At 44.1% G+C, this 72,089-nt stretch overlaps 1 protein-coding gene across 1 annotated transcript; it reads right to left on the reverse strand.

The window, feature by feature from the left end:
* GPR139 (G protein-coupled receptor 139) lies at positions 15,483 to 59,253 on the reverse strand. Its single transcript, XM_005697544.3, has 2 exons — positions 58,860 to 59,253; positions 15,483 to 16,668 (listed from the first exon to the last, which is right to left on the reverse strand). The coding sequence occupies exons 1-2, from the start codon at positions 58,981 to 58,983 to the stop codon at positions 15,734 to 15,736; spliced, it is 1,059 nt and encodes a 352-aa protein (XP_005697601.2). The 5' UTR covers positions 58,984 to 59,253; the 3' UTR covers positions 15,483 to 15,733.

Genomic DNA, 72,089 nt, shown 5'->3' on the forward strand with positions numbered 1-72,089 from the left:
CTATTTACCATGAAGTGATAGGGACCAAGGATCCTTATATTTAAAAGTGAGGTGCTAGACTCTTGAGAGGACCTTTGTAAGCCCCCAGATAGTTTTCTAGCATTATCTCATCCCCAGCCTCCAGGCGAAGAGGCTAAAGTTTCATTCAGAAGTTAAAGACCATAGAGGGTAAAGAAACCAAAGAGTTAAGATGGTTTTGGAGAGAAGTTTTAGACTGCTGATAAATTTATCCCTCCTCTTCCAGCCATGGGGCAGCAGGGGATGGTAGTAGAGTTAAAGATATCTGCTTGGATAGGTTGAATTAAATCCCCTGAAACTTGAGGAACAGAGCAACTCTAACCTATTGCATTCTTAACAATCCAGAGCCAAGATGCTGGCTCAAAGCAGAGTATGAGATGAGATTTCCTTTGTATTCCCCCAGCCTCACAGCCAAGGTTGCCTCACGTTATTCATGGAAAACAGCTGGCTGTGAGTCATCCTCAAAGGCATGTCACACATGAGGATCATCCAGAGAGAGGACGTTGCCCCAGTAGAAGTATAGACTCCCAGGAGCCAGGACCTGGGGACAAATGAGGTGAAAAAGTTTCTTTAATAGAACAGTGGTAAGAAAAAAGAAGTTTACAATTGATATCCACTTTCACTTTCAGTCTCAGGAAACCATTAATCTACTTTCTGTCTCTATAAAATTGCCTTTTTGAGTATGACACTTTATATAAATAAGATCAAACAGTATGTGGTCTTTTGGGTCTGGTTTCCTTCATTTGACATGATGTTTGTGAGGTTCATCCAAGTTGTAGCATATATTCATATTTTATTAATAACAGTATTTTATAGCATGGATATACACTAGATATGGGCAGATTTCAGAGACATTGTGGCTTTGGTTCCAGATCATTGTGCTAAAGCCAATATCTCCATAAAATGAGTTACATTAATCTTTTGCTTCACAGTGCAGATATAAGTTATGCTTATACTAAATTGTGCAGTAGCAATTATGTCTAAAAATGTACGTAGCTTGGATAAAAATACTTTATTGGTAAAAAAATGCTAACCATCCTCTGAGCCTTTCATGAGTGGTAGTAGTAACATCAAAGATCACTGATCACCAGTCACCATAACAAATATAGAAATGAAAAAGTTTGAAGTATTTTGAGAACTACTAAAATTTTGAGAATTACTCAGAGACACAAAGTGAGCAGATGCACAAAGTGAGGAAAATAGCATGGATAGATTTACTCAGTGCAGGGTTGCCACAAACCTTCAGTTTACAAAGATGAAACTGCAAAGTGTAATAAGGCAAAGTGAAATAAAATGAGATATACCTGTATACACCACGCCATTATAAATTAGAAACTTTTCCTGGTCTATTAAAAAAAAAAACACAAAAACTAAACCCAGCAAGCTTCCTTCAGCCTCACCCCTCCATGCAGCAAGAGGCTCCCTCCCTCTCAGCCTTCCTTCCTAACATACTTCTTAGTTAGCTGTCTCTAACTCCTAGCCTCCTGCTCCCCTCTCAACCCACTGGCACTCAGGCTTGGACCCACCCACTGCTTTGAAACTAGAGCCAAGGAAATGTCTTGGTCATCCCCTACTTTAGCCTGACAGCATTTGTTTAGCTAATCACTTCCTTCTTCTTGAGACCTGAACCCTGTGATGAAGCAGTTTTATGGTTTTCCTCTGTCTGTTTCTTTTCATGAACATTTTATTTCTATTACCTTTTTACCACTGTGTAACAAGTTACTGCAAATCTAGTAGTTTAATAATTAGGTTTAAAACAACATAGTCTTATGGTCTCCGTTTCTGTGGGTCAGGAATGCAGCTACAGCTCTTTTGGGTCCTCTGCTTGGATCCCAGAACGCTGGAATCAAAAGACTGGCTGGGTGTGTTTTCATCTGGAATCCTGACTGGGAAAAATTCAGACCTGTGAGCAGTCAAGCCACTGCCATTTCCTCGTGACTGTATCACTGAAGGTTCATGCTTCTTGCAGGGTGCTTCCACAGGCAGCTCTTAGGTCCTAGAGGGCCACTCACAGTTCCTTGTCGTGTGGCTTTCCCACAATACGGCAGCTTATTTGTCAAAGCCAGCAAGAATTTCTCACTCTCATCTTCTAAGGCAGAGTCTTATATAATATAATGAAATCATTACAGTGATATCCTATCACCTTTGCATAAGATATAACCCAATATAGAGAATGACAATCCATCTTCTTTACTGTATTCTATTGGTTATAATTAAGTCACAGGTTCTGCTTGAATTCATAGGGAGGATATCATATCAGGACTTGACTCACTTAAGTTTACTTTAGCATGTATCTGCCACATTAGTATAAAATATGATAAATGCACAGAAAATCAAAGGAAGTAACAGAAAGGATACTCATCTATATAATATCTCGATAGTTTGCCTTGTTTGTTTCAGAGTTTTTTTTTAAGTAATGAAAGAGAGTTTCAGCCCCTGGAAATGTTTGTCCCCTTCTTAATTTCTTTCTCTTATCCAAGTAGTACTCAGTCTCAGAAATTGGTAATTTCCCATCTCTGTTCATGATTTTTTATACTGTTTCTATAAAAGTATGTATGTATGCAGAGAAACTTCATATACATGGAATCATATGGTACATAGGTGTCAACTTTCAACATTCCCTTTTGGAGGCCTATGCTTATTAACACATAAAGCCTTAGTACATCCATTTGCTTCAGGGTAGAGTATTCTATTTATCTGTTCTCTTCTTCATGGGCATAAAGGTTGCTTCTAGTTTGTTGCTAATGCAGTAAGGGAAAATAAACTTTGCTGTATCCATCTCTTCAAGCACATATGAGCTTTTTACCTTTCAGCATACACATGGAAATAGCATCACTTGGTTGCAAGGTAATGCATCATTTATTTTTCTATATGTTGCCCAGTTTCTCTTCAAAGTGGCTGTATCCATTTTCACTCTCACCAGAAGCCCTTGTCTTTTTTACACCCACCTAATACTTAAGGTTGTCTATTTCTTTTAATCATTATCAGTCTGATAGATGTGAACATTGTTGATGTCTTAATATTCACTTTTCTGATTTTTGTGAACTAGGGCTTGATTTTATTATTAGTCATCTGAGTATCTCTTTTATTAACTGCCTATTCATAGCCAGAACTTTCATATATTTTTTCCCCCAAATGTGTGCCCATGTGACTTGACCAGGAAGAGGGACCATTTCCCACCTCTGCTCAGAAGGGGCCCTGCTCCAGCTCCTTGGTGGCCTTTTCATGTGGCCTCTGTCAGCAGTGGTAGCAATGAAGTCCCTGAAGTTCTTTATTATTGGGAGAAATCAACAAGGAGGACATGAGGCAAGGGAAGAGGAATGGGTGTGTCGGAGGCTGGGTGGCATGGGTTGAGAGGTGAGGAGGAGGTGAGGAGCTGGAGAGAATTAGCCAGGACCCCATATAGATATGGTAACTGACAGATTGAGAATATGCGAAGTGACTACAGAAACTTCCAGAATGTTGAAGGAGGGACCTGTGTGAACACAGGCAAGATAGAAACATTTTGAAACATTACGATTCATGCAGGATCTCAGTGTAGTTCTTTGTGTGTCTGTAAGATGATGAAGCAGGAACATATTTGGATTATTAAACATGTTAGCCTTTTCTGGGCTGTGGATAATATGGTACCTGTTAAATCCTTTTATACCCCTAAGAGGATGTGTGTAAACCAAAGGGAGAAGTTAACCTCTCAAAGATACTGCTGCTTCCTCAGGCAGGGCATCTCTTATCATAAAGATCTGATCCTGTTCACTTTCTCTTTGGGAGGGGTGGGGGAGGTCTATAGCTGTGCTGGTCTTGTTTGAGAGTATATTCTTGTTTGACATTTCAGTTCAACTGAGACAAGATGGAATATTTAAATAGGGCTTTGCTAAAATCCTGGGATTATAGCAGGAAACTAACCAAGAGAAGCACAAGGAGCTAGTCAAGCTCTAAGTAGAGTTGCTGCTCCAAGCACAGTTTTCTTATCAATGGGGTCTCAGGAAAAATGGCCCATCCCAGTCCTTTTCCTTCTGGCGTCACCCCTTATCTTTAACATCTCTGCCCCAGGAAATCTACTGCTGATATCTAAACTGTCCAAGTGAAGACAAAGATAATCTGAGCCCTTTCTCCTACCTTCCCAGGCACATTTCCTTTCTCCCTGTGTGATGACCTGCTTCTTCCCCAGATGACTGATGCTATGATGACCCTGTCCTTTCCCCTCATGGTTGTGGCCTTTCCCTTGCAGACCTCACTGGCACAGCAATGTCAGAACACATCACCATGCCCCAGCAATCAGATGCACTAAGAGGCACACATGTATGGCAGTAGGGAGTCATTTCCTTACAAATTCTTAGAAATCAGATATTTACAAGATTAATTTACAATAACAAGAAGCCCTTGTCTCCAGCTGAGGAATATTTGTATCCTCTCTCAGAGCCCTAGAGACATACTTGACATAGTCGGGACATACAGGTCATCTGAACCAACCTCCATCCACCAAGAGGAAGGACTATTTCCATTTTTCTCATCATTAGAACCAAGTGATAGCAATTCTAATAAGATGGGCAAGTGGCCTTTATGCAACTGCTATCATATTGCCCCTAAAGGCTGAAGTTTTGCTCTAGAGATTGGCAGTGGATGCAAACTGTCTGAGAGAAGGAATTAAGGTAAAACTAGAGACCACATTTCATTGAAATTTGGAATTGAGTATAGAGTGAGTATGGGCTTCCCTGATGGTTCAGTTGGTAAAGAATCCGCCTGCAGTGCAGGAGAATGCCTGCAATGGACGCAGGTTCAATCCCTGCGTTGGGAAGGTCCCCTGGAGAAGGAGATGGTAACCCACTCTAGTATTCTTGCCTGGAAAATCCCATGGACAGAGGAACTTGGCAGGCTAAAGTCCATAGGGCTGCAAAGAATCAGACATGACTAAGTGACTAAACCACCACGGAATAACTGAGGGTTTCCTTGGTGCCTCAGTGGTAAAGAATCCACCTGCGATGCAGAAGACCCAAGAGATGCAGGTTCAATTGCTGAGTCAGGAAGATCGCTGGAAGAGGGCATGGCAACCCACTCCAGTAGTCTTACCTGGAGAATCCCATGGACAGAGGAGCCTGGCGGGCTACAGTCCACAGGGTCACAAAGAGTCAGACACGACTGAAGTGACCGAAGATAAACATGCATGGAGTGGCTGATGGCCTGCCTCTAGTCTTCCACATCTTTGATGATATATATTTTTCAGGGACTGTCACTGGATGACTGCAATGAATGATATGCTTTTTTTACATTGGAAAAGAGAGAGAGCTGGAAAATAACACAGCTAAACCCTTTTTTCCTGGGAGAGTCCTCATCATTGTCAAGGTAACCAAGTTTCCCAGAGAAGTCCTGGAATATGCCATGTTCTTCTTGTCCTTACCAAAGGGAACTAAATAATAATGATAAAATACAGTTTATTAATAATACAAATATGTTCTAGACACTTAATAATATTATAAATATTTCAATATTTCCCACTATTGTTATTTCATTTGACACAGTATCCAATAGTACCTCAGAGACTGGGAGTAAGTTGTCCGATGTCACTCATCTAGAAAGTGATGGAATCAGGATTTGAATCCAGATCTGCACAATCCATATCCTTGCAAACCAGAAATCTGGGGGTTTGGGGATTGTAAAGTTATGAAGATGTCTGGTATTGACACCATTTTTTTTTCCACTCCTAAAAGTGCTATTTGGCATCCTTATTTTAATTAAATTCAATTAAACGTTTTTTTGATTTCAGAGCTTTTAGGACCTGTGTGCCAGCTCTGAAAGATAGATATACCAGGGTCTGGAATCTCAGACCCTGAAGATTGAATCATGCCTTTGGAAGCACCCAATAGCCCGAATTTGAAGACAGTGAAGCCCTAGGTAGATCAGAAGACTCTTTTCTTGCCTTTTCTCAAAGTATTTTAGCAGCACAGCACACCTGACTGTCTGTCTCCTTCAGGGTTGTGAAATTCCCTGAGTCACAATTGTAAAATTCCCTAGGTCATGAGGAAGTGAGTATAGGGGGACTTGTTTTTTCTAATAGTTCTATTTTAGCCCACAATTTAGGAATTCTTAATCTTACAGTCAGAAGTGTTTGGAATATAACTTCTGTCAACCCTTCTCTTTCATTCCATCCTTGATGGGGAAGGAAAGCCTTGACTGATTTGTAGGACTGGAATAAGGAACACAACATATGTGAGAAAACCCCCTTCCCTCTATTTCTCAGGCCTCTAGAAGGGAGAAGTTCTTTCTGTGCCCCCATCTCCCATATTGGAACCCTAACTGCATTGTGATCCAAGCTTGGCTTCTAGAGGAGGGTATGGATGTCCATCTCGAATTGTCCCCACTAGTAGGGTTCTACTTGGGGAATAGAAACTCTGCCCGCAATCATCTGGGTAACTGTCTTTTACACAGTTCCAGATTCCCTCAGGGATGTTTGAACCAAGATCTAAACTGGTTGGGTAGGAAATTCATTGACCCTGAATTCAACTGAGGTTTTCCAACCTACCCTTCCAGTAATGGAGCTGATAACTGATCTTCATTAGTATATTTCTTGAATCAATTTCTCAGTTGGTTCCACAATGAGAGTGAGGGGAGAGATGGATATGACTTGTCAGCCCCCTTGTTCTTCAACAGTGAGAAGTGCAAATGCCAAGAAACCTCAACAAACTGTGGAGAGTTTGAATGAGGCAACTGGCCTGATGGCAGATTTGGGAAAGCTATGTTGTAATTCCTCAGTTCTCATAGTTCTTCAAGTGTTACCAAGTAGACATGCAGATTCTCAATTCTGGATGTACATCAGAAGTACCTGGAAGTGTTTTAGAACATTTTGATGCCTTGGGCCCATTCCCAGAGGTTCTGATTTAAAGCATCTGGGGGTAGAGTCAGGACATAGGCATAAAACTCTAGGTGAGTCTAAAGTGCACCTGATGTTGGGAATCACTAAAATAAAGAAACTGCTGCAGACTCCCATGTTTCTCAAAGTTTAGTGTTCATAACACAAAGAGTGTATGAGTGGACTGAGATGGCCATTACACTGAAGCACACTGTGAAAACAATTCTACCTTTCCATTTTGCTATTAATTCTTCTGCTTAGGTTGAAGAAAATTCTCAATATGGTGGTAGTAGGCCCTTAACATCTACCTTTAAAAAAAAAACAACAGAGTATAGATATCAGTTTCTGATAATGTAAGGTAAGAATTACTGACAGTCTTTGATCTTTTTCTTTAATGGTGGCTATCTATTTATGGCAGGTGATACCAGTTTTCATTTATGATAGTGACATAAAGTTTTCTTTGTGAAGAATCTTCCCCTGAGAAAAGGAAACCCTCATACACTGTTGGTGGGAATGTATATTTGTGCAGCATCTGTTGAAAACAGTATAGAGATTTCTCAAAAACACTAAAAATATAACTACCATATGATCCAGCAATTCTACTCCTGGGAATATATCCAAAAAACTAATTTAAAAAGACACACGCACCTTAATTTTCATAGCAGCATTATTTACAACTGCCAAGATATGGAAGTGTTCATGATGAATGGATAAAGATGTGCCATATATGTATACGCACATACATACACATAGTGGAACATTACTCAGTCTTAAAAAGAATGAAAACATGCCATTTGCAACAATATGGATGACCTTGGAGGATATTGCGCTAAGTGAAATATGTCAGACAATGAAAGACAAGTAATTATGATATCATTCATATGAAGAATCTAAAATATAAAACAAACTAACAAATGTAACAAAAAAGAAATAGACTCACAGGTATAGAGAACAAACTAGTGGCTACCAGTGGAGAGAGGGAAGAGGGTAGGGGCAAGATAGGGGTAGGAGAATAAGAAGTATAAACTACTATGTATGAAATAAGCTGCAAGAATACAACAGAATATGAGTACAACACAGGAAATATAGCCAATGCTTTATTAGTGGAGTGTAAACTTACAAAATTGTGAATCACTATATTGTATACCTGTAATTTATATAATAATTGTACATCAACTATACGTCAGTATTAAAAAAAATCTCCTTCTTGCCTGAACACTAGAATTATCTGAAGAACTTTAAAAAATACTGCTCTCTGGATTTCATCTTGGGATTGGGATTTTCAAAAGCTTCTCAATGGTGTGAAACCACTGTTTAAAAGTGCAAGAGTGCAGTGCTCCCCAGACTTTAATATGTGTATGGATCTCCTGGGGATTGTTTTGAAATTCAGATTCTGGTTCAGCAGGCCCATTGAGGTCTGTGACTCTACATTTTTTACACACTCTGCCCATGCAATGCTCCTGTGAGTTAGAAGAGCAAGACCACAGTGGATTTTGTTTTGGTAAGAAATCCGATTTAAAATTGCTTCATAAGGTAAATAATGTTGTCCCAATACCTTTTTTTATGAAGGGGGGCACAAAATCTGAATGTTGTCCCAATACCTTTTTTTATGAAGGGGGGCACAAAATCTGAATATTCCTACATAAAAGTTTCTTAACATATATTACCCTTGACGCTTAAACCAAATTTGTGGCCCAGTAGCGTCAGCACCTTGGACAGAGACATTGGCTTTTTTTTTTTTTTTTGGAAAGACCAGTACTTAAACTGGAGAAAGATTAAGAGTTGAAACCTGCACACAAAACCACTTACAAAACAATGATATCAAAATATTACTGAGGGTGGTGCAAGAAAGTTTTAACAAGTATATACTTAACGCCTTGCCCGCTAGTAGAGCCTGTATCATTTCATCCATAATCTTGTTTGGCTGCTTCTCTGCCAGATTTCATGAGACACATGATTTGGATCATTAACTAGAACCATATGATAATATGACCTGGTGGTTTCTGAATCCTCATTACTGGAATTAGAGGATGACTTTAGCTGAAATAGCAACCTTGGATAGTGAAAAGTCTAATGGGAACAAACTGCTAATTCAGGAGAGTGTTGGGATGTCAAGAAAAAAGTGTCACAGTGGCCTGATGAAGTGTTTCATGGAACCAGACAGGACTGGGCTTAAATACCAATTCATAAGTTACTCACTATGACCTTGTATTAAAGCAAGCTTTGTTTAATCGCCAGAGATTTAGCTTTCTCATCTGAAAAGTGGAGGTAACAGCATTTTCAGAGTTATGCTGATTAAATGAAATAAGATTGCATCAACTTCTTGATTAAAATTCTCCCTTGTCTTCCCACAAATTCCTTACCAGGGCCCACAAAGCTCTATATAATTTTGCTTCTGTCCGCCCCTCCTGGTCTTGTTCAATACCATTCTTTACTGGATCACTATGCTTCAGCAATACTAGTCTTCTGTTTGTTCCTTGAGTACTCAAAGTTATTCCCATTTCAAGGACTCTGTCTTTAGCCTGGAATGCTCTTTATATGGCTGTTTCCTTTTAATTTGGATTCCAGTTCTGTTACCGTCTCAAAAAGACCTTCCCTGATTAACTTGTCTGCTGTTCGTTCTGTGTGACCTGAGTCACTTACTTTTATTTATTTCCTAGAATATATCACTATCTGAAATTATTTTATTGGCTTCTTTGTGTATTGTCTCCCCTACGAGGGCAGAGACCCTATCTGTCTTTCTCACTGAATCTGTCTTGAATCACTATGCCTAGAATAGATCTTGGCACCCAGTGTATTTCAATAAATATTAGTCAAATAAATCAATGACCATGGGAGTGCCTGGGACACGTGGATATTGAATAAATGCCCACTCTCTTGATACTCTTCATTTGCATTTCTAGACATGTTCAAGTTGACAGTCTAGTCATTGGAGATGCTGAAGATTAATGAAAGAGATTTCTAGTGATGAAGTTTAGAAAGCAAGCTTGTAAAGGACTATAACATATGTTTCTGGGAATGTGCTAGGAAATCACTGGATACTGGACCTGTCAAGCATCTAGGTCATGTTTTGAGTGAAGTAATCTCTAAGATCTTGTCCAGCATCCAATGATAGTAAAATAAGAATTTATCCTTTGCTGGTTATTCAATTGTTTCCTACCTCACTTCACCTTTGATTGTTCACTGCCTTGTGCCTTGGGATCCGGCCACTACGGACTATATCACCTGCACTTTTCCTGGCTGACTTCTCTTTGAGATCAGCCAGTGGAGTCATCTGTATGATATCAGTGGGAAGGAAGAAAGAGGTTGGGGTGTCACTTCCTTCCTCTCTGGCATTGTATCTCTGGCAGCAGCATGGCACCTGCTTGCTGGAGGGCCCCCTTCTACAAAGCACAGCCTACTCTGAGCTGCAGTAACAACTGTTTCCTCTCATTACCCCATCAGGCCTAGGGATGTCAGGCTTCCTATTATCTCTAGTTCCTGGGTTCCACAATAGCTCTTTTGCATGTTCCCATGATCTTGCTCAGACCATTATTTAATAGTCTCTTTGTTAAAGTCTTTTTATTGAAATCATCTGAGTGAGATTTGCTTCTCTCCAAGACTCTAATTATTATACAATTCATTTGGAAATACATTCAGAGAAGCAGATTCTAAGAATCCCCATGGAAAACCATTTGTGGAGTTAATAGACATCACTGCAAACATTTCTTCTTTGGTTTGATCTGGATCCCTTGTACTGCAGTTTAAGTCTCATTCCCTCTTGTTCTATCTCCAGTGGAGAAAAATATTATGTTTCTGCCATTCACTGGGTAACAAAGCCCCACAGACAAGGTAACGCCTCATGCAGAGTTGGTCAGATGGCATCTTTCTTCCCTGTAGACTTGTGCTCTTTTTGAATCAGAAAAGTTTTCTTTCTCTTTTTCTGGCATGACGGTGACATATTCTCTCAATAAACCCAGGAAATTCAGTGTCTATTTATCCCATAGACATGAAACTCTTATCCCCCTTGTTGTGTCAGGCAAGTACTCAGATTAATTGTACACCCTCACAGAGGTTGAGCCATCACATTTAACCAAGTGTACTACTAAAAGGATTATTATTTAGCAGTTCAACCTCCTTCAACTCACTTTTATCCTGCCTGCCTGAGTTGGTGAACAAAATTAATGACAATAATGTGGCTGTGCCTACCAGCTTCTGTTTGCAACCTTCTTAGCAAAATCTTTGCTTTTCTCTTCTTACCTCTCATTTTGTAAGTTACTTTCATTCTCCAAGTTGATGCAAAGATAGGTTATGACAATAGTTTGTCGGTGGTTGTCAGAAGTGATGGTGGTATGTGTGGGAAATGCATAGCTAGTTTGAGAGCTGTGGTTAGGATTCCTGATAGAGTCACTGAAAAAAATCCTACCTCACAGGGAAAGGTCAAATTAAGTGTTTTAATTATGATGCTGCTATAATATATCTCATTCTTGGATGATGTGTATTTGAAGAATTGGAAAACTAGGCAATATACCCAACTCTAAAAAGGACACAAAAATAATGTGAACCTTGGGAGGGATGAGTCAGAATCTTGCAGAGATTCAATGAGGTAGAGTGGAAAGGATGAAGTGTTGGGTGACTTGGGTTCTACTCTGGACAAATCATTAATGTCTTTGGGCCTAGCATCCTCACCTGTAAGAGAATGTACAATTGAGGCTCTTTTTAACTGTACTATTAATAGTTATCACCTCATAAATTATTTAATAGAATTACTATTAGCCCTGTTTTATGGAGAGGAAACTGAGACTCCGAAAGATTGAAAACATTGCCCAAGGCTACATAGCTAGAAAGAAAGTTATAGCCAACAATAACTCACTCCAAACCTTGGTTTCCTGACCTTGAGAGTGTCTTCTAACTTGAAGTTACCTGGGAAAAGTTAACTTTTAAACCACTTTCTGCATGAGGATGATATTTCAGAGATCTTCAAGGACTTGTTCAAGGCAACCCAGCTAGTACATGGAGAAACAAGGACTTGAACTTGTGACCATCTGACTTCAGAGCCTAAATTCCTAGCCGTTATTCTAGATTTCCACTACGGTTATAGCCCTCACTCTCTCAAAGATGCCTAGGGGATGTAGTCAGAGAGAATTCAGATTCACTCCCAGTGAGATACCTAATTAAGGATTTAAAAAATATATATATTTGTTTATTTAATTATTTGGCTGCATCTGGGCTTACTTGCTACACGGGGAATCTTTATTGTGTCACACAATGGGTCAGGAGTTGCAGCTCAGTAGTTGCAGCTCATGGGCTTAGTTGTTCACGGCATGTGGGGTCTTAGTTCTCTGAACCTGTGTTCCCTGCATTACCAGGTGGATTCTCAACCACTGGACTACTGGGGAAATCCCTAGTTTAGGATTATAGAAAGCAGAGTTCAATAGTCTTCAATTCTGGAATATACCTGGATAACCAGGGGCAGGTGGGACGCAGATTTCATTCTAGCACCAGCACAAAGTATAAGGAAGATACTTATTCAAAAATTTTAATTGGAGTTCTGCCATTTCTTGAGCATATATGCATATACGAAACCCCAATTGTGCACCATATTAGAATTTATTATAATACAAACAAGTCCAAACACAATATAATATCTAATTAAGAAAATATGAACATTTGCTATTTTTTTTCCCATTCTTTGAACTGGAATAACCAACATTAGAGTCTCTTATTCACTTCAGATAGGCCCCTCAGGTTGGACCAGTAGGCACCAACTGTGCAAAGTAAGTTTCCATTTGCAGAGTGTTTGCAAAATGAAACTTCATGCCTTCTCATGGTCTGTCTTTTACGGTTTGTTTGTCATCCTCCTTATTTCCTTCCCATTAGGCAGTTCAGTCCTTGAGTTGCTCAATAGAAAGACACAGTGTGTACGTGTGTAGCGTCACTGCATGTCCACAAGGACACAAACCATACAGGAGGGACGCTAGTTAACAGTCTTTGAAAGGGGCATCACGAAAACCTGATATAAGGCAATTGCTTATGTGCCATCAACAGCAGCTGTATATGTGCACGCTTCAAAATTCAAAGCTATATTTCCAAAACTGGCCTGAAAGAAAAGGCTTAAAAGTTTGTTTTCTCTTCAAAAAGCTTTTAAATTTTGTCCACAATTATTACTATAAATAAGAATAAATTAAAAGTCCTTATGTTATTTGAGATAAATTTTAGGAGAAATGTATCAACCTAAGCCAACAGGCATTCGTATGCATTGTAACCAGAAGACAACACCTCATGGACTGCCTTCAAAAATCAGACCTCTTTTAAACATTATTGTATCAAAATATAAAATACAGTCAGAAGGACAAGAGATCAAACACTAATTCGTATAGCCTCTATTATTAAGAGAAGTAATAAATGAGTGTATGAGGAAAACATTCCAAGTACACACTCAGCTTTTACTTTTTAAACATCAGTAATTAATTTTTACACATACCTAAAAATGTGGAGCAGAGAGCATTGAGATCCACATACATATTTTTCATCTTACATTCATTCTCAAAAAGGAATTGCTTAACCATTATAGATATTGCATGGTGACTCATTCATGTATAGCTCAAACTAGCATTTTTCAGACCTATTGTTTAAAAATAAATAATCAAATAAATATTTATATATATTAGGTGTAGGTAGCCTTTGGTTCATTCACAAAGGGGTGTGATGGAATCATATCATACACACAGTTAATGAACAGGTACCCGACTACACATGCTTGGCAAAAAAGAAACAGAAAGGCAACTTAATGGGAAATCTGCCCATCTTCCCACACGATGCACACTGCCCTGGGGAGAGTGTGACCTGGAAGATACGAATCTGCTCTTCCCTCATTCAAACTTCCATGAACATCTTTTAGTGGAAGCACCTTGCTGCACCAGTGTGATCCTAATGTTCTTGAATACAATGGAGTCACACAATATGGTCTCTAAATGTAAGTCAATTCTGTCTTGTCTTCAGTGGAAGGAACAGCAAACTGTTCCAATGCTGGCAAAAAAAAAAAACAACAAAACTTATCTGAGTTAGGAATTTTAAGGGATAGAATATGGTCTCCAACATGGATCCTTCCTGAGAACTTTGCAGAGGTAACTTTGGCTCTGCCAGATTTTTTCCATTTGCACTGACTTCAGAACTAATCTTTGGGTGAGACGAGACTCTTTTGCAATCATTTAAACAGAGTAGGAATTAGGATCTTTAGGGTGAACATAACCTAAAATTGTACTGATTTAATGCTGAGGGTATTGGCTGAAGTTTAGGGATTATGTGGCATTGGAGTCTTTTCTACCCTGCTCATTTATTGCAAGTTCCCTTTAAAAGGGTAGATGTGTCTTCCAGTTTAGGGACAAAAGTGCAGTAAAAATCCAGCCCGAGGAACCAAGTGTTTCAAGTGGACTCTCTGCTGTTTGTTGGGTCACCAAAAAAATCATACAATTCCAAAATCATGTTGGAATACTTCTTTCAGAACAAGGATAACTTCAAATACTGGGAATCTGGGAGAAGGTTAAAAAAAAAAAAAAACTGAGAAAAACTCCAGCATAGATTTTTCTTTCAAAACACATCATGGGGTACGCAGGAGCCTAATGTATTCAAGTCTGTGCGTATGCACACATGAGTGGTAATTCCCAGGGAAACCTCCATTAATTATACCCTAGAACTGTTCTTGCCTTGTACAGGCAAGGGAAGAGAAACGAAATTCATATTTTATTATTTTGCAAAGGATCTGGGTTAAATAGCATCATTGAAAACTGGCACCACCCTTCTGAGCCATGTGCATCAAAGGGCAGACATGCAGACAACATGGGTACCTTCTCATTACCATTTGTGGCCAAATGGCAATGCCAGCTGGACTGCGGGGTGGAGCTGAGACTGCCTCCTTTCACACCTGGAGAGCTACAGTTCCTGACCCTCGAAAATTAAATCCAGTTCAAAAGTCACTTCAAATAAAACAGTTTGGTGAGGGCGTCAGCAAGCAGGGTGGCAGGGTTGGCAACTCTACACATAAAGGCTTCTCCAGGAAGCTTGAGTGGCACGGCAAGAAGAAGCTATTTCAGTAAAGAGATCATACACAGCTGACTCAAGGGTGGATTGAAACAATGGCAAGAGTGGGCTTATTTTTTGTTTTTTCTGGGCTCAAGAATTCCTCCTATGGCCCTGCACACCAGGCAGGGTCTTTGTTTTGGAGGCGTTAGATAAAACCTATACATCATGGCAAATAGAAAGACTGCATCTTAGACCCCTGAGGGTCTGAGGGTCATGGTTATGTTGGTTTGGAGCATTTTCACAGAAACTCTGCCAGAGTTTGTACAGGATTCAATCCTCCCCTGTCAGGGCCACTTTAAAACCAAAACCCTCCCTAGGACAGAGGGAGCCTTGGAAAATTCCCAAATTGGTCTGCATTGTTAGCTGCTGGTAACAACACAGGGAAATGATGGATGACCTCAGTTCTTGGAAGAAGAGTGTGGGCTCAGCTGTGTGCTTGATGTGTCATGTAAATGAGCAGTTCCCAGTGACTGTGGATGATGCCAAGCCTAAGTCCATAGACTATTTCTTTCTGGTGTGTCCTTACAGGCCACAGGAGAATGATACAACCTCCAATGACATCTTCAAACTGGTAGAGACTTTTGCCGTCTACATGACTTGATGGAAACAAACGCATAAATGAAAACAAGATTCAAGCTTTTGTTGTTTTTCTCCTCCATCTTTTCTCATCTACCAGTCTGAAAGTTGCTCAGTCTGTGGAGACAGGAAGTCAGGTTAGCACTCTTAAGGAGAGCTCTTCAGCCACAGGATGGGCCACGTTCCCATCTGGAAATGGATTATGCAGAGGCACTAGGTGCCAAACCGATGGGGTCATGGGGATACTTTTATAGGTTTTCCATTTTTGTCATACTGGTACACCAGCATCTTGATACAGTGTGAGTTGGCCGGTGAGATCCAGGGGCTACTTGTTATGGAAAAGTTATGGTTGGTGTAGAACTGAACGGGTTGCTTCTGGCACTTGAAGAAGGCCTTGAGTGTAGCGGCTGCCATGGTGCGGAACCGCTTGCTGATGAAACAATAGAGGAAGAAATTGATGGCCGTGTTCAGAAGGGCCAGCATGTTGGCAACATCGGACATGATGTGCACCAGCCAGCGGTTCTGGATGGGTGCCCCGTAAAGGTGGTAGAGGATCATGATGATGCGTGGGGCCCAGAGGGTGGCAAAGATGGAGGTGATGGTGAACAAGATGGCAGTGGTTTTCCCCGTGGAGTAGCCACGGAGGCGAAAATTGCTCTTCCTCCTGAGCTTGTACACAATGATTGAGTTCAAGATGAAGAAGATGGAACAGGGTACCAAGTACACAGTGAAACAGTGAATCCAGATAAGGACATGATGCATGGAGGTGCTGATGTAGTCGTCAGTCCAGAGGTTGGGCCACCAGTAGTAGGGGATACTGGTCAGGAAGCAGGTGACGTAAACGCTTACGATGACTTTCCGGGTGCGGGCTGGGTAGGAGAGCGTGTGGTACTTGAGCGGGTGGCATACTGCGATATAGCGGTCAATAGTTAATGGAACAGTAATCCAGATGGAAGTGTGGATGGATGAGAATTCCAGCACTTCTACAATCTTGTCGGGTACCTGAGGCATCTGCATGTTCAAGATGAAATCTTCCAATAGGAAGTCCACGAACACAATGAAAAAGAGGACCAAGATGTCAGCAGCAGCAAGTGCCAAGAGATAGTTGTACGAAGACTTCTGTCTCCTGGCCACCAGCTGAGAGAGGATGATCACGGTTAGGATATTTGCTGTGGAGAGAAGAGAATCTGGTTTACATCTGAAGCAAGATGACTTTGTTGGTGACTAGGGGCCCCTTAGGAATAGTGTATTGAGCACTCCCATGGAAATCAAAGGGACCGAACCCATATTCTTGAGGGAAACTTCTGCACGGCAGTTGTATCTCATACAAACATCCTGACACTATTTTGACAAAATTTCATGTTCACATTGTACTTTATCTGTCTTCACACAGTCACAACAGTGGTGCTGCTGTGTCCTCATTTCAGAAATGAAACTGAGGCTCAGAGAACTTAAGGGACTTGCTTAGAGTCAAGAGTTAGTAATTCATGGTGACAGGAACCAAACTCAGATCTCCTAATCCTTAATCCTATGCTCTTTCTTTCGTCTGACTTCAAGGAGGATATGGGGCTGGAATGGTGTATCCTGTGCTCAGGTAGGAGATTGGACTATATGACCTCTAAAGGATCTTTAGAACTTAGATTTGAAGACCTTTCCATTGTAAGTGGGTTTAGAATGGAGAAGACTATGACCTTTAGATTATTTTTTAAATAAATTATATTTATTTTTAGAATAAGTAGTCTACACACACGGTACATAATTAAAGTTAATAGCAGAGAAAAGTAAAATTTCCTTCCGCTCTTCTACTCCAACCACCCTCAGGGTAATCAAAGTTAAATAATTAGTGCTTTACATGTCTGTATAATGCATGTTGTATATAGTGTTGCAAAAAAATAGCAATACATTATTTTTATGGAGATCAGAATTGTTTTGAAATGCGTCCACATAATTTCTGATCAATTTTAAGAAGCAAATGTCTCTCTGAATAAGATACATCTGGAAAATCATTAGGGACTCGTTCTAAAAGGCTATCCCAATGGGTAACATCTGAAAGTCATTCTACGCTTTACTCTCATTAACTCACAACCAGCTCTGAAATTTGAACATTGTTAATCATAGTTTGCGAACAAGGGTCTCAGAGAATTGATGTCCCTTGTTTGAAGTGCAGTGGCAGGGCTGGTATCCAGGGCTGTCTTTCTTGCATGCCTCTTTAAAATTACTTCACAATAGTTCACAAGTGAAAATGTAGTATACACATCCTGCCATATTCATCACTCAGATTAAACAAATGTTAACATCTTGCCACATATGCTTTAATTTTTTTTTAAAGAAGAAATGACGCTATATTCACCGTTGAAGTCTTCTTTGAAACTGTTCCAGCTCATCCTTTCCTTCTCCCATTCCCTCCCTAGAGGCAGCCACAGGGCTGTCATCTCTAGGGCCACGTTTGCATAATCTTAAATTTCTTTTATGCAGAACCTGCCCCTCTACATGCTGCTGTTTTTCACTCAACAAGATGGTTTTGAGATCTATTTTTACTGATACATGTAGATCTGTTTCACTCTTCTTAATGACTATAGAGCAATTCCATTAATAAATTTGCCAGAATTTATTTATTCACTTATCCATAGGCATGTTTACGCATATACAAACTTAAGTCTATATATGTCTCTATGTATATAGACACATATTACACAGACATATACATTTAACTGTCTATAATGTATATATATACTGACATATATGGACATCTATATGTGTATATATATACATACACACACATTTAAACTGGTTTCAGGATTTTGCTCTTACAATCTGCTATAGTTAATACCTTGATATGGCTCTAGTTTCTCTCAGGTAGCATATACATATTGGAGAAGGCAATGGCACCCTACTCCAGTACTCTTGCCTGGAAAATTCCATGGACAGAGGAGCCTGGAAGGCTGCAGTCCATGGGGTCGCTGAGGGTCGGACACGACTGAGTGACTTCACTTTCACTTTTTACTTTCATGCATTGGAGAAGGAAATGGCAACCCACTCCAGTGTTCTTTTCTGGAGAATCCCAGGGATGGGGGAGCCTCGTGGGCTGCCGTCTATGGGGTCGCACAGAGTTGGATGTGACTGAAGCGACTTAGCAGCAGCAGCAGCGTATACATATTAGAAGTGTGTTTCCTATGTTTCAGAGCATGTGAACCTTCACCTTTCCCAGATATTGCTGAACTGCTCTGTAAAGTGGTTTTACTAATCTGCACTCCCAGCAGTAGAGTATGAGAGTTCCAGTTGCTCATAACCTCTCTGTACATGGCACTGTCAGGTTTTTGATTTGTTTGTTTAAGTCTGTGCTGCCCTTGTTCTTGTTCAAAGCACTTTGAAATAACATTTTGAAGTGATGGAGAGTTAAGGTACCAATTATATTAATTACCAGTATTCAAACCCAGGACTAATACTCGAGCTGAAAACCACTTGATAATATCAATACTTCTAAACAGGGGTGGGAATACCATGCAGATATGTTATACCCTGTATAATAAAGAAAAATTATAAGTAAACTTTAAGTCAACACTAAAGAAAAGATGCCCATTAAAGCAAAATTCTTTGTATTATTAATCCTGAAATTTCAAAAATTTACTTATCCAGCTTTGTCTGACTTTATGGCATATCAAGTTCCACTTTGTTTCCAGCCAGAGAAAAGTGATTCCTGTTCTCTAGGTTGTCTCTGACTTAGAAAAGTGCCATTATTTCTCAGAACTTCTTTTTTCCATTCATTAAATAATGCCCAAAATCTCTCTCATGTCCCTGCTCTGCTCCCGACTTAAAAGGGGGCACAGAATGAATAAATGCTGAGATCTCCCCAGAAAGAAATGTCATACAGTCATCCTTTAGTATCCACAGAGTATTGGTTCCAGGGCCCTCCTTTGATACCAAAATCTGCTAGTACTCAAGTCCCTCTATAAAATTGTAGAGTACAGATGGCTCTCTGACTTTGTGGGTTCCCATTCACAAATACGGAGAAGGCAATGGCATCCCACTCCAGTACTCTTGCCTGGAAAAATCCCATGGATGGAGGAGCCTGGTAGTCTGCAGTCCATGGGGTCGCCAAGAGTCGGACATGACTGAGTGACTTCACTTTCACTTTCCACTTTCATGCATTGGAGAAGGAAATGGCAACCCACTCCGGTGCTCTTGCCTGGAGAATCCCAGGGACGGGGGAGCCTGGTGGGCTGCTGTCTATGGGGTCGCACAGAGTCGGACACGACTGAAGTGATGTAGCAGCATCCACAAATACAGACAGCTGACTGTATATATTCTGCAGAGAGTGACTCTTCACCACCATCTCTTACTTCTTCATGGAAACCTATTTGTAGTGTGGTGCTAAAAATCTTCCATAACTAAACTCTTTAAAAATATTCAAGCTCCATCTAATTAGTGTTTTAAGCCAGGCAAATCATCAACTCCAAATGAAATTGCCAGCTATTCATATTTGACATTTCCTTAAGTTCCTAGTAATTGCGTCTCTCGAGAAACTAACCCGCAGCCATTGAGTTATTTCTTTCATGCAGGTAGATTTGCCCCCAAGGCAACATCAAGAACACTTAAGACATCCTTGGGATGAGAGAGATGTGTGGGCCACAGAGACCCAGAGGGGACTGGAACAGTGCCTGTGTATTGATTTTCTGAAAAAGAAATGAGAAGGTAGAATTTCCAACTCTTAAGGTTTGACATTTGCTATAATTCCTCACATTGAAAAATCCTTTCATTTCCGCTGTGACAGTTTTTTCCCCAAAGAAAAGGAGTGGTGTTGACAGGGCCTGTGTGTATTTATAAAGGCTGAATAAGCGAGGGAACCCGAGTCATCACCGCCTGAAATTCCATTTCTTACTTTTTTCCTCAAACTAACTGGCCCAAGAATCTGTTGTGTGGAAACCCAACCAAATCCCATCCAAGCAAGTCCCCATCAACTTCATGATCAAAATATCAATGCTTCTAAAAAACAAATCCTTTCTGTCAATGTTGGCTTTGGGCAGGTTTAAGCTCCTGGGTGATATAAAGCCCATGCTTTGGGATTGCAAAGCTTCTTGGTTATATTATTGGGGAATTAATTTCCTATACTTTGCAGCTTACTGTACACAAATTTGAGAGGATTTGGGGAACAGCTGAAAGAACAACACAGGTCGGGCTGTCAGACCCCACCACCGGGTGGTTGACTGGAGCAGAGGGGAAGGGTCAAGGTCTTCCTGACGTATTTTCTATGTCTATGAGGAATAAGAGTCAGAAGAGCCCTGACTGGGAGTTTGGAGTTTACATTTCTTAATTCTGCTACATATCTAGTTTTTTTTCGGTCTTTGAAAATTATTTTCTTCAATTATAAAAGTAAAATATACTTGTAAAAATTAAACATATCAGTGCATAATAATATTATTAGCTCACTTTTATTGAGCATTTATTTTTAAGCATCTTACGTACAACACTTCAATTTAATCTTTACAACCACCCTATGAGGTCATAACAGTTATCTGAAAGCTTTGAGGCTCAGAGAGGTTATAAGTAACTTGTTTGAGGTCACACAGAAAGCGAGTGGTGAGCCAGAACAGCCAGGCTTTTGTCTTCTGTGTTGGTACATTTAACTATTACATCAGACACTGGAAAATGAAAGTCTGTCCAAATCCCAATATCTAGTTGCTTCGATGGCCCTCAGTGAACCACCTCCTGATACTCATGCCTCTGTGCAGTCTCTTCCTTTTGATTCAGGGTTGGTCCCGTGACTCACTTTCAACCAGGAGACTGTTGTGGGAGTGACATTGTGCAATCAGACTGTAAGTTTTTCAAAAGAAAACTTGTTTTGGGAAGCTCTATCTTGGAGTCCAACTGTGAGAAGTCCATGTCACTTGCAGAGGCTGTGTGTAGGGACTCTGATTGAAAGCCCCAGGTGAGTTCATAGCTGACATCCAACATCAGTTGTCATGTGAGTGAACACTCTTGGATGTCCAGCTCAATGGAACCCCTGATAATGGCAGTCCCAGCTGCTTCTCTGCTGCAACTGCTAGAGACCCCGAGCAAGAGCCATCCAGCTGAGCCCAGTCAGCCTAAGAACCAGGACAAACAATCCTACACTGTTGTGTTAAGGCTGTAAGTACTGGTTTACAATAGTTTACGATGCTGCCACCAGAACAGAGGTTAACCATTTGGTGTTTGTTTCTCTAGGATATTTACATGCCTATAATTATAAATATAATTAGTAATATGATCATTACCACAAAATGAGGTTATACACTAATACTGTCATGCAAGCTGTTTTTTTTTTTAAATTAGAAATTAGAATCTTCCTATGCCAACAATATTCAGGAAATATTCACCTATGGCTGGACATTACTTATTTTATTATTTTGGCCACTACAGAGTTTCATTAAACATCTTTGCATATTTCTGTGGAATAAGTTCTCCAAAGTAGAAATGCTGGTTTAAAGGATAACACATTTTTTCTCTTCCCCTCTCTCTCCTTCCCTCCTGTCCTCCCTTTTCCCTTCCTTCCTCCCTCTTTCCCTCCCTGTCAGCCTCCTCTCTTCCTAAAGACAGCTAATAGAATTTGTAAGAAGGAAAGGAGCTCAAGTTGAAGCTACAAAAAGACTTAGGTTAGACATCAAAGAGCACTTTCTGACTGCAGTGGCAGTTATGTGAACTAGAGTAGGCCACTGATACCACAGCTGTTTGGTCCATGCAGGTCTTCCAAAAAGAACAGAGAGTTGCGTATTTGGGCTGATTAAATTCCTGGGATTACCTTCTACAAATCCTCTCTCTGCATCCTACATCATGTTCTTGTGAATTTCCCAAAAGAGAACCATTCAACCCTTTCAGCCACCATCACCTGTGACTTAAATGAATCCCCCCCCGCCGCCTCCTTCGGATGCCCATGTTTTGCACTGGAAGAGGCAGTCCTCATGTCCTACAGACACAGCAGGACCCCTGACATTGTGAGCAATTCTGGCGGTGTTATTTATGTGGCTGCTGGAAGGTACCTCAAGGACAGATTTTTAGGGAAAGCAATTTCCAAGTCCCAGGAGCAAGAAATCAGCAGTGTCCTTGTTTAGATCAGCTGTGGGGGCTGAATTGTGTGATGGGACATTGCCTCTTTTGGGCTGCTGCTTTCCTTATTGTTACCTTTTCAGTTACAGATCTTGGAGTGGAGAAAGGGGAAACAAAATGATGCTAGCTCTGGAATCCTGAACCAGGCTGCTGCTACTGCCCCGGTTCCCCTGTGGTAGGGAGGGCACCAGGTTGCTGCATCTAGAGGGGCCAAAAGTGGAAGGAGGCATTGTTTCCATTGCAGCTGCCACACCGATGATGCAGAGCATCAGGTGTGTGGTGGCAGGTGATGGGACTCAGAGCTACATAACTGATGCCTTCCCCAAGGAGAACAGCTCTGCAGTGTCTGATGATTACAGTGCCCTGAGTGCATGGTGGGCCCAGACCTGTGGGATGCAGGGCCAGGAGGAGTACGACCCTCTGGCACACTCTCCCACCCTTAGGCCAATGTCTTTGTCATCTGTGCCTCCATTGCAGAGAATGTGTGGCATCAGTGGCATCCAGAAGTGTGTGACCACTCCCCAGAGGTGCCCAGCCACCTGGTGGACATCAGGGAAGACCCGAGAGCCCAGCCTGATACCTGTGGCTCCTCAAGGAGCAGGGCAGACCCATGCTGTGTGCTACGAGCAGGGCTCAACTTGGCAGCAGGACAGCACTCAGCTTGGGACAGCCCCTGCCTCTGACTAATTGTGCCTTGAGTGCCCCAGCTGAGCCTAAAGGACAGTTCTGAAACCCCTGGAGGCATTTCCTGAATGCCTTTAAAAGAGGCCCACAGGAAAGGGGCTTTGGGCTCTGCGCCACACCACTTGGGAACACCAGGTATTCTTGAGAGCTCAAGGTGGTGCCCCTCCCCAAGATGCAGCCCGGTGCCCCTCCCTGTTTTCCCACACAGACACTGCTGCCTAGGTGCTGCGTCCTCTCAGGTTAAGAGCTCTCAGCTGTCCTGTCCTTAACTGCTCCCTCACTGCTCTTCAAACTGTTCCCCACTCAAGATGCTCTCTCCTTTCCCCAAAGTAGGAGCCACAAAACCCAAGGAAAACAAATGCACCCTAACCTACCCCCATGTGCCCAGGCTGCTTCTGCATCTGCTGACTGACTCTGCCCCTACCCCCTCTGGACCTTTCCCACCCCATCAGCCTCAAGAAAATCTCCTGTCTCCAGTGGGGGCAGGCTGGTGGGGAAGATGATGCTGACAAGACTTGGTATTCAGTTTTTTTGGCCTCTGTGGACGGTGTCAGGAGGTCTTCAGGAGGTTGTGCCCTCCTGAGGGCTCCTAGGAGAGGAGCAGGGAAGGGTTTCCAACCCCAGGCACTGCCTGCTGGCCAGTGGCCATCCTTGTTTCCTGTTGTTCCACTTGCTTCAGGGCAGAAGCCAGGGAATGTGGAATGTCCTTCCTGAAGTTGGTTGTTAGAAGCATAAAACTGACTGTGGCTGGTGGAGTGGAGATCAGACAGTGGGGCCCCACTTCATAGGAAGGTAATCCCTGAGAGATGCCTTCAAGCTTCCTGGAAGGGCCGCTTGTTCCTTTTGCTCTTTGCAGGCTAGAAGTTGCAAATCATAGTGGAAGAAGTTATGAAGTAGAGTGACTAATCTCCCTGAGCTTCAGTTCCTACATCTGTGAATTTGGCATCAATATAAACGGTATCATCATAGACTGATAGATAGAGGAAATAAAGGGTGTCAAATGCTCCCAGAACATGGTGAGCACTCTGTAAATGTTAGTTGTTACTTTTCACATCTGGCCTGAACACACAGTTCAGTTCAGCAGACAATATTGAGCTAGAGGCCAGACCCCGTGCTGGAAGAAGAGCTGAATAGGCGAGAGTCCGAGCTCTCAACGAATCCATAGAAGAGTCCCATTTCCCTCTATGGATCATTCCAGGCATTACAGTCCTGTCACGTTATCTGGAAATTCGTCATTCCCAGTCCCTCTAGCTGCATCTGTATTTCACCTCCAGCCTCCTCTTTGTTTCTCTGTTTGGTGGAGAAAACCATTGCGCTTTACTACTTGATGATTCAGGTGTCCCTTACGTCCTCTGAAACAGCCTTTGTTCTTTTTAAATTCTAGTTCTTATTTTGATAGCCCTTTAATTTTCTTTGTAACTTTACTATCATGCCCTTCACTGTTATACTACTTGTCGCCACACTTAGCATTTGAATGTATTCTTCTCAAAGTAGGATCAGTGTTTCCTGCTTTCTTTGAATCGCTCTAGGATCTCATGCCTAGAGTAAGAGCACAGCTTGAGGCAGGGATGACAAAAATATTAAATCTTCAATTGATTGGTACGGGCTGCTGGACACCATATTGAAGTTCAGTTCAGTCGCTCAGTTGTGTCCGACTCTTTGCGACCCCATGAATCCCAGCACGCCAGGCCTCCCTGTCCATCACCAACTCCTGGAGTTCACTCAGACTCACATCCATCGAGTCAGTGATGCCATCCAGCCATCTCATCCTCGGTCGTCCCCTTCTCCTCCTGCCCCCAATCCCTCCCAGCATCCAAGTCTTTTCCAATGAGTCAGCTCTTCGCATGAGGTGGCCAAAGTACTGGAGTTTCAGCTTGAGCATCATTCCTTCCAAAGAAATCCCAGGGTTGATCTCCTTCAGAATGGACTGGTTGGATCTCCTTGCAGTCCAAGGGACTCTCAAGAGTCTTCTCCAACACCACAGTTCAAAAGCACCAATTCTTCACAGCCAAAGATGGACAAGCTCTATACAGTCAGTAAAAACAGGACTGGGAGCTGACTATGGCTCAGATCATGAACTCCTTGTTGCCAAATTCAGACTTAAATTGAAGAAAGTAGGGAAAACCACTAGACCATTCAGGTATGACCTAAATCAAATCCCTTATGATTATACAGTGGAAGTGACAAATAGATTTAAGGGACTAGATCTGATAGATAGAGTGCCTGATGAACTATGGAATGAGGTTCATGACATTGCACAGGAGACAGGGATCAAGACCATCCCCATGGAAAAGAAATACAAAAAAGCAAAATGGCTGTCTGGGGAGGCCTTACAAATAGCTGTGAAAAGAAGAGAAGTGAAAAGCAAAGGAGAAAAGGAAAGATATAAGCATCTGAATTCAGAATTCCAAAGAATAGCAAGAAGAGATAAGAAAGCCTTCCTCAGGGATCAGTGCAAAGAAATAGAGGAAAACAACAGATTGGGAAAGACTAGAGATCTCTTCAAGAACATTAGAGATACCAAGGGAACATTTCATGCAAAGATGGGCTCGATAAAGGACAGAAAAGGTATGGACCTAACAGAAGCAGAAGATATTAAGAAGAGGTGGCAAGAATACACAGAACTGTACAAAAAAGATCTTCATGACCAAGAAAATCACAATGGTGTGATCAATCACCTAGAGCCAGACATCCTGGAATGTGAAGTCAAGTGGGCCTTAGAAAGCGACACTACGAACAAAGCTAGTGGAGGTGCTGGAATTCCAGTTGAGCTATTTCAAATCCTGAAAGATGATGCTGTGAAAGTGCTGTACTCAATATGCCAGCAAATTTGGAAAACTCAGCAGTGACCATATTGAAACTTTTCCCAAAATCACACCTGCGTCTGGTAGTGCTGTGATGCATTGGTGATGTCTGCCATCATGCTAGAAAAAAAACAAAAACGCTGTGGGGATTTGCCGTGAGGAAGTCTTAGGACCGGGATCCATGGTGCACCTTTCCTTTCCCTCAGAACTTAAGGAAGTAGTCATTTCTGGTGTTGACCAGGACTAGTTGAGACCTAGCAAGACAACCCACTCCAGTATTCTTGCCTGGAGAATCTCACGGACAGAGGAGCCTGGCAGGCTACAGTCCATGGGGTCACAAGAGTTGGACATGACTTAGCGACTAAACCACCACCAACCAAGCCTGCCTTTGCAGTTGCCTAGTCAGCAAGAGCTAAGATTGCTGCCACCTCAGGCAGGTCTGAGTCAGGGCAATGGGGAGAAGGGAGTCAGCATCTAGGCCAGGAACCAATCAGTTGGCCTTCTCTTGTCAGTAAAATTGATTCTGGCTTTTTGACCAGGGGCAGCCTCTTTGGGTAACCATGACAACTACTAGATTCTCAACTGGGAAACCACATTCAAGCTGGCCAACGACTCAAATGTTTCCAAACCACACTTCTCAGTGCCAAGCTTCATTGTCTTATGACTGCCATGTATTGAGTGTCTACTGTGTGCTGGGTGGCTTTGTATAGATGAGATGATTTTATGAGATTTGCTGATGAATATTTTTACTTTCCAAGTTATGTATTTAATTTAAATGGTATTAGAGGAATGTTATTTTTCCATTTAGGGCAGTGATAAAAGCCTGTATATAAAGTAACTTTATTTAAAAAGTGAGTTGATTTAAAGAAGTATATAAAATGGCAGTGCAAGCATTCTCTGATCTCTATTTTACAAATGAGGAGAAACTAATTCAGAAAGGGTGAGCCACCTGCCCAAGATGGCACAGCTGGGAAGTCTAAGATGCATTTTGAGAGCACTTGATGGTGCCATTCTGGGTCAACTTTTGTGCCAAGTGAGGGATGCAGCTGTGTTTTTCTCAGCTCTGGGGCTTTTGTCACAGAGACAGATGTGGGCAGGGCTTGAGGTGACTGGCCAGAAAACAGAGAGCAGAAGAATTATCAGAAAGAATGGGCTTGGGTAAAAGTGAGAGGCATGGATTTTGGAGTCTGGAGGAGCTGGGTTAGCACTCCAGATCCTCACGTTTCTCACGGCACCCTTGGGCAAGTAAGTGCAGGGGGAAAGTAATAAATGAGGGTAACAGTGGTGTCTGGTTCAGAGGGCTATTTTGAGGATTAGAGGGAATCACATGCAGATAAAGCTCTTGGCATGGTGCCTGGTACAGGGAGAGCGTGTGGTAAGTGGTCTCAGTTAGTGTCTTTGAGTGTGATGACCAGTCCTGTGAAGGCGGCAAACTGGACCAGGCAAAAGCCTGATGCAGAGGCAACAACACGGGTCTAGGTGGGGCTTCTCCCGGTGTAGTTCTTGAGGCTTGGAGAACTGGCTCTAGGAGAGACCTCTGACTTATTTTTCTTACTCGCGCAGTAAAAGTGTCCTTCAGCTGCTGTATGTTACATATGAACGTTGTTAAGAGAGTAAATCCTAAGAGTTCTCATCACAAGGAAAACTATTTTTGTTTCCTTTTCTGCTTTCTCTTTTTCTTGTATTAAATCTGTATGAAATGACGGATGTCAACTAAACTCATTGGAGTAATCATTTCATACTATACGTAAGTCAGTCGTCATACTGTACACCTTACTCTTATGCAGTGATGTATGCCAATGATATCTTGATAAAGCTGAAAAAAGAAAGCATCCTTAGCCTTTCCAATTTTGTTAGGAGACCCCTCGGGATTAGACTGAATTCTCACATAGACACTTGTGTTCTCCTGGACAAATCGCTTCCCTTCTCAGAGCCTCAATTTCCAGATCTGCAAAGTGAGCCAGTTAATAAAGCACTAATTTAAAAATAGTATCATAGCTCCCATTCGGTAAAGGTGGGCAAGGGTTTAACAGGTACACAAGAAAAGGGAGGGCTCCCAGAGAGTGTGACCAGTATGTGCCAAGGCAAAGAGAAGGAAAAAGGAAGATCCCTCGTCATCCTCTCAGGGCAGCTAACAGTTACTGAGTGTTTACTGTTTGTCAGGCCCTGAACTCAGTTCTTCATCTATGAAGAATATTTCATGTTTATAATATCAAACATTATCTAATATTAAATATCCAACAGGGCTTCCCTAGTTGGCTCAGATAGTAAAGAATCTGCCCACAATGTAGGGAACCTGGGTTCAATTCTTGGGTTGGGAAGATCCCCTGGAGAACAGAATGGCAACCCACTCCAGTATTCTTGCCTGGAAAATTTTATGGACAGAGGATCCTGGCAGGCTACAGTCCATGGGATTGCAAAGAGTCAGACATGACTGAGTGACTAACACTTTCATTTTCAAATATCCAATATACAATATTTACTAATAAAGTAGATACTATTTTCATCCCTTTATTATAGATGAGAGAGACAGAGGCTCAGAGGGTGAAGAAGTTGACTGAAGTTGGATGCAAAAGTGTCCAATGCCTCTTCCAGTTCTTCCACTCACACAGATCTATAATACAAGGGCTGAGCATCTGCAGTAATAATTGGGACATTTATTAATAATGATTCCCTTTACTAGGCACTTGCTATTGTGGCCCACTTGTTAGAGGTTTTACTGAAATCAAATTTAATCCTCACACAACATTAGGAGGTAGATACTATTTATTAATAGGCCCATTATAGAGTTGAGAACACTGAGGCTCAGTGGGTTGAGAGACTGGCCCATTAGATATCAAATGTGCTCTGGACCTAGGATTCAAAAACAATTTATTAGACTTTAGAGTCTGTTTGATGGACCTGCTCATCCAGTTTCTTCCATCATTAGCTCAAGGGAACTGACCATTAAGTAGAAATGGGTCAGTTCTTTCTCTGTTTCTGTTTTTATTTAACAGTGGGTGTCAGCTGGCATGTATATGGCATGAGGTAGCTGAGGAAAAAATTCCCTACAGAGAATCTGTAAGTCCTTCAAGAATACTTACCAGCTGGTATAGCCACTATGGAGAATGGTATGGAGGTTCCTTAAAAAACTAAAAATAGAGAAGTGCCACTTCTGGGCATATATCCAGAGAAAAACATGATCCAGAAGGACCCAAACATGCACCCCAGTGTTCACTGCAGCACCGTTTACAGTAGCCAAGACATGGAAGCAACCTAAATGTCCATCGACAGAAGGACGGATAAAAAGATGTAGTACATATATACAATGAACTATTACTCTGCCATTAAAAAGGATGAAATAGAGCCAGCATGGATGGACCTAGAGATTAGAGATTGTCATACCAAGTGCTAAGTCACTTCAGTCATGCCTGACTCTTTGTGACCCCATGGACTATAGCCTACGAGGCTCCTCTGTCCATGGAATTTTTCAGGCAACAATACTGGAGTGAGTTGCCATTTCCTCCTCCAGAGGATCTTCCCAGCCCAGAGATCGAACCTGGGTCTCTTATATCTCCTGCATTAGCAGGTGGGTTCTTTACCTCTAGCGTCACTTGGGAAGCCCTGAGATTGTCATACTGAGTGAAGTAAATCAGACGGAGAAGGCAAAATATCATATGACATCCCTTATATGTGGAATCTAAAAAGAAATGATAGAAATGAACTTACAAAATAGAAAGGGACTCAGAAGTAGGGAACAAACAGGGTTGCCAGGGGGAAAGATGGGAAGGGAGGGATAGGGAGTTTGGGATGGACATGTACACACTGCTGTATTTAAAATGGATAACCAACGAGGACATACTGCATAGCACATGGAACTCTGCTCAATGATGTGTAGCAGCCTGGATGGGAAGGGAGTTTGGGGGAGAATGGAAACAGGTGTACATATGGCTGAACCCTTTCACTGTTCACCTGCAACTATCACAACATTGTTAGCTGGCTATACCCCAATACAAAGTAAGAAGTTTTGTTTGTTTGTTTGTTTTTTTAAAAGAACACCTGCCACTCCCAGCCCTTGGGAATAAGCAAGGATAAAGAGACAGGGGGTTCATCTCTGCCTCTGAGAGTCTAATTTCTCCCTTCAAGTACAAGGTTTATGACTGGGGCCCTCTCTGTGGCTCCTCCGGATATGGAATGGTGCTCACACTGGCTAATCCTCCCTGGGATTCACCCCAGGTGCTTGCCGCTGGCGGCTGCTGTGTGCACAGGATGCTCATTTGCCTGACAGTTTTGTGGACCCAGAGTGATGGTCACTGGGTGTCAGGGGACCAACAGGAAATCAGAGGCTTCTGGGCTCTTCATCTGGAGTTCACTCGGGTGTCAGAGGCTAATTGTGGCTCCGCTCAGGTTGTCACTGTTTGATTAAACATCTTGCGCTAAGCACCATCCATCTGTCTCCCAATGGCTGCTGGGGTAGGTATTTGCAGCTATGGGAAAATTTCTTATCAATCATGCATATAAAACACATCCAGTATGAAAGCTTCATTCCTGTTGCCTATCTTCTTCTGTGCAGTCAAGGACAATGGGACAATTAAAGGAGGCTGGCACTCATTTACACATTTCACAAACATTTACTGAGCAACTCACCCTGCACCAGGCACTGGGCCACGCACTGCAGATGCAGTGCTGTGCAAACACATAGGTGGAACAAGTCCACAAGGGGCTTACGATCTATTTTAACCAAGTATAGGTCAGTTCTGCTACCTACTAGCTCTGAGGCCTTGGGTGAATCACACGTTTCTGTGGACCTTTTCTCATTCAAAAAGCATGTGCTGGACAGGTGCAATGTGGCATTCGCAGTACTGAGGCTGCTGGAGAGAGGAGGCAAGTCTCTCTCCACTGGCAAGGGAGGCAGAAAGGAAAAGAGGTTGCATGACTGAGAAGCGAGTGTGACCCAGGGGGCCCAGGTATTTTCTTGGGCCCGCAGGGAGAAAGTGGGAATGAATTCTGACTTTGGGGCCTGGGAAAGCTGCATGAAAGTGTGAAGAGGAGTTGGGATCCAGGACCTGCACGAGCAAAGGAAATGGGGCCATAGGTGGCACAGTCAAGAACGAGGAACATAATAGATAAATTAAACAAATAATTCTTCAGCTAATAACCCAAGCTGTCTTTCTAGCCTGAAGGCTCTCTTCCCAGGGACCATTTCCTAGGGACAGCTGATTGCCCTGCAGCTAAAGCCAGGTATAACCTGCAGCAATCAGCTGTCAACTTTGCACCTCCAGCTGCTTTCTAGTACAAGGTCTGCATCAAATGTCTCCAAGTTAAAAGAAGGAAAAGCAATACCATGTGATGCCAAGAAACAAATCCCACTCGCTAGGATAAACAAAAGTCCCAGGACATGTTGTAAAGGTTAATCTACTTACCCAGGGTTCCATTGCTATAGACACCACCAACACCAGGGTTCCATTGCTACAGACACCACCAACACCAATGTTAGCACAGCTCTCATGAACACTTCTTTGATGATTTGGGAGGCACTTCAGGGATTCCCAGTGTCATCCCAGAATGAAAAGAGGCAAAGAGTAAAGATTCTGGAGACTTGCTGCTAGGGTGCAAACCTGCTTCTGCTACTTTCTAGCTGTGTGAACTTGGACAATTTAACCTTTCTATGCTTCAGTTGGCACATCTATGTAAAAAATAATGATACAGTACAGGCTTTTGTGAGCATTAAATGAATTAATACATGGAAAGTGCCAAGCACAGTGCATTGCACTATATAGGCCATATAATTTTAACACTGTAACTATTAGGTTAGAAGTCCAGAAGGGCATGAAGTGTATTACTATTAACATATTGCCAACCTCTTACACAGTCCCAGGCATATGGTTGTTGTTGTTTAATCACTAAGTTGTGTCTGACTCTTTTGTGACCCTTATGTACTGTAACTTAGGCTTCCCAGGTGGCTCAGTGGGTAAAGAACCTGCCTGCCAATGCAGGAGACATAAGAGACACGGGTTCAGTCCCTTGGTAGGGAAGATCCCCCGGAGGAGGGCATGGCAACCCACTCCAGTATTCTTGGCTGGAGAATCCCCATGGACAGAGGAGGCTGGTGGGCTACAGGCCATTGGGTCATAAAGAGTTGGACACAAGTGCAACGACTTAGCAACCAAGTGCTGTAACCCACTAGGTTCCTCTGTCGATGGGATTTCCTAGGCAAGAATACACAAGTGGGTTACTATTTCCTTTTCCAGGGGATCTTCCCAACCTGGGGGTCTAACCTGCATCTCCTGCATTGGCAGGTGGATTCTTTACCACTGAACCATGAAAGAAGCCCTAGGCATATGGTAGGTACTCTAATATCTACTGAATGAATGATTATAAATATAGATTAATGTGACATTGTAGACATGCAGAAAAGGGCTTTGTCATAGTTTTGAATAGACTGGAAGATTGCTAAGTGTTTACTGTGGAAAATAAGTCAGGTGATGTGATCAAGGGTAATTGGAAATTAATTTAGTGTTCAGTGGGAGAGAGATCTTTTAAAGACTATCAGCTTCTCAATGTTTTGTGCCAGAATCTTCCATGTGAATCCAATTTCAGTTCAGTATAAATTCAGTGATGCCTAACTATGTGCCAAGCCTGGATCAGTCTCTCAAGGAGTACAAGACCCTGGGCTCAGGGTGCTGAGATCTTACTGAATAAGTCATCCCAAGACAGCATGAGGAATCATTCAAACTCCTTGCTCCCTTCAATGACTATGCCATGGCTTATAAACTCAGATGTCACAAGATACCAGGCAGCTGACATCAATGTGTGAGGTGAGCCTGCAGGGGCCTTTAGTCGACTCCCTAGCGTATATCCCCTTTCAAGAGAGCAGTCACTGTTCATTTCCACCTACTGGTTTCCCTGATGCTGGGAAAGATTGCAGGCAGGAGAGTGGGGAGACAGAAGATGAGATGGTTGGATGGTATCGTCAACTCAATGGACATTAGTTTGAATAAACTCCGGGAGATAGTAAAGGACAGGGAAGCCTGGCGTGCTGCAGTCCATGGGGTTGCAAAGAGTCAGACATGACTGAGAAACTGGACAACAACAAGTGGTTTCCCAGAAGGGAATGACAACCAACTCTGGCTGTACTCAGTTGCTCAGTCGTGTCCGACTCTCTGAAACCCCGTGGACTGCAGCATGCCAGGCTCCTCTGTCCGTGGGACTTTCCAGGCAAGAATACTGGAGTGGGCTGCCATTTCTGTTTCCAGGGGATCCTTCTGACCCAGGGGTCGAACTGCAGGTGGATTCTTTACCTTTGAACTACCAGGGAAGCCAACTGTGGCTCGGTCATCCAATATTTCAAGAGAGACTTGCAGTCAACACACACATACACAAACACACAGTGACCCATGGGTCTTGGATTTGAGACCTCTGCTCTAGAGCAAAATCCCATGTCTTTGCACAAACATCCAGATACCTTCCATATCTTTGCATCCTATGCGAACGCTCTTCACTTCATGAGCTGTTGCCCCAGTGTGCATTGCTCTTTCCTAGCTTTGTAGCACACTATAGGCTATTTCTTCTGCTTGGAATCTTTTCCCTGCCTATACCACTTTGCCTGGCAGACTTTTTATTTTTAAAGCCTTTCCTGTTCTCAAGGCACTGAGGTAAGCACCTTATTGGATAGAGTATTTAGAACCTTTTATAATGATCTCCTTCAAATCTTTACCTATCCATTAACTGGGAGTCCCTGGGAGGCAGAGACTGTATTTCTTTTCTGTGAACCTTGGGGGGGCCTATCACAGGGCAAACAAAGAGTATGCACTCTGTCAATGTTAGAGAAATAAACGAGTGACAGGTGGATGGATGGATGGGTGGATGAATGGATTCCCCAAGGCACTCTCTGTGGAGCATTCATCTGCTGGCTGTCACTTCTGAGGTGCTCCATTCTGTCCATGATGACATGATCTTATCCTATCTCTGTCTTCTCTCTAAACCGGGTCTCTCTAGGTAGCCTCTTGGGAAAATTTTCCTGTTTCCTCCTAAGATGGTTGATGGATCTGGGTTCAGATTACCCATTTACTTGTCCAGGCATGGTCTTAACTCAGTTTCCTCATCTATGCAATGGGCACAATACTATTTCCCAAAGGACTTCTTAAGAAGACTGAGTAGGACTTCCCTGGTAGTCCAGTGGGTAGGAATCTGGCTGCCAATGCATGCAACCTGGGTTCAGTTCCTGATCCGGGAAGATTTCACATGCCATAGCTGAGCCCATGTGCACAATTACTAAGCCTGCACTCTAGAGCCTGTGCTCCCTAACAAGAGAAGCTACCACAGTGAGAAGCCTGTGCACCGCAGCTAGAGATCAGTCCCCACTTGCTGCAACTAGAGAAAGCCCATGTGCAGCAATGAAGGCAAAAGTGCAAAGCTCAGTGCAGCCAAAAATAAATAAATAAAATTAAAAAAGAAGACTGAGTAACCTCATACAGTAGAGCATTAATACTATGCCTAGCATTTAGCAGGTGCTCAAAAGTATTATTCATCCCAGGTGGCTCAGTGGTAGAGAATCTGCCTGTCAAGGCAGGAGATGCAAGAGACGTAGGTTCGATCCCTGGGTAGGAAAGATACCCAGGAGGAGAAAATGGCAACCCACTGCAGTATTCTTGCCTAGAAAATTCTGTGGACAGCGGAGCCTGGTGAGATAGAGTCCATGGGTCACAAAGACTTGACACGACTGAGCATGCACACACACTTGTACATTGGATGGGCTAGCTTCTTTCTTAGAGCATCAACTCTTTCCCTTGTCAGAAAGCAGGGAGCACCAATTTGGAAACCAGACTTTGTGGACTTAAATCCCAAGTTTGTCAATTCCTAGCTTTGTGATCTTGGCTGAGTTACTTAAATACTCCGTGCCTTGAAGTTCCTCATTTGTAAAGTGGGGATAATAATTCCTGTCTCCTAGGGTTCTTGTGGGAATTAAATCAAGGGCTGAGAAGTGTGTTTGGCACACAGTGAGTGCTCAGTAAGTGGTCATTTTGTTGCTTGCCAGCTCAACCAAAGAGACTCAGGGGTGAAGAGGACTTTGTGTGTTCACCAGGACTCCTTACTCAGTCCAGCTTCCTGCCCCTTCCTGCCTCTGAGTTGGCCAAAAAGTTCCTTTAGTTTTTTAAGTAAAAATAAAAGACACATTTTCCATTTTCACCAAGAACTTTACTGAACAATATATTTACCATTTTGTTCCACTACCTTCTGCCATTTTTCAGGCAACTTCATAATTCCATCTTCCCAGTACTTTTATTTTTTTGAGCAAAGAACTCTTCTAAGTGCCTTTTACAGTCTTCTAGGGAATTGAAATTTTTTCCATTAAGAGAATTTTGTAAAGGCCAAAATAAATGAAAAGCTGAAGATGTAATGTCTGGTGAATACAGCAGATGAATCAGAACTTCCCAGCCAAGCTGTAACAGTTTTTGCCTGGTCATCAAAGAAACACGTGGTCTTGTGTTATCCTGATGGAAGATTATGTATTTTCTGTTGACTAATTCTGAATGGTTTTCATCAAGTGCTGCCTACAGTTGGTCTAGCTGGGAGCAGTACTGTTGGAAGTAATTGTCTGGTTTTGAGCAGGAGCTCATAATAGAGGACTCACTTCCAATCCCACCATATACACAACATCACCTTCTTTGAACAAAGATCTGTCTTTGGTATGGTTGGTGGTGGTTCATTTCTCTTGTCCCATGTTCCATTCCACATTATTGTACAGTATCCACTTTTCATTGCTCATTACAATTTGTTTTAAAAATAGAATATTTTTGTTATGTTTAAGGAGAGAATTATATGTGGAAATACAGTCAAGGAGGTTTTTTCTTTTTCATTTAACTTATGTGGAACCCAAACATCAAAGTGATTAATATAACCAAACTGGTGCAAATGGTTTTCAATACTTGAATTGCATATTTTGAGTATATTAGCTATCTCCTGTGTAGTATAATGTTGATTGTTCTCAATTAATATCTCAATTTGATCACTATCAACTTCAACTGTTCTAGCAAGGTCTTCAGCAAGAAAATTCATAAACCATTTTTGACACATTCAATCAGTCATAATCTCTTCTCCATACACAGTACTTTTTGTTTTTGCATTTCAGTTATGTTTTTACTTTTCTTGAAATAATAAAGCATAATATTGCCAAAAATGTTGCTTTTTTTCCCTTCCATCTTCAGTATTAAAATGGTTACACAAAAATTCACCAATTTTGATACTTAAAAAAAAAATGCAAGCTGTCACAATACTATCTAAGAAAATTGTTCTGAATGAAGGTAAAGGCAACTAAGTTCTATTAGAGCCATCTTAAAGAGGAAAGTGGGCTTCCCTAGCGGCTCAGTGGAAAGAATCCATCTGTAAGGCAGGAGCCACAGGAGATGTGGGTTTGATCCCTGGGTGGGGAAGATCCCCTGGAGAAGGAAACAGCAACCCACTCCAGTATTCTTGCCTGGAGAATCCCATGAACAGAGGAGCCTGGTGGGCTACAGTCCACAGGTTTGCAAAGAGTCAGACAACTGAAGTAACTTTGCATGCATGCACACGTGGAAAAAAGCCGAATGAACCTTTTGGCCAACCCTTAGAGATATTGACTTCCTGCTGGATTCAGGCACCTTGCTACAGCCATGGATGTCCTAATAAATCAGAGGAAATGGTTTCTTCCTTCCTGGAGCTCCTAGCCTGGCAGAAGCCAGATCAATCCCCAGAGACAAGCTCCACAATAGTGGGAGGAAGCATGCCTTGGCTGTGCTTAGGAAGGGATGATGAGTCTGACCTAGAGAATCACAGACTGGGGGCCCAAGGGGCTGATTTCAGGCTGCAGGTATGTCTTTGACGTTTTTGAATCAGTTGCCATGTTTACAAATTGGAGTATTTCATGTCCAATCAAAGATTTGAGCTCCTTTTGAAAACTGGAAGGGGAGGCCACACTGGGTCCACATTTCCGCTTGGGGCTAGCCTCCAGCTCAGTAAGTCCCCATGGGCCTCACTCATGTCTGCCACCTGCCTGTCCCAGCCCAGAGCTGGAGTGGGAGCTGGAGGGAGCCCTGGTGGGAGAAGAGGTAGAGAAGTAACAGCACTAGATTCTAATGATTTAAACTGGGTTTGAGTTGAATTTGTCCTGAGGCAATGGAGATTCACTGAAGGGCTTTAAGCACTAAAGGGTTTTACTAAGGAAGATGCCTGTTATTTCTGTACCTAACCACAGACATCCCTGAAGGTAGATGAGGGGGTGGTGGAAAACAGTTTCCTTTACAGACTTCGTTGATACTTTCAAACATGGGTTGGCACTGTAGCTTCCTCCTATATACAACTTTTTTTTTTTCTTCCCATGTCCCCCTCCCTCCTGAAACTCCTTCCCATGTCCCCCTCCCTCCTGAACCTCCTTCCCATCTCCCTCCCCACTAGACTCTCTCCACCCCTCTAGACTGTCACAGAGCCCCCCGTTTGAGTTCCCTGAGTCATATAGCAAATTTCCACTGGCTATCTGTTTTACATATGGTATTGTAAGTTTCCATGTTACTCTCTTCATATGTGCAATAACTCTCCTCCTATATACAATTTCACAGCAGCAGCAGAAATGTTTAGAGGTACCATCTTCCTGCATAATATGTCCCCTTCTCCTCTTAGGCTGGCAGGGGAAACCTCCACAGGATCTGGATGTTCAAGAACGTCGGAAATTCTCTGATGCGCACCCCCCGCGCGCTGCACGCTCTTCAAGGCTACCGCCCTGGCGGATGTTCTGTTCCACGATGGGACCTGCATTCCCCTCAGCAGATGCGGGATTGAAGTGGCAGCACCTGTGCCAGGGGACGTGAACGGACAGGGAACAGGCCATGCCCGGAAGACAATGTCTAATTACCCGGGGGCCTCAGGAAGCAATTTTCTCTGCTTGGAGAAATTGGTTTTTGTGCCTCCAGCCCATGTACACAGCTGAATGACATGTAGGTCAAGGAGCTATAATTATATGGAAATGGATTTATGTTTGGGAACTTCTAAAGACCCACCTCTGCACACAGGGAGGTGGCAGAGAGAGAGATTAGCTACCATTCTGCCCAAGCTGGGTTCAGCAGGTGAAGGACAGTTTGCTTCTTTGTGATTTTCAGGGGGCCTGTATCTTTTATGGTTTGGGGACACCTGCCTGAACATCACAGCAGAAAAGAAACCAGTACTGCCCTGACTAGTGCTGTGATGATGAGCATGGGCATGGGATGCAGATCTGACTCCTACTTGCTGTGTGACCCTGGGCAAGTTACTTAACTTCTCTGTGCCTCCATGTGCGCATCTTGAAATGGAGACAATTGTGAGGACTAAAGTAGTTAATGCATTGAAAGTGCCTAAAAAAGTTAGGACTTGCATAGTAGACATCACTGGAATTATGACCTCAGCTCCCCTGTCCATCTCATTTCACTCACCACTCTTTCCTTCCCTGTTTCCCAGTTTAGAGGAACCATGGCACCTGCAGCACCCCAAACAAGCCCATTGCCTCCAGCTTTGAGCTTTGCCTATGGAGTTCTCCCTTCCTGTAATGCTCCTCATCCATTTCATCAGGATGACCCTTGTCGTTTACCCTCAAGGAGCCAGCTGGTCTAGTCCACCCCTCCCCCCATTGATGCCCCTATGGTCTCCCTATGACAAAATAATCTGCCTCTGCCTCTCTTTCTTTTCTTAGCAGAAATACCATTTCCAAGAGATGATAGGGAAAATGTCAGTAAAAAATGCAAGTCTTTTTTTCCCTTTTAGAAATAAGAGAAAATGTAAGTAATAATAGCAGTAGTAGTAGTAACAGTGATGATGATGATGACAATGAATGATTCTATACATTTTTCTGTCATGAAGGAAGTGGTCTTTAAAAAAAAATTACTATATTTCTCCAGGTTTCCACACTGTTTACATTTTCTTTTTTTTTGGTTGGCCACATCACATGGCTTGTGGGATCTTAGTTCTCTGACCAGGGATTGAACCCAGGTCTTTGGCAATGAAAGTGCAGAGTTTTAACCACTGGACTGCCAGGGAATGCCTGGAAGTGGTCTTAATAATAAAAGGGATAACTTCTACTTAGCAATCTTAGGATAAGTGTTTTACACTCAATTTTCATTGCTGCTTCCCTCACTTTGATTGGTGTTATCAGATCCATCCTATAGAGGAGGGTATTTGGACTGGATTTAGAGTTGCCCAAGTTCACACAGCTAGTAAGTCACAAAGCCAGGATTTGAACTCAGGTCTGTCCAACTGTAACTGCTACACTTTCTAAGAAGTCAGAGGGCCTTGGGAACATTGTTCTACTGACACCAAATTAGCTGCAGGACAGATTCTGTATTCACTAGTCTGCTGGTCTGCCACTGACAGGAGCACCATCCCGGGGTGCTCCCGACTCCAAGGTACTGGACCTTCCTTGCTGCCCCAGGGTAAAAGGTCTTTGCCTACCTGCCCAGGGTTTCCCAGAATGCAGAGGGCCCTCCTTGGTTGGACAGAGAAGGGATGGGCTCCTTTCTTGGCAAAGGGAACCACAAGTACAAAATCAAGCAAGTGTGAAACCATGCTGTGTTTGCAGAACTGTAAAATGACAGGCTTGGCTAGCATATGGACCGTGGGGAAATGAGGTTTGAGAATTCAAGACTGCAGAGTGATAACCTCAGTGCAATTGCTTTGCAAACTCCCAAGGTTGTTGTGGGGACTGAAGGAGACAATGCATGGGAAGGGGCTTTGCAACTCAAAGAGCGCGAGGCAAACGTTAATTATCATGAGATATTTCAGAGGAGCCTCACTGGTATCAGGAATGAGATAGCAGAAAATTAAAATGCCTGTTAATTTCTCTTGAATCCACATTTTCAAAAGCATTCGTAGATGAAAAATTCCCATTTCCTTGTTCTCATCTTTTTTTTTTTTTTTCAGGTGAGCAGATTGTAATAGATTTTGGAAGCTAATAAAAATATCAGTTGATTTCCTAGTGATAGGTTTTGAGACTTGAAATAATTTTTGTTGCTCACCCGTAAGACCACATCCAGCTAATTCTTTATCCAAATACTTCCTAGATGAACCCTATCTTTTCTCTTTCCTCAGGCAGCTTGATACTGGGGGCTCTGGGGTAGGGGACAGGTGTGTGTCTGCCTCGTTTTGTGTCTCTAGCACAGTTTCTGACAGATAGTAGACACTTGACAAATATTTGTTTAGTGCAGCATCCATGTCTAGATGGCATCATATTATACCTGAGTTACTTACTGCAGGACTTCTCCACTCCACCCTGGCTCTTGCCCTTCTGTTCCTGAAGCCATTTGTCTACATTTGCTCAAAACCTCAATCCATTTTCCTCAGTCTAATTAAATAGGTAAAACTAACTTAACTAATGTTACATACTAATACTACTACTAATAGAATCCAAATCTACGGTTTCAACAAAATGCTAAGGTAGGAAACTAAACAAAGAGGTGAAACTATTCAAGAAAGCATAACTGTTGTTATTCTTATTTGCAGATGATACAATAGTATGCTTAGAGAACTCAAGAAAGTAGTCAAAACATTATTGGAACCAGCAGCTGAGACCTCAAGAGGACCAAAGTCAAAGGTAATAACAATAGTTGATTAGAAAATGGAACAGAAAGAAGATTCTATCCACAGCATTCTAAGCTCCCAACGGTGGGGAGAATGGTCTCCTTTCCAACTCTGGTTTGTCTCCTGGGTTCCCAAGCAGCCCTGCTTGTGCCTGAAATCTCCCTAAGTCTCTCACAAAACTGGTGGAAAGTACCATGGAAATCTCCATTTCTTGCTGCAGCTGATAGATGGGCACACAGGCTCTGGCTCCTGGTGTCTGGGTCAGAGGTCTGTCTTTGCAATAGAAGTAACTGACCTCGAGCCACTTAACCACTTACCTTGTCCCTCAGTTTCCTTATATGTAAAATGAGGGGTAATAACAGCACCTACTTGATTAGGATTAAATTAGTTAACTCATGGAAAGTGCTGGAAACACTGTCCAACAGGTAGCAAGCACTCAAAGTTTGTTATGATTCTACCATCAAGGTTTCAGCGGTCCTGCTTTCCAAGCTGCAGCTGTGGATTCTGCCACAGGGGGATGGTGGAGGAAGAAGTGTGCTGAGGGTTTGGGACTTTCACATCATCCTGAGTTTTTCTTTAGTACAGCAAATTATTACATTATTGGGTAATCGATTGAACCATACAGAATGGACTTTTTAAAAGGTAAGAAGTGGCCAAATATTGACAATTTCATAGATACAACCTAATCATTTTCAATTTACTTGTTTTGTGTACTGGACAGTGTAGTGTATGTCTTGAAAGCATGGGAAAAGTTCATTCTCCTTTCTTATCCCCAGTCCTTGGCAGTGGTTCTGATGCTGAAGGAGACGCTCAGTGTGTGTGTGATGAAGAAACAGACTTGTCATCAGAACACACGTAGCATGTCAGATCCCAGAGGGGAAGAGGGGATTTTCCAGGTAGTGGTAAATATCTGCCCTGACAGCCCCACCCCATCTCCAGCACTGCCATCCCCCATCCCAGGACTGCAGTTGATACCTTCCTCTGTGTCCCATGGTGTACCACACCCCACAGATGTATACCACACAGATGTACCTGCTTTTTCATCTCTTCAGCTAGACTGTGCTCTCCCCAAGGACAGGAGCCCAGATCTATTTGCAGCACCAGTAGGGAGCACTCTGTTTTCAAATGAATGGATACCGGACAGTCCTAGCAAGATTCAGAGGGGTGGCTCCATTTTGGGTAGGGGTCATTCCTGTCTTTCATAGCTTTTGTGCATTTTGTGGAACATGGAGCCTGGGTTTGAGATTCAAGGAGGTAGTTTAATTTTTTTCAAGCCTGCCTATTGGGAGTAACTTGGGAAAGCTGTTTGACTCCTCCTAACTTCAGTTTCATAATGGACGAGCAAGCCCTCTGTAAATTTTAATTCACTTTGTATATTGGCCAACACTATATTAACATTAATGGCTATTACTGATGATTTTTTTTTAAGGATTAGGAACAGAACCTGGCACATAATAGGTGGTCAATAAACATTCACCACATGAATTGGATTTGGAATTCTGAGCACTTGACTGAAGTGAGTTTGCTTCTGGCTGAAAAAGGACACCTTGGAAGTCTCTGGAAGATGGCAGAGTTTTTCAGGGAGTCATTTCATCACAGTATGCTTCTTAAAAAAAAAAGCAACTTAATTTCCATTTTGTAGGTTAGGTGTGGAGTGGATAGGGAATTCACCTTCCTGTCCTTGCTTAAAAATAATTTCAAGTAATTAAAGCATCTGCTTGGGGAAAGGGCAATAGGGACACCAGGAAGTGTCCTCAATCAGAAAGGAAGACGTAGTCCCTCAAAATGCCTGCAAAGACCAGGCTGGGAGGGTGAACCAAGGCAGAGGTCTGTAGACACAGCATTTGTCCTCTCTCATACTCTGAATACCAATGTCCACAGCAGGCCCCGTGGCAGCTCAGGCACAAGCAGGGGTGCACAGGATTGCCACAGCTCAGATCTGCTGCTCAGTGGCTGAATTCTCTTGGGTGGCTCACTGTATTTCTCAGAGCCTCAGTTTCCCCACCTGCCACAGAAGTTCCAACCTCATAGCCATTGCTATGAGGATTAAATGATGCATTGTGGAGCAAAGTGTTTGATCTGGTGTTTGTCTCAGAGTAAGGGCTCAGTAATGGTAGCGGTGGTGATAACGATATTATGGTCAAGATGTATTTTCAGTCTCTTCAAGATTATTAAGGAAGTTATACTCATGGAATTGAGATGGCAGTCATCTGTTTATTCATCCATCCATCCATCCATCCATCCATCCATCCATCCATCCATCTATCCATCCACCCACCCAATACTTACCAAAGCCATTGGCATGTGCCAAAACCAGAGGGCACTGGAATCAAAGAGTGGACTCAGACTCTGTGCCTACTATCAAGGGCACATTGCCTAACTCAGTATCTTTTTGCTGCTTCCAGGAAGAGGTAAGTTTGGTTTCCTACATGAATTTCAATGCCTCACCCTCACTTCTGTTAAAGAATGTGTCACATTATATTATGATTATTGATTTGCTTTTTTACCTAACTAGAGTGAGTGCTTTAAGGGACAATTTCACTGTATCTTTTTCTTTCCCTCCATCATTATCCCCTATAACCTTCGGCACAAATTAGGGCCTCATGGAATGGAGCCTGATACTTTATGCAGCCTAAGAGCCCAAGTGGGGATCAGATAGGAAATCCTTGTCAGCGTTATTTATTAAGCACCTGTTACACCCTTGATCACTGCAGATGGTGATTGCAGCCATGAAATTAAAAGACGCTTACTCCTTGGAAGAAAAGTTATGACCAACCTAGATAGTATATTCAAAAGCAGAGACATTACTTTGCCGACTAAGGTCCGTCTAGTCGAGGCTATGGTTTTTCCTGTGGTCATGCATGGATGTGAGAGTTGGAGTATGAAGAAGGCTGAGTGCTGAAGAATTGATGCTTTTGAACTGTGGTGTTGGAGAAGACTCTTGAGAGTCCCTTGGACTGCAAGGAGATCCAACCAATCCATTCTGAAGGAGATCAACCCTGGGATTTCTTTGGAAGGAATGATGCTAAAGCTGAAACTCCAGTACTTTGGCCACCTCATGCGAAGAGTTGACTCATTAGAAAAGACTCTGATGCTGGGAGGGATTGGGGGCAGGAGGAGAAGGGGACGATCGAGGATGAGATGGCTGGATGGCATCACGGACTCGATGGACGTGAGTCTGAGTGAACTCCGGGAGATGGTGATGGACAGGGAGGCCTGGCGTGCTGGGATTCATGGGGTCGCAAAGAGTCGGACACGACTGAGCGACTGAACTGAACTGAACTGAACACCTTTGATGTACGTGATGTCATATATTCTCAGCAAGGTGGGTGCTCTTAACCTTATGTAATAGATCTGGAAATAGAGGCTCAGAGAGAGAAGTTAACTACATACATCCAGAAAGTCCAGTGGGCCTCTAATACAGGTCTTAGCAACTTTTCTTGCAATAAAGCATTTAGAATGGTTGGAAGGTGGCTATGCAGTCATAAGTGTGAAGGCGTAAATGGACATGGAGGTGTGTCTGTAGTGTATACAAAGTTACATTTGAGGAAAGGCATTAACACAGAAAATTCAAAATCCTAGAGGGGCCAGGCAGAGGACCTAAGTGAGAGACACAGATCAGGTAGAAGAAAAAAATCTTTGTCTTGGGCGTGAGTAAGGCAAGAGGTGGGGCTGCGGTGAACTGCACAGCACCAGCTCCCTGCAAAGGTGGTCACGGCTTCCTGGTTTTGGCCGCTTGATAACAGTCTGGGAGAGTTCAGTTTGGCCAGACTTTAAAATTTCTTAAGAGTCACGAGAAATGTGAATCTCTCTGAAAGTTAATAGGGAAGGTGCTACTTTTTAAGAAAACCTTGAATAGGCTTCTCTCATATTCTGAGAGGTCTGAGTTTCCAGTCAGCTGCCGGAAGCTGTGACCCCCGGTCTAGACCTCTTCCGGAAGTGAAACAAGGGGCTTGAGGAGGGTGTTAACCAGCAAGCATCTGACCAGCGTTTAGTGCTGGCAGTGATTAAGAAAAAAAAGGTCATCTCATTTCTCAGACTCCGCCTCTTCTGGCCAGAAGGTCTCCTCTGAGAAGACCCAAAAGCCCTTTCTTCCGTCTTCCACACACCTCTCCGTCCGTGGTCACGTTGTCTTCAGCCTCTCCACCACAGTCTTGGGGACATTACTCCCTTCCTCCTGCTGGACCCTAGCCCTCAGAGCTGAGTGCAGCCATGATGATGACGTCCTGCTGCCACGCCGGCCACAACTCGATCCCGTTCCTTTGTCAAGTGACAGAGCTGAAGGTGACTTACTGTTCTCGCCCAGGCATTCGCCTCCTCTCTGATCAGAACTCTCCTCAACTGACAGCTGGGTCATCAGCGGGACTTACCCAGGGCCACGACCCTGATCAGGGATCTTCCAGCGCAGGGTCCCACACTGCCCCGGAGCAGGCACATGTCCGAAGACATCCTCAGTTGGCTCACTTCTCTTGGCTGCCTGTTTTACTTGGAGACGGAGGAGATGGTGGATGGGGCAGGAGTGGGATGTGGGGTGGGCTGTAAACGTGACCTTTGACCCACACTCCCACCTCATGCCCTGCCCTGTGCCAGCTCCCGGAGGCCCTTCACACCCCGTTCCACGGCAGCCACCTCCTCAGCCTCTCCCTTCCCACCACCTTCCCTCCATTCTTTTCACAGCAGCCAGACAGTTCTTTGAAAAACTCAAATTAGGTCATGTCACCTGCTTAGTGTCTCTTGCAACACTTAGAGTAAACCCAAGCGCCTCATCGACCCCAAAGGCCCACGCCGTCCAGCCTGCGACTCCCTGGTTCCCACCTCTCGGCATAACGTTCAAGCCCCCCAGCCCTGCCTTCCAGCTCGAGCAGCGCATCCCCTCCCCCGCTTTCACACTCTGCCTGCGCCTTCCTTTCCGGCAGCCATGCCCCTCCTTCTTGTCATTCCAGCCTCTGCTCAGATATCGTTCTCCGGGGAGCCCTGTCCTGCACCCCTCTCTCTGCCACGTCTTACCCTCTCAGACTGCATCAGCATCTGACGTGACTTTGTGGCTGCGCTGTTATCTTGTCACTGCTGTCTGCCTCCTGGAGGGCCTGCTGCCTCCCTTAGTGCCCACAGGGGTGCCTGGCACCTGACAGGGGCTCCACAGACACATGCGCAGTGGGAGACCAAGGCTTGAAGATGGGGAAAGACCTCACAACTGGCAAGATGGCACTTAATTCCTAAACCATTGTTCTGTGATGCCTCTGACCATGAGCAGTGGAGTTCTGGAAGGATCCTGGGTGTGGAGGGCGGACATGTGCTCTGTGAAGGTCAAGAGTTTGTGGGGCCTGTGATTCCCTTAAGGCACATCCATCCCCTCCTTGGAGAAGGCAATGGCAACTCACTCCAGTACTCTTGCCTGGAAAATCCCATGGACGGAGGAGCCATGGACTGCAGGCTGCAGTCCATGGGGTTGTGAAGAGTTGGAGATGACTAATCGACTTCACTTTCACTTTTCACTTTCATGCATTTGAGAAGGAAATGGCAACCCACTCGAGTATTCTTGCCTAGAGAATCCCAGGGACAGAGGAGCCTGGTGGGCTGCCCTCTATGGGGTCACACAGAGTCAGACACGACTGAAGTGATTTAGCATCAGCAGCAGCACCCCCTCCTCACAGCAGTGGCCCCTGCAATCACCGCTCTGTGTTACCACCTTCCAAGGATGCTGCTGGTTTTTTTCAAGAGGCAGATGATGGCCCTTGTCAGCAGGTTCTGTGGAGCTGAACGGTGGGGTGAGGCCAGGAATGCTAAAAGCAAGGGTTGCAGCCAGAAGAGAATCACAGGCCATTCTTTTCCTTTGACTATGGAATATGTGTCTGTGGGGGGGGGGTAGGGTGGGGGGTGGGGGGTGGATATATGTATGCATGTCTGTATGTGTGTCTGTGTCTGTTTGTGAGTGTGTGTGTGTGTGTGTGTGTGTGTGTGAAGAGGCCCTCAGTTGAAGAGATATGGCTGATAGCTTGCTCTGCACTTAGCTGGAAATGGTAAGAAATGTCTGTGGCAAAAAGCAGCTCCCTGAGCTCTAGCAAGAGCAAACAATGGGGAAGGATAGAAGTTGCTGGTGGACACATCAGTCCTCACACTGCAGAGTGTGTTGTCCCAGCTCAGGATTGGTGTGCATGGTTTTAATGAAGCTCTGGCTTTCTGTTCCCTTCTGCTTGCACCTCACACTATGCTCTCGCCTTGCCTCAGCCACCTTACTCCCAGAATTGAGTGCCTTTTCTGTTCAGCTGTGCGGGGACCGGGTCGCCTCCTGAAGGGTGGCTGCACAGCCGGCTCCCGTTGTCCTCATCCTTCCATCCTTTCTTTCCTCGGCCTCGGGTTTCAGCTGTTCCCCTTGAGGCTCCCTATATGTGCAGGTCACCACGTGCCCTTCTCTGCTTCAAGATCTTTTCACAGATGACTGTTTACATTTATTAGGGTTTCTGGTCATGCTGGTTTTCCCCATCTCTGTATGTGCGTGTGTGTGTGTGTGTTTATGGTTGTGTGCACATCACACAAAGGCAAGGCAGGGATCCCTTTTGGTTTACTGCATGCCAGTATAGTGCCTGGCACTTGGCACTGCCAGTTACATGGACAGGTGGATGGACGGAGGGATGGGTGGATTAGTGAATCAATGAGTGCAGATGCTCTCTGAATGGAACTGTGCTGGCTGGTTTCTCATCTCATCCTTCTTTGTCATGGGGCAAAGTGAATATATATCTTTGGGACAGAAGCCTACTTTCCCCTAAATGTAGTTCAGCTGGTCATGCCTTTCCTCAAGAGAAGTCCCAGTCATTCTGCTTTCACTTGGTAGGAAGGCCAAGCTCCTAAGTCATCCATACAGAGAGGTTCCTTCCCTTTGAATTCCACTGGGACTCAGGGTAGCCACCTCCTCCCCACCCGGCAATTCTGCTTGCCTTACGTTTTCTTTGGTGGAGGTGGAGCTAGCTGACAGGGTTATTCCCCTTGCGGTGGTCAAACCTTACTTAATTTGGAATCTGGAAGGTTTGGGGTCAAGGTCACCCCTAATTAGCTATGAAACTTTGGGTAACTTGCCCTGTCTGGGTCTCAGTTTCTTCATCAAGAGCATTCTATTAGATCAGTGTTCCCCAGATTTTAGTAACTGACCCATTAATGTTGTGATTTTTGCCTTATTCTGTGTCCTGTGTACTATTATTTATTTGACATCTTGTTTTAAAGTGATATGCATTTCTTCTTGAATTTATACTTTATACAGTACTACTCTCCAATATAAATGTAATGTGAACCACATATGCACTCTCATTGTTTCTAGAAGCCACATTAGAAAAAAATAAGAAGAAACAGGTGACATTAATTTTAACAATATATTTTATTTAACCTTGTTCATCCAAAATGTAATCAATGGAAATTATCCAGATATTTAACTCTTTTTTCATACTAAATGTCCAAAGTCTGTTGTATTTTTTTATACTTCCTGCACATCTCTCTATGGATGCTAAATTTTCACTGAAAATCCTTGATCTGTTTAGATGTCATGAAATGTACAGTTGAAAGGATAGACTTACATACTCACGTTGTTCCAAACAAACAGTTATTTTCTAATAACTGAGTCGAGTATCAGAATTTAATTGTAAATTAATTGAAATGAAATGAAATAAAAAACTCAGTTCTGCAAGTTGTACTAGTTAAATGTCAAGTGCTCAATAGCCACATGTGGCTGGCGGTGACTATACTGGACAGCATGGACATGTGACAGTCGTACATGTCACAAACAAACCCACCTCCCTGTTGTAAACAGAAGGTAGCCTTAAAAATAAATACAATGACAATACAAGAGTGACATTAAATTCTCGCTAGATACTGCTTCCTGCCGAGGTGCTGAGCTCTAGGTCTGCTCTGTGTCTGCTAGAAAGGGAGATTTTTAGCACATGTGAAAAGGTGTTAAAGACACACTGGCACCTAGCTGAGACTCTCCCTTTGATGGAATTAGAAGGATTAAGAAAACTGAAAAGGGATTTTGATGCTGCAGCCTTGTACCACCTAAAATAATCCTACATAAAACAACAACAGGACCAGCGTCCCCCCCGCCCCCCCCCCCCCAACCCACACCTCTCCTCCCCATCTAGACATCACTCTTAGCTCTAAAAGTAGCCTTTTGCTCCTTTACTCTTATCACTTTGTTTCCTTTTCAGAGACCACTCACATGTGACCTTGTAAGAAGTGAACTAAGCAAGACTTGGAAAAACTAAGTTCTGGTTCAGACTCAGTCATTCCCAGCACTGTGATTTTGGGTGAGGTCTCAGTTTCCTCATTTTGGGAAATGGGAGTGTTTAGATTCACCAAAACCCAGCAACCATGGAGTGGCAGGCTCTGGGCCCTGGCTAGTCTCAAATTATCTCATTTTGTCCATACCATCAACCCTGTGAGAAAGGCACTGTTCCACTCTCTCTGCAGAGAGGAATGTGGAGGCTCAGAAAGCTTTGAGCAATCTGCTAGAGCCCCACCAATAGAAGCCACGAATTTAGAACCTGAATCCATGTCTGGGGACCACTGAGCGATCATTGTCAGATTCGCAGGGCAATTCCCTTCCCCCTAAATGGTAGGCTTTCAAGACACTGTCAGCATAAGTTTGTGGATTTCTTGGAACTTTTCCTTCCAGTTTATGCCAAGTCCTGGTTTTCTGAGTTGCTATGCTTTTCTGATTTACCCACACTTTCTTTTGGTCTCCATCTCTATTATTTCTTGCTCCTCCCTTCAGCTTGTTTTTATTCTCAATTCACTGCGAGCTGCTTGATGTTTCTCGGTCCTTCTTGAAGTTCTGCCCACTTTGGAGTTTGTGAATTGGCAGCCTGGTGGGCTGCATCAAGCCTGCAGACATGTTTGATTTGGCTCAGGTGGTGCTGGCTCACATAGTGATTTAAAAAAATTTTTGAATTTCAGTGCCAACATTGAAACATTGGGCATTTCATGTAAATATCTGGATTTCTAGAGTTTTTAGAACAGTTTACAACACTGGACAATTGGCTGGAAAACTGAGTGGTGGTAGCACTTTCTAATTCCCCTAGGTCCTCCTCCTCCCTACTGTCTATCACCCCACCTCTCAGCCCAGCCAGAGTGTCAACTGTCAGCTGTCATTGCACATGCGCTGCCATTTTCTTATAATAAAGCTGGACAGCAGTGCCAAATACTGCTCTGTCATTCTCTACTTGTGTGACCTTGGGTAAGTGTCTCAATGTTCTCATCTGAAAATGGGCATAATCATTGTCCAGACCTCAAAGGGTTGTCATGAGAATTAAATAAGCTAGACTGGTTCCAAATCGGGAAAGGAGTACATCAAGGCTGTATATTGTCACCTTGCTTATTTAACTTATGTGCAGAGTACATCACGAGAAATGCTGGGCTGGATGAAGTATAGGCTGGAATCAAGATTGCTGGGAGAAATATCAATAACCTCAGATATGCAGCTGACACTACCCTTATGGCACAAAGCGAAGAAGGACTGAAGAGCCTCTTGATGAATGTGAAAGAGGAGAGCGAAAAAGTTGACTTAAGACTCAACATTCAGAAAACTAAGATCATGGCATCTGGTCCCATCACTTCATGGGAAATAGATGGGGAAACAATAGAAACAGTGACAGATTTATTTTTGGAGCTCCAAAATCACTGCAGATGGTGAGTGCAGCCATGAAATTAAAAGACCCTTGCTCCTTGGAAGAAAAGTTATGACCAATCTAGACAGCTTATTAGAAAGCAGAGACATTACTTTGCCAACAAAGGTCTATCTAGTCAAAGCTTTGGTTTTTCCAGTGGTCATATATGGATGTGAGAGTTGGACTATAAAGAACTGATGCTTTTGAACTGTGGTGTTGGAGAAGACTCTTGAGAGTGCCTTGGACAGCAAGGATCCAACCAGTCCATCCTAAAGGAAATCAGTCTTGAGTGTTCATTGGAAAGACTGATGCTGAAGCTGAAGCTCCAATACTTTGGCCACCTGATGTGAAGAACTGAGTCATTTGAAAAGACCCTGATGTTGGGAAAGATTGAAGGTGGGAGGAGAAGGGGACGACAGAGGATGAAATGGTTGGATGGCATCACTGACTCAATGGCCATGAGTTTGAGTAAGCTCTGGGAGCTGGTGATGGACAGGGAAGCTGGACATGCTGCAGTCCATGGGGTTGCAAAGAGTCGGACACGACTGAGCGACTGAACTGAACTGAATGTATGTAAAGTATTTTGAAGAATCTCCAGCACAAAGTAAGTGCTACATAAGTGTTAGCAATCATTAAGAGGAAAGGGCAGTGTTTTTGGTATATATGTCTCTATCATTGAGAAAAAAGGAAATAGACTGAAAGAGTCACATGTTTTCAGCAAAACAGCAGGGAAGCATAATTCTTTGGATAAGTGAAACAGTTCTTAAAACTGGCCTATTTTGTTTATTCACACTGTTTGGATGCCCCATGCAGGTATCTGAATTCAAGACACCTGCACTGCCCCACCCCTAGCACTGCAGAGCTGCATCTTCTATAAACATCATCCACATATTTCAGATCCACAAAGAGGCTGAGTGGCAGGATCTGTGTTCACCTCTCTTCCCTCTTCTGTTCACCATCCTAGCTGCAGCACGTAGTGTGAACTTGCTGGTGGTGATTGTCATTCTCTTCACTAATTTTAGCTGAAGACCATTTCATGACCTGGACTGATATTATTTCTGGAGGCTTCACAGAGTCACAGGCAACTCTCTTAGGGGTACAAATTCCCTAGGCTTATGATGGCACTGATTGCTTAATCCACTGGATCATTCTCTCCTAGTTTGCCAGGACATGGAGCTTCATGCCTGGTGGGTACACTTGGAGTGGAATTGTGCGTTTATGGAAAAGTCCTATGTACAAAGCAGTCTGTGGCTTAGGGGATTTACAATGCTTGAACACACTGACATGTTAGGCAATAAAAACAATGTGAGCTACTATTTATTGAGCATCTACAATGTGTGAGGGACCATGTGAAACCTTTGCATGTTTTACTTCAAATTGCCACGAAACAATGCAGGGAATAGAAGGTTAATAACATTTATTGAACTCTTAGTCAGAGACAAGAATTACAAAGCTACTGTTCTGTACTCCAGCCCAAGGCCAGCCCAGACAGCCTCCAGCATAGCTACCTCATTGGTCTGTGCTTAAATCCCATCAATGGGCCATATCTCCAACTGAGCAACGCAAGCAGAGTTCAGCTCTCCTAGGCCTTTAACAGACTCATTAAGAATGACTTCTCCAAGGTCACACTGGGTTACTACCAGAACCAAGCCTGGAATTCAGGACTCCTCATGCAATGCTCTTTCTCCCACTATTATAACAAGGATCCTAAGGCCAAATGAGAATTAAGAGGGGCCAGACAGGTTACAGAGAATTAGGTGCACCACATAGGGACTGTCTCAAACTGGGGTGCATGTGTTCTTTTGAAGGGGTAGCCATTAAATAGATTGTACAAATATACAATGGAATCCTACATCGCTTCATTAAAGAAGGAAAAAGCATTATATATACTGTTTTGGGCTATTGATATATGAAGTGAGAAAACAGCAAGATATAAGATGATGTGTATTATGTGCTCAAAAGAATTTTAAAAAAAGGAGACTTGAAATACCCTATTCATATTTGCTTGTATATATACACTAAAAACCCCTATTCATATTTGCTTGTATATATGCACCGAAACAAACTGGAAACTAGACACTTTTTTTAAATTAAAAAAGCAGACACATCACTTTGCTGACAAAAGTCCATATAGTCAAAGCTATGGTTTTTCCAGGAGTCATGTACAGATGTAAGGGTTGGACCATAAAGTAGGCTGAGCACTGCAGAATTGACGCTTTTGAATCATGGTGCTGGAGAAGACTCTTGAGAGTTCCTTGGACAGCAAGATCAAACCAGTCACTCCTAATGGAAATCAATCCTGAATATTCATTGGAAGGGCTAAGGCTGAAGCTGAAGCTCCAATACTTTGGCCACCTGATGTGAAGAGCCGACTCATTGAAAAAGACCCTGAGGCTGGAAAAGACTGAAGTCAAGAGGAAAAGGGAGTGACAGAGGATGGGATGGTTGGATGGCATCATAGACTCAGTGGACATGAGTTTGAGCAAGCTCCGGGAGATAGCAAAACACAGGGAGGCCTGGTATGCTGCAGTTCATGGGGTCACAGAGTCAGGACTTAGTGACTGAAAAACAACAACAAAGACACAAATACAGTGATTACTTATGTGTGGCGGTGATGATGGGATGGTTTTGGGTATTGATGAGCAGGGGAAAGGGAACGGGAGGGAGACTTTGCAATGTGTGCCTTTTCTATACTATTAGGTTTTCAAGTACTATGAATGTTATTACCTGTTAATGTGCATGTATACACACACACACACACACATACACACACAGTTGCACAGGAAAGGCAAAGCAGCCTATTGCTCAGCTCTAGCTGACTGCTACTGTTTTGGGAACAACAGTCTAATGTTTTCAATTGTTTTTTCAAGGGAAGCTGGAAATATGTTTTTTTAATCCCATTTTTTTTTTTTTTACAATAGCGAGTTGAAGTTAAGTGGGTGTTTTTTTTCAGTTTTATTTGTTTATTTATTTTTGGCTGTACTAGGTCGCCATTGCCATGAGAGCGCTTTCCCCAGTTGCGGTGAGCCGGGGCTACTCTCTAGTTGCCGTGCTTGGGCTTCTCATTGTGGTGGCTTCTCTGGTTGCAGAGCACAGCTCTAAGCGTGTGGGCTCCAGTGGTCGCAGCATGCGCTCAGTAGCTGCGGCTCTTGCTTTCTAGAGCACAGGTTCAATAGTTGTTGTGCACAGGCTTAGTTGTTCTGTGGGATGTGGGATTTTCCTGGACTAGGGATTGAACCTGTGTCTCCTGCATTGGTCTGTGGATTCTTTACCACTGAGCCACCAGGGAAGCCCCTAATTCCAATTATTAATTTCAAATTTTCCATTGCTAATATGTAGAAATACAATAGGGTTTTTGCATATTAACAGTGTGCAAGTGTGTTAATTCATTAATTTTGTCCTTAGGAGCTTCTATTGTGGAGTCTTTGTAATTTTCTATGAAGGTAATTTTATCATCTAAGAATAGAAACAATTTAATTTCTTCCTCCATGTACACCTTTTTCTCCCTTTTTCTTGCCTTATTGCACTGGCTAAAACGTCCAGTATTATGCTGAATAGGAGTGATGAGAACATCCTTGCCTTGTTCTAGATCTTAGGGGGGAAGCGTTCCATCTTTCATCATTAAATGTGATGTTAGCTATAGGTAATAGATGTTCTTCATCAGATTAAAGAAGTTCTCTCTCTGTTCCTAGTTCGAAAAGTTTTTTTTTTATCAAATGGATGGATACTGACTTTTGTCAAATATTTCCTGCATCTAGTAAAATGATAATATAGAATTTCTTTTTTAGTTTGCCAGTATGGTGAATCACATTGTTAATATGGTGAATGATTTTCAAATATTGAACTATTTTATAACTCTATATAACTATATTATATTCCTGGGATAAATCCAGTTTGGTGTTGTGTATTATGTTGGTTCACATGTTCATTTGGGTTTTCCATAAGGTGTTATGGAAAAACCTGAACAAACTTTTTGGCCAACTCAATATTATCCTTCTCATATATTGCTGGGTTAGAGTTGCTAATGTTTTGTTAAGGATTTTTAAGTCTATGTTCATGAGGACTATTGGTTGCTAGTCTTCCTATAATGTCTTTGTCTTGTTTTGATATTAGGGTAAAGCTGATGTCATAAAACAAGTCAGGAATTTTCCCTTGATTTCCCTAATTTTTAAATGATGAAAAAATGACTTATAGAGTGCTGGCTGTGTGCCAGGCATTGAGTTAAGTGCTTATTTAATCCTTACAAGAACCCTATGACTCCATTATTGTCATCATCCTCACGTTACAAATGGGCAAACTGAGGCACAGAGGAGTTAAAGTCACTTGCCTAAAGTCACACAGCTTCTAAGTACCAAAGCCAAGACTCAAACTTCAGAAGTCCAGCTTCAGACTGGGTACTCTTAATCTGTTTACTACACTTTCTCCAAAGATGTTTACAGGCAAAAGAGAACACGTCTAGAGGGCTCAGATCAGTTTGCTGCTACTAAGTCGCTTCAGTCGTGTCTGACTCTGTGCGACCCCATAGACGGCAGCCTGCTAGGCTCCCCCATCCTTGGGATTCTCCAGGCAAGAACGCTGGAGTGGGTTGCCATTTCCTTCTCCAATGCAGGAAAGTGAAAAGTGAAAGTGAAGTCGCTCAGTTGTGTCTGACTCTTAGTGACCCCATGGACTGCAGCCTACCAGGCTCCTCCGTCCATGGGATTTTCCAGGCAAGAGTACTGGAGTGGGGTGCCATTGCCTTCTCCGACAACAGTAACTAGCACATGTCAAAGCATTTACTACCTGATAGGCTACAGCCTCTTCATCTCCTTTCATCCTGCACCAACCCCCAGAGGCAGACAGGCAACTGGGCAAAGGCTCCCGTCTGCTGTGTGGCTTCATCTCCCTCACTTTGTCTCCCTTAACATTCATTGTGCCTTTTAGAAGGAAAAGTTTTAAAAATATCTCTTTCAGATCTCAGTATAATTTTGCATTACCCCTTCCTTATCAGGCAGGCTCACCGGTCCTCTCTCCTGCTCTCTTTCCTCAAGCATTTCAGGCTCATCTTTTCCTCCTGCACTGCCTTCTGCTGTGCACTGCTTTGTCCCAGCTGGCCCAATCAGGGTCCCCAACTCGATTTTGTTGGCTTACTGTATGTGTTTTGAAAAGTTGGAAACATCTTGCTTATTTTAAAAGGAGGAGGAAAGAGACGGAGTTTTAGGAACAGCTGGGACACCAGTTTTGTTCACTGAGCACACAGCAAGAAGGACTGAAGTTAGTGAAATAACTTCTCAACAGTAATGAAGGTACTGGATGCAATGGAAGGACAGGTGTTTGCATGCTGGTTGGACTGCTCAACTATAGACGAGATGCTCCACTTCTCAGAATCTCAGTTTGCTCCTCCGTAAAACATGTTTGGGATATGTACACATCATGGGGGGATTCAGTGCAAAAATATAAGCATTTTATACAGGAAAAAAATCCAGTGTGGAGAAGGCATTGAGTGACAGTGCTTTCCACAGTCTGGGCACTGTGGTAAGCCATTTTAACATAGGTTATCTTAACATAAAGTGCCTGTGTGCTCCACCCATTTTATGGGTGGGGAAAGCTGTGGTGCAGAGAGTAAGAATTCTCAAGTGGCAGAGCTTTGCCTATAGCTCCATGTTAGAAATCCCTGTATTCTCCACCAGACCAGTTAAATTAGACTGTCTGGGGCAATTCCTAGAGGCAGGGGATTGGACCATATGGCCTTTACCAAGCTCTTCCTCTTAATTTAGAGGCTGAAGGGGCTAAGAAACAGCCTTGCTTTCCCCTAGCTACTGGCTCCCCTGTTGCCAACACACAGCCACTCCCTAACCCTCTACCACCACAGTGAGAATTTGAAATTGGGGTGAGTCCACTGCCAGGAAAAGTGATTCAATTAAAATCTCAGTTTTCAACAATATTACCAAGCTCTTCAGTCTGTTACTTCACACCCAGCATAGCTGAGCTTCGGAGGTAGGGTAGTGAGAGTTTGCTAATTGTTGGGGGCTGGGGGCAGGGCGGGGAATACCGAAATGAGCTCTGCCTGCCGGAGGAGCCGGCACTGAGCCCAGGGCTCTTTTCCGCATGCCTCCAAGTCCTTCCTCCAGCTCAGGCAGGGCTAAGCAGCCCCGTCCGTCCTACAACTGAATCAGCTTCATGATAACTGCAGCAGCACACACAGCAGCAATCAATGTGTGGTGTGTTGGGCACTGAGCTGAGCGCTTGACTTGCACCCTCATCTCCATCAACATCTTTACTTCTCACCACAATTTCAAGGGTAGCTACTCTCATAATGCCCATTTCACAGAAGGGGAAACTGAGGCATGGAGACATTAAAAAGTTCATAGATTAACAGCCAACTCTGCTTCATTCTACAGTCTGCACTCTTAGTCACTAGGACATATTTTTTGTCCTTACGGTTTTGAGAGAATGACTTAAGGATGTCACCCTTGAGCCACCTTGCAAGCCATTAACCAAGCTGTTACCAGCCCATGATCTTCCCGCAAGCCTGGCCTCTCCAGTGGTTCTTCTCTAGAATGTTTGACCCTCTGCGTCCATCTCTGAGCTCCCTGATCTCAGAGACTGTGTCTTAGGGGTCTCTGAGTCACCTCCTCAGCTCTTGGCACAACAGTAGGTGGTCATAACTCTGAATGTATGAACACATCAATGTCCTCCAAGTTCTGATCAAAATTCCTCACTCTTTTGAATCTCCAAGCCCTGGGCTCAGCCTTGAAGAGTCTGTGCCTGGCATAAGACAGGTGCCAATGCTAGGGGCAGGAAGGTCCTAGCAGGCATGGGAGTTAATCTGTAAATGTGCAGTACCTTGAATCCCACCTTGAGGGGTTTGAAGATCTGAGCTTTCCCTCATTCTCCCCATCCTCATTTCTCTGCTCTGGACCCTGAGAGCTTTTCCTTGTCTCTATGGTTCTGTGCCTCAAGCGGTTTTCAGAAGAAAAGCCTGAGAGAGTGGTAACTTCAGTCTAAAGAGAGGATGGAGGGGTGACTGATGGGAGTCAGATATACTCTGGTATGAGGGCTAAAAGGAAAGGGGGCTCTGTCATTTCTGTGGTTCATCAAATAAGTAACCTTCTCAAAAACACTCCTCAAAGGACAGTTCTGGAGAGGTTCAGGAGGGCCAGGGGGTGGGGGCGGGGAGGTGGGAGCTGGGCCTAAATCGATCCCAGCTTGGGGTAATTACAGGACACGTGCCTGCCACCCCAGCAGTGCGAATCAGGCTAGCTCTCTGCCAGGGCAGCCAGAGCAATTAGTTAGTAATAAAAGCCTCATCACTCATTGGCAGAGAGGCTCAGTCTTAGCAAACTTATGCTTTCTCCTACCTGCCAAATTTGGGAGAGGGGCGATTTATTTAAATACGGCAGAGGCTGTGGCTATCAAGTTGAATGTTTTGGAAAGGAAATCTCAGCCAGGCTCTTCAGAAATCCAGCTCTCAAGTTCCCAGGATCCTGAAGGCAGCAGGGTAGATGATGCTATGATTCTAGGCTTTAGGTAGGACTGGATTTTTTTTTTTTTTTTCCTATTTCTTTCTGTCCCTCTCTCCCATCTGCCTGCAAGTGATCTTCAGGAATATTTCTGCCACAGATTCAGGGACTGTCGCAGGGACTATCTGGAAGAAGTGTCCATCTCCAGCTGGAGCCTCCCAAACTCTTCCTTGCCTCAGGTGCCCTGGCAAGCACCAACTCCCCACTTCCCCACGAAGGCAATGCCCCCTGCCGCCCCCCTACCCCAAGCTCTCTTCAGGAATTCAGTACAAGTCTCAGCTACACTTCGGACAGCAGGCTAAGCTGTGGAACCAGACAGACATCTGCAGCAGCAGTGAGCTGCCCAGGGTCGGTGGACTGGAGGCAAAGCCAAGAGGTGAGGCAGGTCCTCAAGGAGACTGTGACCCCCTGCGGTGGCGGCCTCGGTAGCCCGCATGTCCCTCCGCACCCTTGCCCTGTCCAGGGCACGGTCCTGGAGCCACCCTGACTCTTCCTAGCCTCGCCTTCCTCAGGGTGGCAGAGGGGGGCTCATCCCTTGCTCAATCCCAGCACCCCCCGGAACAAGAGCGTGCCCAGGCTCAGGGTTTTCAGCGTCCCCTGGGGTCAAGCGGCGCGGGGCAGAGGTGCCCCTAGTCTGGGTGGACGTGGGGGGCGACGGGAGAGGGGAGGCCCCCGTGACACCATCTGTCCGGACTTGCAGTCGAGTCACACACACACACACAGCCCTCCCTGGAGCCGCTCACGGACGCCTGACCGAGCCCTTCAGTCGCGCACACAAATACACACCGAGGAGCTCAAACCTCGCTCGCTCGCACCGACCCCACACACATGCTGGCCCATCGCCCACCGCGCACACTCTTGAGACGCACACACACACACGCACCGTCCCTGCCAGGCCACCGCAACTTCCTCTCACCCCCCAGAGTCTGGAAATGTCCGCAGTTGCCCGGAAAGGCGTAAACTTTTTGCAGAGAGGGCGCCAGGGATCTCACCGAGAAGGTGGCCAGGCCTGGGGACCCTGAGCAGGGTTCGCCCCGCACTCTCTGGGCTCCCGGCTTCCCTCCCTCTCCCCCACGCCCCTCACCTGGTAAACCGAGGCACAGCAAGAGGCTGTAGTAGACCACGGGCACGAAGCCCAAGCCGCAGGCCGAGCCGGGGGACCAGGACTGCGAGCTGTTGGCTACGAGGTGGGCGTGCGTGTGCTCCATGAGCGCGCCCCTCGCTCCCCGCGGCTCGGCGCCCGGCCTGCCAGCCCCGCTCCGGACGCCGGCTCGGTGGTGGCGACCGCCTAGGCAGCAGCCGGAGCAGCAGCGCCTCTCTTCCCGCAGGACTTGCTTCTACCCTTGACCGCGGTCCCCTCCGCACCTGCCCGCCTGGAATCCCGGCTCAGCCCTCCCGCAGGGCGCTGGGCGCTGGGCGCTGGGACTCGGGAGGGGCTCCCGGAGCCCATTTGTGCGCCTCCCACCTCGGGCTCGCTCGGCTCCCGCCTCGGAGCCGGGGGGCTGGGATGCCGGTCCCCGCAGCCAATCAGCAACTGCCTGGACCCGGTGGAAGGAAGGGGTGGAGGGGTGGGGTGAGATGCTCTGGAGGAGGGGGTCCCAGCTGCCCCTCTCTGCTCCGGATTCTGGAGGAGACATGAACTTAGACCTGAGAACCCCAAAGGAAGACTGGATGGAAACAGGCTACCTTCATCTCCAACCCTCCGTCCCCCGCCCTGAGTGGGAGGGGCGTGGTGTGGGTGGGACCTGCTTCTCCAGCAAAGGTTCGGTATTGGGGCGGCGTGTCCTCAGTTTGCCTTTCTCGACCTTCCCCTTATCCAGCTCTCTTCTCCCCCTTTACCTCCCGCTCCCTCTCCCCCCTCCCGCCAGTGCTTCAAGTCCATCTCCTACAGAAGACTCTCCACTCAGGGCAGGGGGTGAGAAGAGGAAGCTGTAGGAGCAAGGATGCTCTCAGTTCAGTTCAGTTCAGTCGCTCAGTCGTCTCCGACTCTTTGCGACTCCATGGACTGCAGCAAGCCAGGCTTCCCTGTCCATCACCAACTCCTGGAGTTTGCTCAAACTCATGTCCATTGACTAGGCGATGCCATCCAACCATCTCATCCTCTGTCATTCACTTCTCCTCCTGCTTTCAATCTTTCCAACATCAGGGTCTTTTCCAATGAGTAAGTTCTTCCCATCAGGTGGCCAGAGTATTGGAGCTTCAGCTCCAGCATCAGTCCTTCCAATGAATATTCAGGACTGATCTCCTTTAGGATGGACTGGTTTGATCTCCTTGCAGTCCAAAGGATTCTCAGGAGTCTTCTCCAACACCACAGTTCAAAAGCACCAACTGTTTGGTGCTCCACTTTCTTTATAGTCCAACTCTCACATCCATACATGAGGATGCTCTCTCTAGGGTTCTCTGTTTTCCTGGTCCAGAGGGACCAAGTTTAAAAGAAAGAGTGTGTGCAGCTGAGTGTGTGTGCTGACTCTGGGGGAGGCCGGAGGTGGGCTGTACCTGAGCTGAGTGCCTTTGAATGGGATGCGGGCAGGGTAGCAGAAGCCCTCCACACAGAAGCCCTCCTGCCAGCGATAGGATGGCAGCCACGCAGGCAGACTCATCTACACTCACAAACTTAGTACCTCATCATGCGGGCGCACTCATACACCCAGGCCAGCACGTGGAAGCCCTTTCATCCCACATCTAGACACATGAACACGGAAGGGTACCCTCATCAACATGCGCAATGACCACACTCAGGGGCACACAGACAGATGCATGTGGGAACTATCTGCGGGGTGGACTAATGTTTGAAGGTTGAGTGAAGGATAAAAGAAATGAAGCTGGTGGGAATATCAGCAATCTTGGAGAGTTGGGGTGAACAGGCACTCCCATCTCACAGTAGGCAGAGGGAGAGTTCTCCATGCGGCTCTTTTGTGGGCCACGACAGAGTTGGTAAAGGAGACATGCCTGTCCCGGGCTCAAGACAGTGTGTGCGAGAGAGTTAGAGATTCTGTAGAAATCCCAAGGAGATGGGGGAGGGAGGTGGGAGGGGAATTCAGGATGGGGAACACATGTACTCCCATGGCTGATTCATGTCAATGTATGGCAAAAACCACTACAATATTATAAAGTAATTAGCCTCCAATTAAAATTAAGAAAAAAAAGAAATCCCAAGAAGAGGTGGGGATGAGCAGCTGCCAGGGCAGGAGCATATGATGAGCGAGGGAAGACTAAGTCTCCCCTCTGTGTCCCACCCTCCTCAACATTTATTGCAAGCGGGAAGGGAATTGGGTGGACTCCAGGGGGCCCAAGATAAAGAGGCCCCTGGCCCCTCTATCTTGCCTCTCCCCTGCCCAACAAGGGACCTGTGTCCAGTTCCCATCATTAGAATCGTTAGATCATTACATGTCATTGTTAGATTATTACAGAGTCCTGTAGGCCCCGTGAGGCCAGGTCTGATAACTCAAGCCAAGTTGGATATTAAAACTTTTCTGTGAACTCTCCCATCAAAATGTGATTATCCCAAATAAAAACAAAACGAAACAAAAAACCTTTCCAGGTAGTTAATAAATAAACCATGCCATCATAGAGGTTTGGCAAATAATTGTTCAAGAACCTATAGATTAGATTTGTCTGCAGGCAACCAGACTGAGATGAGAAACTGGGGTTCGGGACGGGCAGGTGTGTGTGATTTGACAAAGCTTCCAGGCTATTTAGAGATTTCCTAACCTAGATAGCATATTCAAAAGCAGAGACACTACTTTGCTGACTAAGGTCCGTCTAGTCAAGGCTATGGTTTTTCCAGTGGTCATGTATGGATGTGAGAGTTGGACTGTGAAGAAGGCTGAGCGCCGAAGAATTGATGCTTTTGAACCGTGGTGTTGGAGAAGACTCTTGAGAGTCCCTTGGACTGCAAGGAGATCCAACCAGTCCACGCTGAAGGAGATCAACCCTGGGATTTCTTTGGAAGGAATGATGCTAAAGCTGAAACTCCAGTACTTTGGCCACCTCATGTGAAGAGGTGACTCATTGGAAAAGACTCTAATGCTGGGAGGGATTGGGGGCAGGAGGAGAAGGGGACGACCAAGGATGAGATAGCTGGATGGCATCACGGACTCGATGGACATGAGTCTGAGTGAACTCCAGGAGATGGTGATGAACAGGGAGGCCTGGCATGCTGCGATTCATGGGGTCGCAAAGAGTCGGACACGACTGAGCGACTGAACTGAACTGAACTTACCTTGTGACCCACGGATAATGCCTCAGGGCTTTTGCACTGGCTCTTTTCTCAGCTTGTAGTGTTCTTTCTCCAGAAAACTGCGTTAACCTGCTTATTCACCTTCTTCAGGTCTTTGCTTATATGCATCCTTCTCACTGAAGCCTTCCCTAACATTCCTATTTAAAATTGAGATATTCACCCAACTCCTGGCCAAAATGCTTACTCCTCTGGCCCTCCCCTGCTCAGTTTTCTCTGTAAGCTTGGCACCATGGACATACTATATGCAATTTGTTTTTTAGCTTGTTTTTTATCTGTGCTTCTACACAGTGCTTGCATTTTTCAGGTTCTCAACAAACACTGAAAGAATGGAGGGCCCTGGCAGCACTGACCTGGGGCATACAGGGGATAGGGCAATGGGTCTGTCTTTGTGGAATAGAGGGTCAGAAAATTGGGTCCCGGTAGGGTTGGGGGAGGGCACAAGCTCAGGTTTAGCATGTAATTAACATGTATGATTGCTACTTTAAAAATAATTTATGTGGTTTGATTCTGGGACTCCAGTTCAGTCGCTCAGTTGTGTCCGACTCTTTGCCGCAGCATGAGCTTTGTCCGACCCCATGAACCGCAGCATGCCAGGCCTCCCTGTCCATCATCAACTCTCGGAGTCCACCCAAACTCACGTCCATTGAGTCAGTGATGCCATCCAACCATCTCATCCTCTGTTGTCCCCTTCTCCTCCTGCCCTCCATCTTTCCCAGCTTCAGGGTCTTTTCAAATGAGTCAGCTCCTCGCATGAGGTGGCCAAAGTATTGGAGCTTCAGCTTCAACATCAGTCCTTCCAATGAACAGCCAGGACTGATCTCCTTTAGGATGGACTGGTTGGATCTCCCTTGCAGTCCAAGGGACTCTTGAGTCTTCTCCAACACCACAGTTCAAAAGCATCAATTCTGCAGCACTCAGCTTTCTTTATAGTCCAACTCTCACATCCATACATGACCACTGGAAAAACCGTAGGCTTGACTAGAAGGACTAGGACTCTAGTTAGAGACTCTTTATAAAACCAGAAACTTGACTGGGCAGAGGAACTGTGCTATATGGGGATTTTAATGGGCCTTGTTTCCGAGCCTGCATCTCTCCATCTATAAAATGGGGATGAAGGAAACCAGGTATGCCTCATTCGAAGGATGCTGAGGAGGGAGAGAGGGTACGGAACAGCAGAGACAGTGCAGGCTACAATTTTGGAGAACAGAGAATTGGATTGGGTTCTCTGTGGCTCTATCAAGGGCCTTGGCAGCTTGTCAAGGTCCAAGTTTCCTGGGAAATGGGGGGGGGGGTGTGGGATGAGAAACACTTTCAGTCCTAGGTCAGGCCTTGGGTATTCTTGGTTCTGGGAGAGGGACGGGATGAGTCAACAACAAGGTCTGACCCACTTTGTTCAAGTGCTGACCCACTTGACTGGTTCTCTAAGACAATGGTGTATGTGAGCTGACAACTATGGTTCGTGAAAATCATAGAGTTATTCATTTTTCAACAGACTTTTGCTGGACATTTGATGTCTGTTGACCAGGACTGGCCACATAATTGCACATCCTGATGCAAAAATGAATATGTAGGGCCCTTGCCCCCAAATTAAGAATTTTAGGGTTATTAAAATTCTTTAATTTGAATTAAAGACAGCAGAGCATTAAACAAAATAAGGAGCTCTTCCAAGTAAGGGGCCTGTGTGACAGCATGCCTGTGAAGCTGGCACTGCTTAGGATGCAGAGGTGAGTAATGAAAATTGACGTTGATTGGGGGTTTATGAAACAGCTATGTCTTAACCCATTCTATCCTCATGGTAACACTGGAAGGAAGGTACAATTATTAGCCCCATTTCACAGGTGAGAAAACCAAAGAACAGAGAAGTTTAGTAATTTCCCAAGGCCACCTGGTTGAGATTAGCTTGAAGGTAGTCTGGCTTCTGGAGAAGGCAATGGCACCCCGCTCCAGTACTCTTGCCTGGAAAATCCCATGGATGGAGGAGCCTGGTGGGCTGCAGTCCATGGGGTCGCTAAGAGTCAGACATGACTGAGTGACTTCACTCTCACTTTTCACTTTCCTGCATTGGAGAAGGAAATGGCAACCCACTCCAGTGTTCTTGCCTGGAGAATCCCAGGGATGGGGGAGCCTCCTGGGCTGCCGTCTATGGGTTTGCACAGAGTCGGACACGACTGAAGCAACTTAGCAGCAGCAGCAGCAGCAGCAGCAGTCTGGCTTCAGAGCCTGTGCTATAACCGTTGGGAGGAGCTTAGTTTAGTGGAAGGACAAGTATCCAACAGAAAACTGTCACACAGTGTAATGCGGGCTCCACGTGACAACAGGGCAGTGATTTCATCTGTCTTGTCCTCAGCTCTATTGCAGTGCACAGTGCCAGCGAGGTGTCCAGCAACAAATCTTAAATAATAGAATAGAAATATACAGAGAATGTTAGGGGAGAGAGTTGCAAACTCAAATGCCTATAAGCCTTGGCAGGTAATAAACATTAGTGGAGCAGAACTTTGGTTTATTCTTCACTTCCATAAGGAAACGTGCGATTTTCCTGGTGACACCTAGCCCTCTTGGTCTAGCTTTCATTTCTCCTCCCTTTACAGGGACAGGGGTATGAAGTAATGATTCTTTACTCTGAGAAAAACAGTTGCAAAAATATAATACATATTGTAACTAACACTTTTTCAGTGTTGGGAAATCCATAGGAAGAGGTGGGGACTGTAAAAAAAAAACCTAATGGTATGTGCCAGCCACTGTACTGAGTTCAGGGTATATAGTTGTTTTGAAAAGTTGGTCTCTGCTTTCCTGGATCTTAAGTGCAAAAGACAGGCATGAATTAACCTATCTGATACCACAAAGAAGCAGACAGACACATACACACTCACACATATAATAATAAACTTGGATAATTGCTTTAAGGAAAAAGCCAAAGGAATGAGAGAATATATAACAGTGATATGTGGCTTGGCAATCAGGGAAGGTTTCTCTGAGGAAGTGATATTTGGACCTGAAAGAAGATGTGAAGGATGAGTAACAGTTAATTAGGAAAGAGATGGTGGATTGGGAGTAAGGAGAGCATTTCAAAAGAGAAAGAACAAGAGCAAAGGTCCTGGGGTGGGAGTGAGACAGATCCTTTGAGAAGAGGTGGGAGACTGGGGTGCAGTGAGCCAGGGTGCACGGACCTTGCTGTGCTTGGAGAGTGGGAAGGGCCTTGTAGCCTGTGCTGAGAAGTTCAGTCTTTATCCCTGGTTGTAAGCAGGGGAGTGCCAGAGTTAGATTTGCATTTTAAAACATTTGCTTTGTCAGGAGGTGGAGGATTGATGGAAGGAAGGCAAGGATGAGGACGGGAAGACAAGTTATGAGGCTGTCGAGTTGGACACGTGAGAAATGATGCTCCGTTGAACTCCAGTGGTGTTGGTGATGGAGCCGACTGCCTCCCAGAAGTTAGGAGACAGTGGGTGAAGGAGAGGGAGGAGGCGGAAGGGGAGGGAGAGGGGGCCACACCAGACAGAGAGGGAGAGGAAGGGAGAGGCTGAGAGGAAAAGAAGGAAGAGACAGTGAGGGAGAGACAAAGATGCGGAGAGAGACATGGAGAGACGAGGGATGGATGTATGGAAAGACAGACGGATAGAGTGAGACCCGCAGTGATTATGACTGAGATTGTTCAGGCTAGGCGGGTTGGTGTAAGAGGGTTTGGAGCACCGGAGGCCCCACCTGCTCTCCCCCACCTCCCATAGGAATGTAACTTGTCCGCTGGTCCCTGCTCACTTTTTGAGACTCTTCATCCCCCAAAGCCTTTCCTGCCCAGCACACCCCCTGCAGCTCCCTGACTGACACTCCTCCTCTGCAACACCTGGCGTGTTGTGCTGCAGCTTAGGCATTACCTGTCACCTGCAGCTCTGGCCTTGGATCACCTCATGGGCAGGGCCGGTTTTCTTCCTTATAGAGGAAGGGGAAGGAAGTCTTAATCTTTCATTAAGACCTCACTGCAGGGTGTGTAGTGCCTCCTTGAACCCAGACCTGGATGCATATCACAGGTCAGCTCACTACTGTGTATTCATCAGAAATCTCTTTATTGAAATCAATATCAAAAAGCTCGAACTAGCTTAATTTTTAAAATTTTATTTATTTTTAATTGAATGATAATTGCTTTACAATAGTACGTTGGTTTTGGCCACACATCAACATGAATCAATCACAGGTACACATATGTCCCCTCACTCTTGAGCCTCCCTCCCACCTTCCACCCCTTCCTATCCCTCTAGGTTGTTATAGAGCCCTGTCAAACCAGCTTAATTTTTTTAAAGGAATGTACTGAGTCGTAACTGGAAAGTATGGAAGTTCGCTACTGGAAAGTATGGATGTTTGCTGAACTTTAGGCCTGGCTGGATCCAGGAGCAAAAAGTACCCGTCCCTTTCCACCAATGGACTCTGCTTTGCTTTGGATTAGCTGCACTCTCTTATAGGCTCTTATAGCATCATAAGAAGATGGACATCCTTGGATGTATCCTAACAGGTTAGTAACTTGAGCTAAAAGAGAAATTTGACTCTTGTTGGACCAGCCCTCCTGTGTACTCATGTCAACCAAACTCACCAGTTTGCATTGGATTTCTGAAGTCAGCCCAAAATGTACCCATTGGTCATCTGGGGCTCATGGGTCCAGCAATGGAGGCAAGAGAAGGAGTTAATTCCTCCCTAACCACCTGGACTGTGAAATGAGGTAGACCATTTATCCAAAGGAAGGTTGAGATTCTGTAACAGGAGGAATGGGAATACATGCTGGGCAGGTAAAGCCAGCACTTCTGGAAGCTGAATTCAGCCCTTGGGATGCCAGTCTGTTAGTCCTCTCTTGAAGTGAAGTCGCTCAGTCGTGTCCGACTCTTTGCGACCCCGTGGACTGTAGCCTACCAGGCTCCTCCGTCCATGGGATTCTCCAGGCAAGAATACTGGAGTGGGTTGCCATTTCCTTCTCCAGGGGATCTTCCCGATCCAGGGATCGAACCCGGGTCTCCCTCATTGCGGGCAGACACTTTAACCTCTGAGCCACCAGGGAAGCCCTTTGCCACAGTTATATGTGTTGTTTCATTTTAAAATTATGTATGTAATTTATAAAGCAGACTTAATTTTTTTTAGAGCAGTTTTTGGTTCACAGCAAAATTGTGCATCACGTAGGGAGATTTCCCATATCTCTTCTGCTCTTACACGAGTGGATCCTCCCCCATTCCTCACCAGAGTGGTACATTTGTTAGAACTGATGAACATGCACACACATTATTATCATCCAAAGTTCATATTTTACACTAGCCTTCACTCTTAGTGGTGCACATTCTGTGGGTTTATACAAATATTTAAGGGCATTATCCATCATTATAGCATCATAAAGGATATTTTCCTTGCCCTGAAAGTTCTCTGTGCTTCACCTATCCATCCTTTCCTTTTCTTAGCCACCCCCCACTTTAAAAAATTTTATTTATTTTAAATTGGAGGATAATTGCTCTACAACATTTTGTTGGTTTCTGCCATATAGCAACATGAATCAGCCATAGGTACATGCATGTTACCTCCCTCTTGAACCTCCCTGCCACCTGCCACCCTGTCCCACCCCTTTAGGTCATCACAGACCACTGGATTTGAGGTTCCTGTGTCATACGGCAAATTTCCACTGGCTATCAAATTTTAAATATGGTTATGTATATGTTTTAATGTGACTCTCTCAATTCATCCCTCCTGTCCTTCCCCTCATGCCCACAAGTCTATTCCCTACATCTGAGTCTCCATTGCTGCTCTGTAGACAGGTTCATCAGTATTCTCTTTCTAGAGTCCATGTATGTAAATGTGTTACTGCAAAATGTTTGTCTTTCTCTTTCTAATTCACCTCACTCTGTAGAATAGGCTCTAGGCTCATCTACCTCATTAGAACTGAGTCAAATGAGTTCCTTTTTATGGCTGAGTAATATTCCTTTGTATTATAATGTACTACAACTTCCTTATCCATTCATCTGTCAATGGACCTCTAGGTTGCTTCCATGTCCCAGTTATTGTAAATAGTGATGCAATGAACATGGGGCTATATGTGTCTTTTTCAATTTTGCTTAACCCTCCTTTTTAATATCGAAAGTATCTTGTGTATGAACCGTAAACAAACACTGAACTCTAGTTGATGACATGCCTGCTGGAGTTCTGGAGTGAGACGCTCAGTGTGTCACTGTGATGCGCGTCAGAAATTGAAATGCATCGATGACTAGAGAGAATGCTGGACAGATATGTGTTTAAGCAAGGAGATATTAACAGTGGAGTCTAGGTCATGGGAATATGAGTTTTCACTGTGAAATTCTTTCAATTTTTATGTATCCTTGAAAATTCTTATAGTAATACATAGTAAAAAATAACTTGTGTAAAGTCTCTTGGCCAAGCAGGTTATTACCAGCTACTGTTGAAATCAACACCTCCTTGTGGTGTTGCAACTCCTTAGACATCCAGCCTTCAGAAGTGTTACAGGAGACCACTCCTTCCCTGCTATTAGGCTGTCAGAATGGTACCTGACATATCCCCCTGATTATCCTGGTTCTCTGCTGCCCCTGGCCAGCTCTGATAGATCCCTTACCAGCTTGTCTTTGTCTGCAGCCTCTTGCTTGCTTTCCTGGAGTTTCTAAGCAGGGTTGGTTTTACTCCACAGGCACGGCTTATGGTTGAGGCCATCTTGGTGGGCTGCTGAGGATTCATTACAGTGCTGCTTGTAGTAGCCATGCACTAAGTTCTTTGAGGGGCATGTCAATTCTCATGGAATTTGGATAAAGTCTTTTGTTTCTTGTCATTGACCTGTCAAGTGGTCAGGGGCTGCCAAAGAGCAGGAAGAGAATATTTCCACAATTGTGTGCCTCTCTCTCCCCTATGGCTCTGTGGGGGGAAAAGGTAAATTTCATCAACAGGAGACGAGTGGCTGTGGATGAGGGGAAGGAAATGGGCCTTTGTCTGAGAGGAAGGGAGGTGAGAGTTAGGGGTGTGTGTGCGTGTATGTGTGTATTTGTCCTTGTGTGCATGAACATGTATATATAAGCGCAAATATTCGTGTGTGCGTGCATGTGTGTGCACGCTTGTGTGATGTACCCGCACACGTGTATTTGTGTATTTCTTCACATATGTCTGTGTTCATGGGTGTATGTGTGCACACACAGGTGTACGTTAGATTGTGCTTGTTAGATTGAGGGAAGGCATGTGCATGTGTGTTTGTGGTAGAATGAGGGAGGTTGTAATTGATCAGGATGTTGAAACTGAAGAACAGTCTTTTCTCTTGTTCAGAGAGACCTACAAGACTACTAAATAGCCTTTAAGGCTCATTTTGCTCCTGTCACCTTACCTGACGGAAGTGAGGTGAGGGAGACAGAGAAAAGAGGAGGGGAAGGACAGGAAGCAAGGGGAGGAGTGAGGAGAGGAGAAAAGAGAGAGGAGATGGAGCTATGAGACAACCAGTCTGTCTCATCAAATGACCTCTTTCTTATCAGGTGGGGAGACATGCACCAGCAAAAGGTAAAAAAAGAAATCATATCTGAGGGTGACATGTTGTGATTATCAATACTTAAGCTTTGAAGTGACCTCTGGGAAGTGGCTATTTCACATTCGGAGGCTGCACAGAATCTTATTCCCCTTCCTAACAGATCCTGATTTCCTTTTCAAAGAGTGATCCTCCCCACCGGATGTGTTCTCAGAAGGAGCGTGAATTCAGGAACTTGTCACCCCTTTACAGAAGCAGAAAAGGCCAGATCCTTTGAAGGAGGACAGTGGGGGATGGTCAGGTACCCTAAAGTTGGTCAGTTAGAGTCTGTCTGCTGGGGCTTAGAATCTTGAATGAGTGGAACATGGGCAGGAGAGATGGATTTTACTCACCTCTGTGGGGACAGCCCAACAGGACTCATCTGCTCTGGGGCCATTTCTGTGATTCATGTTTTCTGCCCATTCCAGATCTGTGACTTCTTGCTTCCCCGTGAACCCTCTAGTATCTCCTCACTCCCATGTTTGTGGCAGCATTGTTCACAGTCTCCAAGATGTGGCCACAACCTAATGTTCACTGATGGATAAATGGACAAAGAAAATGTTTATATATGTGTATATATATATATGTACATGCATATATAATAATGGAATGTTATTCAGCTTTTTAAAAAAGAAGAAATTCCTGTCATTGTGATAATGTGGATGAATCTGTAGGACATTAGGCTGAATGAAACAAGCCAGTCATGGAGAGACAAACACTGCATGATTCTCCTTACATAAACAAAGCAAACTCATTAAAGCAGAAGGAGAATGGTGGTTGCCAGGGGCTGGAGAGTGGACGGGAAGGGAGAGTTGCTACTCAAAGGGCATAAACTTTTAGTTATGCCAGACAAATAAATCCAAGAGATCTTATCTTTAACATCGTGCCTATAGTTAACAATATTGTATTATACACTTAAAATTTGTTAAAGGGCAGATCTTATGTTAAATATTCTTATGTGCGAAGTCACTTCCGTTTCCGACTCTTTGAGACCCTCTAGACTGTCACTTGCCAGGCTCCTCTGTCCACGGGATTCTCCAGGCAAAAATAGTGGAATGTGTTGCCACGCCCTCCCTCCAAGGGATCTTCCCAACCCAGGGATCAAACCTGTGTCTCTTATATCTCCTGCACTGGTAGATGGATTCTTTACTACTAGTGCCACCTGGGAAGCCCAAATGTTCTTCCTACAATTTAAAAATAATCTCCTAGAGATAAAGATGGGCTAGATAAAACTCTGGAATGATGTGAGGAGTACTTCTCAAAAACACCCCTAAGACTCTCCCTTTCATTTAAAAGACACACATTGATCAGCCAATTTATTCTCATTACAGTAATGCTTCACAATTGATAGGACTTGTAACAAAGTACAGGCATATTCTTGTTTTATTGGGCTTTGCAGATACTGCATTTTTAACACATTGGAAGTTTGTGGCAACTCTGCACTAAGCACGTCCATCAGGGCGCTATCTTTCCCACTGCATTTTGTCACTTTATGTCCCTGTGTCGCATTGTGGTAATTCTCGAAATATTTCAGATCCTCCACCAAGCAAAAGATTATGACTAGTTGAAGGCTCAGGCAATGGTTGGCATCTTTTAGCTAAAGTATCTTTTATTTAATGTGTTTTTTTAGACATAACGCTATTGCACACCTGATAGATTGCAGTACAGTGTACATGTAACTTTCATGTGCACTGGGAAATAAAAACATTTGAGTGACTCACTTTATTGTGATGTTTACTTTATTGCTATAGTCTGGAACCAAATCCACAATATCTTCAAGGTATGCCTGTATAGCCACATAAACCATTCTATTTTAATCATCATTATTCTGTGAAGTGACCAGGGCTTAATTAGCTCATTTTGCATATGGGAAACCTGTGGCTCAGAGAGAGGAAGCAGTGTGCCCACAATGACCTAGTATTTGAGAGCTGTGGGATCCACAGAGAGAATTCTATCCAATTGCCCCACTTTACAGATGAGAGAATTGAGATCCAGAGAAGTTAAGTGATATGTCCATGACCACACACTGCATTAGCGTCAGAGCTGGAACATAAACACAGCTTGTACAACTCAAAGCTGAAACCATTCTCAGCACAATTGAGAATTGGCTCCAAAAGAGACAGTAACAGTAGAGTTACTGTTACACACAGTACCATCATGTCTGTGTTTTGTATGAGTAAAAAGTTACCAAATGTCATTGTCCTTTGATTTGTGGAGTTTCAGAGACCAAGAATTCTCACATACTGTGTAACACCCAGAACATTTGAGGTACTTAAGTTGTGAAACTAAAAGAAGAGAGATGGTTTGAATATTCTTTCCAGCCAGCTAATCATGAGACCACTGCCGCCCCACCCCACCCCAATCCTTGAGCTTTTTCCATTCCCAATCATTGCCAAAAAGTTCAATTTTCTTTAAGAGCCTTAGAAATAGTCTTAAGAGGGAGATATGGGGTATTAAGAACAGTGAGAGTGAAGATACTTACCAGAATCTTCCCCGCAGGGATAAAACATTGAAATGTACAGAAGCATGACTCATCAATGTCTAGATAAGGCCAGTTC

This window comes from Capra hircus, chromosome 25 (genome assembly GCF_001704415.2).
Source record: "Capra hircus breed San Clemente chromosome 25, ASM170441v1, whole genome shotgun sequence".
Lineage (NCBI taxonomy): Eukaryota > Metazoa > Chordata > Mammalia > Artiodactyla > Bovidae > Capra > Capra hircus.

Excerpts from the sequence above, each read along its gene's own strand:
- GPR139 (XM_005697544.3), bottom strand. The coding sequence starts at position 58,983 with ATGGAGCACACGCACGCCCACCTCGTAGCCAACAGCTCGCAGTCCTGG. Across the intron at positions 16,669-58,859 it reads GCTGTGCCTCGGTTTACCAG|CAAATATCCTAACCGTGATC; the intron begins GTGAGGGGCGTG and ends TTCTCTCCACAG.